The following is a 70,350-nucleotide window of genomic DNA, read 5'->3' on the forward strand; positions in this document are numbered from 1 at the left end:
TTCCTTGGGCAGGTGACCTCACTGCTCTGAGCCTCAGTCTCCACATCTGTAAAATGGCAGACATTAATCACTCCTTAGGATTCCTGAGGATCAAATGAGGCGATGCCCGCGGAGCTCTCTACATACAGTAGGTGGTGAAGACATCCGAGACTCCATTCCCTCCCACTGCTACTCTCTCTGGCTTGCCGGGCGCTGGTCTGTCCTCTGTAGAGCCGGACGACAGAGACCAACCTGGTTTCCAGATCCTTCTCTCGCTCCCAGGGGCCGGGAGCCTGCCCTCCCTCTGCTCTCCATGGACCCCGCCCACTGCTGCGTTCTCTCAATAGCCCGCTGGACATCTACTCTAAGCCCTGCTGTCTTCCCTCCTTGGGAAGACAGGGTAGGGGTTAGGGGGCAGGGCGCCCCCAGTGTGGCTTAAGCCTGGGAGAGGAAAGGTGGCTGATAAGAAGTAACCAGCAGGGTCTTCTGCACCTGCCCCTGCCTGCTTCCATAGTCACCCCTCTCACTCAGGAAAGGGAGGTGGGGAACCCCAGCTGAGACCACGTGGCTCTATCTTCAGAAGCCTATCTACTAGAGAGACTGGTTGCAGGCTGGGGGTCCTGAGACCAGGCACCCCAATTACCATCACAGTGGGGTGGGGAGAAGTGAGCTTCTGAGGGACTGAGCCAAGGAGTCAGCCTGGAGGAGGTGAAGCTGGGGTGGGGGGAAGTGGGAGGAAGCAGAGGAATGACTGAGCAGCAGCAGGGTGGGGGTAACTGTGAGACCCCACGAAGATGAAGAGGAAGCTCTAGACTAGGCTGGGAAGATTCCAGCTTCAGGCAGGCACGGGGGGAGGAGGGGGGGTCACTGTAGAGCAGACCCCTTTCCCTGCCCTCAGCACTGCAGGGTCTCCTGGCCTGGCCCAGTGGGGAAAGGGGGGGACTTGTCCCTTGGGGGCCTGGGGTGGGGGCTGAACGCAGCAGCAAGGCTCTCCCTGCCCCCAGGCCCTCACGCAGGAGGCAGCTGGGAACCACCCACACATGTCTGGCGTCTCTCACCAGACAGGGGGTCCCAACACCAGAGCCAAGGCACACAGGGGAACTGGTGTTCTGGGGGCCCAGCTGCCCGTCCCCCACCCCCACCCCAGCCAGCCTGGCTCCTCCAGTTGAGACGTCCCTGTTGGTTCTCAAGCAGGAGGGACTAAGGCTAGACTTCGATCACCTCAGAGGTGTGGTCTGGAAGCCCAGAGGGAAGCCCTGGGGAGGCAGGAGGGCCTGTTCCTGGGCGCTGCTTTGGGAGGAGCAGCTGCCCAGGCAGTGGGCGCTGCTGTGGGCTCGCCTGCAAGGTGGGGGCAGACAGAGACCACCCGGGGAATCTCACCCCGCGCTGCCCCTGCTTCCACCCTCACCCCCTCGCCTCCAAGTCCATTCTTGACAGAATTGCCTGGAAGTCAGATCCTCTCTGCTTAGGGGCCCGAGGGCTTCCCACTTCCCCTGGAATAAACCCAAAGTCCTTGGCATGGTCCCAGCCCTGCCACCCTCCAGTGTCCACACACGGAGGCCAGATTCCGCCAAGCACTCGTGTAATGCGCTGAGAAGAGCCATCTACGTTATGTCCATTTTTACTGCTCACTCCGGGAGCCCCACGGCTCAGGGGTTCAGGGGGGCACAGGGGTTCCATCCAAGCCCACCCCACGCTATGGAGCTGGGAGACACCAGGAAAGGCCTTTAATCCTGCTCAACCTCAGTTTCCTCGCCCTGGAAGTGGCAACAATAAGGCCCACCTGCTGGAGAGGAAGGACGGCATTTGAGCCCAGGGTGGGGGCTGGAGCCACGGTTGGGGGCAGGAGGATGCAGCCCCCCTACTGGCAGGAGGAGCTGGGATAAGGTGACTGCAGGGACTCCGGAGCGAGGCTGTCCTAAGCACCTCAGAGCCCCCCAGGTTGGAGAGGCTCCCCAGTCCTCACGATCACAACCCCGCCTTGGCGGAGGCTGGGAGGCAGAAAGGGGGGTCCCTTGATTGGAGGGAAGAGTGAGAGGAGCAGTTCAGATCCATGTTGCCAGGTGGATTCATTCTGAGGGGGTCCCGCGCCGGAGAGCTGGGGTGCAGCGGCAGGCAGGAAATGGGGGCGGGGCTCTCTAAACTGGAGGTGGGGAGGGGGCGTGTCTGCCTCCCCCGAGCCGGGCCCTCGCGGACCGGAGGAGTGGGCGCCCCCCCCTCTCCGAGGAGCCCCCAGCGCAGCGAGTTCCGGAGTTGGGGCGCGGGGGCAGGCGGGAGCCTCGCGAGGCGCCCAGGACCCGGATTCCGCCCTCGGAGCGACGCGCGACTCCGCACCCAGGTAGAAATGGGGGCGCAAGGCGGGTGGAGTGCAGGCCGGTGGGGGGTCCCCGCCTTGGGGAACTGACCCCCCCCCAGCTCGGGCTCCCCGAGGCGAGAGGCTGAGGCGATGGGGACGCGGGCCATCCGCTGCCGGAGGGGTGCTCCCCAGCGAGGGGGGCCAGGGAAGTGAGGGCGCCCCCGTCGCTCTCCCGGGCAGGGGCGGGGGCGGAGCCTGGCGCAGCGCTGCCCCCACCCCCAGGGCTGGAGGGTAAAAGGAGGAACGGGGACCCCCCCCCGGGGAGGTGCTCCGGGCGAACGCTGCGGGGCGTCTCCCTCCAGGCCCTCCGCCCGCCCCCCGCCCGCCCCCCGCCCGCCTCTCGCCGCGCGCCGCAGCGCCGCCTTCCCTGCGCAGTCGGAGTCTCCGCGTCGCTGGGTGAGTCGGGGCTGCTCCGGCCGGGGCTGCGGGAGGTGGGGAGGGGGCGTCCCGCAGGGAGGGGGCCACGTCCAGGGTTCCCCAACCCCACTGCTCCCGCGCCTCGCGGGGAGCGCTCCCTCCCCGGGCGCAGGAGGTGGGGGCGCCCCCGGGGAGGCGCGCGGCGCTCTCCAGGGTGCTGACCGCCGAGTGGCCGGCGCCGAGGAGTTGGTTTTGGCCACCTCGGAGCGCCCCCTCTAGGAGGGGCCCCGCGCCCCGCGCTCTCCGAGGGCTGAGAGCGTTGAGGCGGGGGCTCAGGGCGAGGGCTGGGAAGGGGTTTGGAGAGGACCCCCGGGGCGGGCTTCTCGGGTCGAGCTAGGGGTTCTTGCCTTTGGGGGAATGGGTTTTTTTTGCGGAGACAAGAGAGTCTTCTGCCACCCTCGTTTCCAAGTCTTCCAACTGGGAGGGGCGACCCTGACGGTGGCAGAGAAGAGGGGGCACGGGAAGATCTGACCCAGTTCCTTGGACCTTGAGGAAGGGATGAAGGGACACAGTCCGCCGCCCCAGCCCCGTGCATCTCCTCAGTCCCCTCCCACACACTTGTTCCGTGCGTCCTCAGCCTGGGGCAGAAGAGGCTGATTTAGAAAGGAGGGTCACGAACTTACAGAAACCTGCAGGGGACACACTGCTGAGGACACACACGGGTCCCCCAAATGGTCACACTCCCCTTCACGCTGTGATGGGTGCATACCCGCTCCCATGCACAGCTATGCACATGCACTGACATGGACTGGAACACGCGGGGAGAAAAATGCAATGCAGAATCCAGGGACACACATGCAGCACGAGCACACGCATGAGCACACGCGCTCACCCACATGTGCACAGAGCTGCATGCACATGTACACACAGGGGGCCCCCTCACCCTGTCTCACTCATAGCCCCAGGCTGTGGGGGTTCACCCGCACACACCCCTGCATCCCTGCTCAGAACTGCCTGGCCGCCTTCTCTCCTTCATCTTCTCCCCAGTCCTCCACACTCTAGCCTTTGGTACTGAGGGGACCTTTCTGGACTGGCTGAAAGGTAAGTTGAACGGTCAGGGTGGGGGAGTTGGCTGCTGAGGGAATTCCTCGGAAGAGAAGCCCTTAGGAGGCTGGGAAGGACTGCAGCTCCCTCTCCTGGGACCTGGCAGCACCCCTAGGAATAGAAAGAAAAATAGCAAAGGAGCCTGAGGGTCCCACACGCGGCTGGCCCTGTGAGGTGTTGGCACGGGCGTCATTGGTGCCGGCATGAGCAGGACCTGGGGGTCGTGGGCTGGCGTCTTGAAGTGCAGGTATGGGAGTGTGTGTGCATGGAGCTGTGTCAGCACATGTGAACTGTGGTGCAGAGAGAATGTTGTCACATGTGGCGGCATGGTGACCTGTGGGTGCGGTGGCTGCTGAGTGGCATGGGACCTGGTGCGTGGACCTGGAGGGCCGTGAAGCCTGCTACCTACCAGTCTGTATCTGTTTGCGTGTCACTGTGCATGACTCTCGTCAGCTGGGCACGTGGAAATTATTTTTATTCATTTACCTTATATAGCACTTCTATGTTCAGGTAGCCTTCTACATGCTTCCCATGCACTAACTAATTTAACCTCCCAGCAATAATGAGGCGAGTACTGTTACCCCCACTTTCCGGATGCGGCAGAGAGTTTAAGGAACTTGCGCAATGTCACGCAGCTGGTAAGAGGCAGGGCCGGAGGTCAAACCCAGATGGTCTGGCTCTGGTGCCAGGCCCACACCCAGGCTGGGCCTGTGCCAGGTGCACCTGTGTGGGGCAGAGAACCACATCCGGTCTGCAGGTGTGTTCTGTGGTGGGCAGGCATATGTGAGGTGACAAGGGGCAGTGAATAGGAGGGGGACGAAAGGCCTTGCCCTGGGAGTCGGCCCTGTCACTCTGGCTGTGACTAAAGCAGGCCACCTCGAGTCCCTAAGCTTGCCTTCTCATCTGCAAAATGGGGCTCATGCCCCTGCTTCACTTCGTGAGGGCCCCATGATGCACGCCATGAAGGCTTGCTGCCTGGCACTGAGGGCATCAGTAAATGTGAGCCCCTGCCCTTCCGCTCTGCAGAGCTGTTCCCTGGGGAAGTGCAGGGTCTGGGGCAACGCTGTGGAGCATATCAGAGGCAGCATGCCAGGTGCAGCCGGGGTGACCTTGGCCAGCTCCTCTCCCTGGGTCAAATGAGGGGCTGTCGCGGCTGGTGGCCAAGAGGGCCCTCCGGGAGTGGTGTCAAGGGGCCAGGTGGGCCTGACCACACCTCTCTGTCCCTTGACCCCCTCGGGCCCCAGGTGGGACTTGGCTGAGCGGCCATGGGCAAACAGAACAGCAAGCTGCGGCCCGAGATGCTGCAGGACCTGCGGGAGAACACGGAGTTCTCGGAGTTGGAGCTGCAGGAGTGGTACAAGGGCTTCCTCAAGGACTGCCCCACGGGCATCCTTAACGTGGACGAGTTCAAGAAGATCTACGCCAACTTCTTTCCCTACGGCGACGCCTCCAAGTTCGCCGAGCACGTCTTCCGCACCTTCGACACCAACAGTGACGGCACCATCGACTTCCGGGAGTTCATCATCGCCCTGAGCGTGACCTCGCGTGGCCGCCTGGAGCAGAAGCTCATGTGGGCCTTCAGCATGTACGACCTGGACGGCAACGGCTACATCAGCCGTGAGGAGATGCTCGAGATTGTGCAGGTGCGCCCCTGGGCCCCGCAGAATGCCAGGCACCAGGCCCAGCAGCTGGCACCCTCCACCCCTTTATATCGGCTCCACAGTCCCTGTGGGTAGCTCGTGCCAGATGCTATTATGACCCCGTTTAAAAAACACTTTATTAGAAAACGATTTCCAATTTGAAGAAAAGTTAAGAAAAGTCCCATTTACCCCTCACTCAGACTCCCCAAAGCACAGTTTGCTGCATCTGCTCTCACTGCATATATACGTGCGTGTGTCCTGTTTTGTTGTTTTGAACATGACCTTTTACCCTGACTACATCAGGCTCTATTTCCTAAGAACAGAGACATTCTCTTACATAACCCATAATAAGATTATCAAAGTCAGGGCATTTAAGATAGAAGCAATGCTATTATCTAACTTACAGACCACATTCCAGTTTTGCCAACGCTCAGTAATGTCCTTTATAGCATTTTTTGGCCCTGGTCTAGAGTCACACATTGCATCTGGCTCCTCAGTCTTTGTCTTTCATGACTTGATATGTCTGCAGGGGACCACCAGTTCTATTTTATCGATCCTTATTTACACAGGGGGAAATGTATCTCAGAGAGATAGACATTTGCCCAAGGCCCCCGGCTCCACTGTCTGTTCAAACTCAGTCTCCTTCCAACGAGCTGAGGGCCCATTAAGAGTCCAGTACTGAGCCCATGTGCCCAGTGTCTCCTTACAATAAACCCCATGAGGCTCAGAGAGGTGAAGTGACTTGCTTAAGGTCACACAGCACCTAAATGGAGTCTGGCTCAGGCTAACCACCACTTAGAGCTGACTCTTGATAGGGGTCTGGCTTCTAGTTCTAGAGTTGGCCTCAACCCTTAGATTGCGCATCTGTGAAGTGATGGGGAGATTTAAGGACCTAATATGAATGCCCTTTCTTAGTACCACCCTTCGTATGGCATGCACTAGCTTTATTTCAAAAACCTTCCCAAATCTAGCCCTTCAGCAGCACTGAGGACCCTCAGGACTATGCTTCGTATGACCTACCCAGTTGCCTTGCTCGCTTTCCCCCAGCCTTTGCTTCTTTACTTGTAGAGGAGGGTGTTGGCCCCCTACTTCACAAGGCTCTGTGGGCAGGCAGTGGGACATGGATGTGAGCAGAGCACTTGGCATGTGATTGGTATGTTAGTGACGGTTAGTTGTTCTTTTCTCCTCTGCACATTCTCTGTGCTAACCAGAATGGCCTTTGCAGTGCCCCTGGAGTGTGGCCTGAGTAATCTTGCCATACAGCTTTGTGCAGGCCCTTGCTCCCTTCCCTTCTGCCTCTGAATCCTTTCCCTTCTGGTTCCTCAGCTCGGCTGACTGCTCCCCAGCCCCCAGCCCCCACCCCCAGCTTCCAACTCATCCAGCTCCTACTGGATGCTTGACTTTGGCCTCTCCTCTTGCTAAGGGACAGGCTCTGCTCGCTCAGCTAGAATAGGCCTTGGGATGGGGCGCTGTCCCCATGCCTGTCACGGGTGGGGGAGAATCTTAATGTTTGTCCATGACTCCTGTGGGCCAGGTACTAGCTGTAGTTGGTGGATAGAGGGGTGCTCTGGTGGAAGGGCTGGGGAGCGAGGGTGGTGAAGTCTCTCTCGGGGGCAGCAGCTGGATACCAGCCAACTCCCGAGGGATGTTCATGTTTTACCACTTAGTGTGGCTGCACTGAGCACACTGAAATCCCAGCCCTCCTGGGGCCAGCAAGTCCAGGGCAGCAGTCAAGCCAGGCCCACTCCTTGGGCATCTTTGGGACTCCTTCCTGGCTGGTCTCTGCTATCTAGGCCGGCAGCCCCGCAGCTCCAGACAGCCAGCGCAGACAGAGCGCTGCAAACCCCGGGACTGATTAATTACAAGTCGGCTCCAGTGAAACAGTGAGTGAGCCACAATTCTAGACAATTAATTAGAAGGCCCAGGAGAAGGGTTGTCACAAGGGGAGCGGTCACTCTCTAAGTCCTTAGGACCCAGGCTGTGTGGTGGCCACACCACAAGAGACATCTTGGCCACTTGGGGCTCCCACGTTGGTCAGCAAGACAAGGGTGCAGGCCACACTGGCCAGCTCAGGGACAGGGGTGTAAATGGGACGTCTGGAGTCCAAAGGACTGAAGGGCAGGGAAGACCCGAGGATATGGTGGGTGAACCGTGATGATGAGTGTTTGCTTACTGACCGCTTACTCTAGCTAGCCACTGACCCGCACAATTATCTCTCTTAAGCCTCTAGGCAATCCTCATGAGGGAGATGATTGCCCCCATTTTACAGATGAGGAAACTGAGGCTCGTTAAGTACTTGTTCAAGGCCACAGAGCAAGTGATTAGTAGAATGAGGCTGTCACTCCAGGTCCATCTCACTTCACGCTCTACTGGTGTTCCCCACCCACACTGCCCCACCATTTCTCCAGCAGCTAGCAGGGCCTGGGTTCAAATCCAGTCTCTTCCATCAATTCCCTTTCTGAACATTGTCTTCTTTATTACACACCCCCCTCACCCATGAACCTTGGTTTCTTACCTGGAAAATAGGGATCATGATACCTGTTCTTCAGGGCTGTCGGGAGGTTTGGAAACAATGTAGGTAAGGAAACTGGCACACAGTAGATGCCTCATGCACGGTAGTGTAATTGTTCTAGGCTGAGGCTGCAAATGCTGGAAAACCCGAAAAGTGCAGTGGTGTTTAGGGGGGCAGAATCACCTGCCAGGAGAGGTCTGCGTGATGGTGGGGAGATTAGCAGGGACCAGAGGATGAAGTGTATTCAGTGCCAGGGGGCGCGTGGTTTGGACTTGGTACAGAGGACAGTGGGAGGTGCCAGTGACTTTTGAAGATGGGAGTTCCTAGCAGGAGGCAGGCACTGTGCTGAATTCTGGGGCGGGTACTAGCTAGATGTCCATGGCTCTTCTTTGTGTGCTGGGGACGTGGAACAGTTCCACAAAGGGAAAAGTACTCCCAGGGAGTCCTCCCGGAAGGAAATGCCCACTGGCCGGCATGTAGGTGCTGACCCCACCCGGATCCCAGAAGGCCTCCCTAAGAAAGCGCCTGCACGCCGAGCCCACAGGAGTGGGAGGCAGCAGAAGGAGCGTGGGGCAGCATCCAGAAGGAGCTGGGTGCATGGTGGGCCTAGAGGGATCCTGCGTGTGACTGGAATAAGGGGGCGGCAGGCTGGTTTGGGGACGTGGTGATGGAGCCTGCTTGGAAAGAGCTTTCGGAGGCAGCCCAGGGAGGACCCAACAGGCCCCAGGAGACCCCTGTGGAGCTGAGGCCCTTTCTGAGGCCGAGGACAGGGGAGGCTTCTTGGAGGTGGTGTAGTAGCAAGAAGCTGGAAGATCTGAGACGACCACTTCGTCCTTAGCCTGCAGCGCCCCGGGACCCGGCCTATCCCACAGCCAAGTCCTACGTACTTTGTGTATATTTAGCACCAAAACCCTCCTGCGCACCGCCTCTGAGCTCCCGCGCGCGGTGGCGGCGGTCGCGGGCCCAGCAGAGTCCAGGCTGTCCCCGGCCCCCGGCAGATGCTCGTTTGCATAAGTTCCCCCGCCCGCTCGGGGCCGGCTGCTTCGGGCCCCCAGCTCCGTGGGGCCCCCGCGGCCGCGCAGCCCGGCGCCCCCTCTCGGCCAGCGCCCCCTGCCGGCCACCTGGAGCCCCGGTGTTTCCGAGAAGCTGCGCCAAACCTGCGCTTCCCCCGGCACCCGAGGCACCCGCAGTTCTAAGCCCTTTGCCATCTGGGCCCTGATGTCCCCCAACATCTCTCCTGAACCCGTGAACTCAGTACCCCCAGGCTCTCGACGCCCACTCAGAGCTTTCGGGCTCCGGTGTCACTGTTCGTGCAGATCCGCCGGCCAGCAAGTCTCTCCCCCGCCCCCGCCCCCCCCCCCCCCCCGCTCCAAGGACACGAGGTCAGGGCCCGCCCCAGCGGCCCCCTCCGGGCAGCCTTCCCAGACCCTCCTCCCGGGGTCCCCCAGGACCCCAGGCCTCCGAGACCCCTCTCTACACCTCACTTTGGGGGAAAAGCTACCAGCGTGCCTTTTGGGGGGGCGCTCAGGTGGGCGCCTCACTCCCTCTTTATCCCTCCCGCCCCCCAGGCCATTTACAAGATGGTTTCGTCCGTGATGAAGATGCCCGAGGACGAGTCGACCCCGGAGAAGAGGACGGAGAAAATCTTCCGCCAAATGGACACGAACAACGACGGTGAGGGGCAGGGCGGGCGGGGCGGGCCGGCGCCACCCCCTTCCCTGTCCCTGCTCGGCTCTGCCCCCCCCGGGCCCCCCGGGCCCCCCGTCACCGCTGTGCTCGCCCGCAGGCAAGCTGTCCCTGGAGGAGTTCATCCGCGGCGCCAAGAGCGACCCGTCCATCGTGCGCCTGCTGCAGTGCGACCCCAGCAGCGCCTCCCAGTTCTGAGCGCGGGGAGCCAGCCCCCCGCCCCGCCCCTCCGGCCCCTCCCGGCTCTCGGCTTCCCCTCCCCCGTGTGTGTCCAGGCTGGGGGTCCGGCTGGGCCCCGCCTCCCGTCCGCGCTGCAGGGCGCCTGTGGAGGAGGGAACCCCGCAGTCCCCCCGAAGCCCAAGCAAGCAAGTGGTTAGCACCCCTCAATTCAAGAGGCAATACTCCCTTATAGTGATAGAGACACGGGCTCGGACCCCCCAGCCAGCCCTCTCTTAGGGATATTTGAGAACTGCAGCCGGCCCTCCTCCGTCTCCCGCCTCCTGCTGCCGAGCCCTCCCGCCCCTCCCCCACCAAGGCAGCCTCCCCTCCCCGAGCCCCAGGGCAAGCTCCCACCCCCTCGTGGATCTCAGCCTGGGCGGAAGGGGGAGGCATGCCCCGGCGAGCAGCCTGTCTTTATTGGAGGGCATCAGGGTTGCAGAAGTGTGGGGGTTTGAGGACAGCTTCCTTGAGCCATCTTCCCTGCAGGAGGGCCGCAGCCCTTCCTGCCCAGCTCTTGTTGGCCGGGAGGCCGCGATGCGAAAGGATGACCCCTGCGCCAGTCCCCCAGCTGTGGGCTCCATGCACCCCGCCTGCTGTTCAGCACGGATGAACACACAGACCCACGGCCCCCTCTGTATTTCGCCTTTCTCAGACACACTCACAGGCCCACATGCAGATGGGAAGACAAACCCGGAGCCCCCGCCCGCCCACAGCCCCTGGCCAGCCCCGCCCCGCATGCACCGCGTGGAGCATCTCTGTCTTTTTAATAACTTCAGAATAAAGTCTCGTTTCAGTGCAGTGGGCTGGGTGGCCAGGGATTGAAAACCCCACGTGTGGGTCCCCTTGTGGCCGCTGAGCCCTCTTGGGCAGCTCTAGGAATCCCTGGCCTGGTCACAGTGCAGACTTGGTTGCGGGGCCCCGGGGGCTTGGGCCCCGGCGAGGCTTCAGCTGTCAGAGGGTCAGCGGCTCCAAGCTGGTGCAGCTCAGCAGGTCGCGGCCCTCCACGGGCTCTGGGCTGTCTTGTATCTGCAGAGACACGGGAGGCTGCCGGGCTGGGCTGGGGCTGGGTCTCCCCTTCCAGGGCACCCAGGGAATGGGGGCAGAGGAGGTCCGGGAGGTCTCTGGGGCAGGGGCATCACGGTCCTTCCACCCATGCAAAGGCCAGCTCATCTGCTTGGAGCACCCACAGCCTGAGCTCAGACCGCCCTCCCTCTCCCTGGGCCTCGGGAAAGCCAGGTGTCAGCTGGGAAATCTGACTTCTCCAAGCCTCCCCTTTGGTTTGGGGGTGAAAATGATTGCCTGGTTCTCAAAGGGGGGGTCCCCCAGAGAGGAGCTGGGCAGGAAACATGGAGCCCCTGGACATGCAGGAGCAGGGCTGAGGCAGGGTGGGGGGGGAGCGCCTTACCGCGTGGTGGTGGTTTTTTCCCCACCAGGGCCTCAGCTCCAGCAGCCCGTGGGCGAACTGGGCGCAGCGCACAGCGAACACACTCTCCACCACGCAGAACACTAGTGAGATGCCCCAGAGGCACAGGCTGGAGCTCTGTGGGGACACAGGGCGCAGAAATGGCTGCCTTGGGTCGGGGGTGGAGGGCCAGACTCCAAGCACGTCTCTGCGGGGGGGGAGCGCCCCGGGTGTCCCCCGCCCGGCTGAGTTCTCAGCACTCACATAGATGCGCGTGGGGTCGAAGGGGCAGTCAGGCGCCAGGGCCAGTAGTCCGGGGCTCCCAAAAGTGCAGGCGGCCAGTAGTGCCCGGCCCTGGGTGGCAAAGGTCACGGCGATGGAGGCCAAGAGGCCAAGAGCGCAGGTCAGAGAGAGAAGGGCGCAGGCCGCACTCGAGGTGAACACTGTCCAGCGCTGGGGGGGGGAGGGAGGCCACTGGTCAGGCCCCTGGAGGTGACCGCTGGCCTCCCCTCCCCCTATAGGCGGTGCCACATACCAAGGGGATGCTGGGGAGATAGCGGGACAACACGATGGCGGCAATACCCGAGGTGATGACCTGTGGGAAAAGTTCAAACCAGTCCCGACGGGGGGCGGGGGTCAGGGCCACTCTCGGATAAAGATCCACCCATGCCCACTGTAGCCTTCCAGCTCCCCACTCTTCATTACTCCATCTGCGCGGAGGTGATGCTTCAACCACCACTGCCTGCCTACAACCTTCTCTGGCTCCCCACTGCCTCTAGCTGTGCCCCTCACCAGGACCCTGTGTATCCCAGAGTCCCGGGAGCAGTGCTGAGCCACCAGATACGGGTGACATGTCTACCTGGAACGGGAAAGATTTTGGAAGAAACTAGTAACTCAATGGCAAGGGACTAGAGTAGAATTCAAGGCCCCAAGGAGCATTTTTAAGTTATCCCAGCCTCTCAGTGGGCTGGCCCCGGTTCCATCAGCTCCTCAACTCCACCCTGGGCCAGGCTCGGCTCTTTCCTCACTGCCCTGGGCAGAGCCTGCACAGAATGCACCGGCATTGGCCTTCTTGGGAACCCCCTTCTGCTCCTCTTTACAGGCTCAGCTCCCTCCACCCTCCAGGCTCCCCAGCCACCTGGGGTGCGCGCCTGCCCCAACCTGCTGTTTAGCCTACTGGATGCGCTCTGGGCCTTTTGGGTTCTACTCAGCCAAGCTTCCCAACGGTTCCCTCACTGTGCCAGGCATGGCCTGGACCCATGGGAGGGAGGTTGGGGGGCCTGGGTTCAAGACTCAGCAATGTCTTCACTTCACTGTGCAGCCACATGCAAATATCCCAGCCACTCTGGGCTAAGTCTCGCTCTGCAGGGTGAGCTCATGGGAAGGACATGGCCTTGGTGTCAGACACCAGTTTCAAATCCAACTCGACTTCTTTGTGTCAGTGGCCGCTGGGTGAATCCCAAGCCTCAGTTCCTGCTTCTGAATGATGGGAATCGTAATGGCTGGAATTTCATGTCGCTAGAAGCGGTAAGGATTAGCCAAGGAAATGAAGGCAAAGCTGAAGGGGTTCGGCCCACAGCCCATACCCGGTGAACCTCCTAAGCGAGCTCACTGCCTTCCTCACAGGCTGGTGAGAAACAAATGAGTGACGAGTGACTCCAAGAGAGACTGCACAGCCCAGCCTGTCTCACCGGCGGAGGCGCCTGACTGGGCCTCGACCTTGTCCTCCCCGGCCTGGAGGCCAGCCGGCTGTCTGCACTTCATTTTGCAGGGGAAGGAACAGACTTAGGGAGGGAGGTGGCCCCTCAGCCAGGAGATGGCAGGGAGGGGACTCAGGCACTTATGTGCAGATGTTTCCCAAATTCTGCTACACTTGGAAAAGGGCTTTTGACCTTGTCCTTCATATATTCATCAAACAGGTACTGACTTTGGTCATAACATGGCGCTGCCTGTCTGTAGATCATCCCTAATGCTAAGCTCCTAAGTTGATTTTCTCAGTGTTTCCAGGTCAGATCTTAGCTATTCCCACCATCACTTCTTTGCCTCTTCCGTTCTCTGTACTTGGGATACCTTCTGTCCCAGCTTCCTCTTCTACCTGCTGGCACCGGCATGTCTCATACTTGGTATGGTAATTGCAGCTCATCTGTGAACTCCTACTCATCCATCAATACCCCGCTCAGAAGCCTCCACCTCTAGGCACCTTTCTGTACCCTCCTGAGCACCTTCCTTCTGTCCAAAGTTGCCCTGACTACTTCGGGTTGTGATGACGGTCCTAGCTCACTGGAATGGGCACTAACCATGTGCCTGGTCCTGTGCTAAGCGCCCAAGGTGGATGGCCTCTGTCAGTCCGTCCCCAGGTCCCTCCAGGGTGGACACTGGTACTATCCCCATCTTACTGATGTGGAAGTGGAGGCAAAGACAGGTTGATGACTTCTGTGGTTGGTGAGAGTCTGCAGAGCAAGGGCTAGTGCTCAGGCTCTTTGCTTCTCACCCCAGGCTCTGACTAAAGACTTTTCAGTCCCCTCCAGCCCCCTCCTGCTCCCTCCTGCCAGACCTCTCCCGGCCTGGCCATACCAGGATGGCAGAAGTGACGGAGAGGATGTTGACCACGCAGTACTGCAGAGCCACGGCATCGTGGGGGGCAGCCACGTAGCGTAGCACAGTGCCGTGGAGCAGAGCGGCTGCGATGAAGCTCACGTGGCCCAGCACCACCAGCACCAGCCCCGTCTTCATCAGCACCCTCCGGAAGTCACCCACGCTCGAGCCACCTGTGGGGACAGCTTTGTCAGGGCCGCGGTGGGGCTCATCCAGCTGGACAGAGGAGAAAACGGAAGCCCCGAAGGGAGTGGTGGACCTTGGGTCCTAAATCTATTTCTGAGTGGCCTAGAGTGAGTAATTTGTCTTCTCTGAGTCGGCTTCCTCACCGGGAAAAGCACACGGGTGGCACTTACTACAAGGTAGGAGTGCTTGTGAGTGCTCAGGGTCACGGGTGGCACGGCCAGGATTTGAACCCAGGTCTCCAGCTCTAGACACACGGTCCTTCCACTAAGCTGCGTTCACTGGTGTAGTCATCTATGTGCTCATCCCACTCCGAGCGCCTGCTCTGCGCCAGGTCCTGAGGCCCCAGGATGAGCTTGACAGTCAGTGTCCAGGCCCCCAGGGAGCCCTCGTTCACTGGGCAGGGGTCACATCTTGCTTGGGATTCAGTGGGTGGACGGGGCCTGGCACACAGTAGCTACTCAACTTACAGTTGCAGAACGTACTGCCCAGAGCTGGGTGACTCAGGGCAAGACACCCCAGTCTCTGAGTCTCCATTTCCGCATCTATAAAATGAGAAGAGTCACCCTTGTCTCGGTGGGAGAAGAGGGTCCAGGAGGAGAAGGATGGGAAAGCAGGGCACGCCCTGGGGAAAGCTCTGGGTGCAGGGGCACTGGGCAGGGGCAGGACGAGTGGGGTAGCCAGGGATCAAAAGAATATTAGGGAGTCACATGCAAATCTGAGGGGCCAAGTGGCTGCCCTGCCCCATCTGCACACCCCTAGGAATAGGGACCCTTTTCCAGCAGCTCAGACAATTCCAGATCTGCTCTACAATTTCCCCCAGGGGTCCTGGCTCTGACCCCCAGGACTGATACCATGCTGACCTCTTGGCCTATCAGTCCCCTCACTCTAGCCAGCTTGGTCAGACAGGCCAGGCCCCCAGAACTAAACAGCCCCATCTCCCCTTAGCTGCTCCGGGTGGAACCTGGCGGTGAGTCCCTTCCTAGACCTGTCTCCCCGTCTGTACCAGAGAGTTGAATCTTATTTCCTATGTGGGAGCTCTGCAGCTTTATAAAAAAAAAAAGGGGGTGAATCACTGGATTGGATGTTCTTGAGGCTCCTGTGCCAAGTAGTCCCCGGGGAGAGGGCGAGAGGGGGCTACTCAGCCACAGACCCTCTGTGTGACCTTGCACCACCTTTCCCCTTTCTGGGCCCCAGACTCCCCATATGAAAACTGGGGAGAGTTGTTCCCGCTGGCCTCTGAGCCCCCCTGGAGCCCGCAGGGCGCTCTGGAGCTGGACCAGGCCAGCAGGAGCAGACGGCTGCACAGGCGCTGTGGATGTGCAGTGGCCTGTGGCTCCTCTGCTGGTCAGACAGGTACGGGCGCAGCAGCTTTGCCCCATCTCGCTCCGTCCACCCACCTGCCCGGGAGCTCAGGCACCACCCGGCTCAGGGCTGGGCTCGCGAACAACAACAGCATCCCAGGACCAAGAGTTTGGCTAAACTGGAGGCACAGCGCCGGCCTGGGGCAGCGCCTGGAGCACTGGATGGGGAGCCTGGAGGTGGTCCCTGGCTTCTTTGCACCCCTGTGAGCAAGTGGCAAACACTACTCTTAGGAGTCCACGTCATCCTCAGGGTGGCCCTGGGAGGTGGCGGTACCCGGCTTACAGATGCGGAAGCCGAGGGTCACAGGATCTCGTAGCTGGACAAACGCGCCTCCTGGGCCTCCCTCATGCCCAAGAGCAGCACCTCTGACTGGAGAGGCCACCAGCTCTGCTTCTCTGTCCAGAATCCTGTTTGCCAGCGTCTCTCCCCTCCCCGGCTGCAGGGGGCAGTGGGGGGTTTGGAGGTGACAGCCTGTTGAAGGCTGCGCAAGGGGAGACCTGGACAGGCAGCCTCGGGTTCCAAAGCCCCCGAGTCCTGGATTCTCTCCCTCTGGTCTCCCTTCAGAGCCAGGAGGGGGCTGCTCCCCAGCAGCTCTTCTCCCTCCTTTGGGAGCGGCTCGGGAGGGGGTTCTCTCCTCGGGAAAGGAAAGTGGCAGCGGGAGAGGCGGCTCAACTCGAGAAGATGCCGCGGGTCCTCCCTCCCGCGCGCGACTGGAGGAGCTGAGGCGCAGGGCTGACCGTGGCCGTCGGAGCAGGCGGCCCGCACCCCGGGGCTCCCGGCTCCCGCTCCAGTGCTCGGCGCCTCCCGGGCCGTCCCCACCCGCGGCTCACCAAGGCGCAGACACATCTCGGCTCCCGCGCGGGGTCTCCGCGGCTGGCGGGGCTCCCGAGCCTGCGGGCGGCCGGGGCCCCGAGCGCCCATCCTGGTCGCCGCCCGCGCCCCGCAGAGCCCGCGCCGCGCGCACTCCCAGCCTGGAGCCGGGGCTCGCGGGCGCCGGGCCGGCCTCCCTTCCCGGCACCCCCGGCGGCCCGCCCGCCCGCCGCCTGCTCCTTCGCACCGGCCGGTCGGACCGGCTGGGCAGCCCTGCGGGGCCCGCCCCGCTTAATCACCGCGCGGCCGCACCCGCCCGCGCGCGCCCCTCCCCGGCACCAGGCCGCACCCCTACAGCCGGGCCCACGGCCGCCCCGCAAAGGCCCATTTTACAGACGGAGCGGAGACTCCAGGAGCGGCCGGCACGCTGGGAAGTGAGCCGGGGCTGCGCGCGCGTTCCCTGTGGTCGGCACCTAGTAGACCCCGCGCGATGGGCCCACGGCGTGAAGGGGAGACGCCACTTCTTTCTAGAGGTTGGGGGGGCCCAGCGCTGGGTGGGGAAGGAGCACTGCCTGGGGACCCTGTGTGTGACCTCGGGCAAGTCACTCTCCCTCCCTGACCAGCCTGGGAATCCTACTTGCCGAGCCCGAGGCTTGCCTCCCGTGCCGCTGGCAACGGCCTTGAGGCCAGGCGCTGGCTTGACAGTGTGCGGATGCTCAGTCGGAGCCCAGCACAGCCCATGACCACACTGGCCTCTCTGCACACCTGTGCCGGTGCTGGCTGTGTGTACGCGCTGTCTGGGTCAGCACAGGCCTCAGAATGCAAAGGGAACCAGGTCTGGGAAGGCCCCTGGGGCCTCTGAGACCACCAAAGCCAGGCAGACTGGTGTGGTAACCCCTCTGCAGAGGTGCTTCCCTGTCTGAAGTGGGACAACACTGCGTGCAGGCAGGGAGGGGAGACTTACAAGGCAGAAGGCCAAATGGGGAGAGTTCATTACGCCATCAGGCCAGCACCCTCCCAGGCTGCCACTGGAATGTTGATGTCCATGGAGACAGCCATTAGTAAGGCAACTGGGCAACTGGGCAGTACTTATCCATACTGTAGAAGGCCCAACACTTGTTATCTGTGACCCAGCAATTTCTAGGTCTTTATCCTCTACACTAGATGGTGTGGGGTGATGTTAAGGGGGAGCCGTTCCTAAGAGCCAGCAGTATGGCACCAAAGTGTAACAGAGGTGCAGCCCTGTGGAGGGGAAGGGTTATACTTTTTGTTTTGCTCATGGCTGCGTTGTTGGATTCTACAATGAACATTTATTCAAGTCTTGCTTTTGTTAAAAAGAAAAGGCCCTTCATCAGCACCACTCTGCTTCCACTCCGTCAGCAACGTTCTGATGAAAAGGCTACCTCCCGGGGATGGCCCTGGAGAGCACACGTGGTCAGTGCAAAGTCAATGGCAAACTTCACATGTGTGCATACCTGTGGCTAATCTAACATCAGGCAGGCCATCTGTGACATTTGGAATTATGTTGGGAACCAGATCTTTTACCCGTCCCTGCTCTGAGAGGTGTAGAGGGAGATTCTTTTATTCTTGGAACAACACTGAGAGTTAATGGTTGTCACCCCATTTTACAGATGAGAAAATCGAGGCCCAGAAAGGTAGAGTTTTTCAAGTACCACACAGCATATGTCAGTGGTAGAGCTGAGGCCTGGCTAACTGAAGGCTGCTCCTGGCTTCTGAGTGTGGTGGGGGACAGGGCGAGGGGGAATCAGGAGAGAGTGGACCTGCTCTCCGGGGCCTCTGAGGAGGGAGAATAGTTCCACCAGCTTCTCCCCAGTTTCCCAGCCTGGCCCAGGCTCTGCGGCCTGAAGCTATTACCACTTTTCTTCTTTACTGCCAAATGGGCAAAGTCCATTAGTCTCAGCCACCTGGTGCCCCTCGCCTCTGCCCTGCCTGCACGCATACTGGCTGCAGGCTCCGGGAAGAGCCCCGGCCACAGCATGAGCCCCTTGTCCTCCAGCGGCCCACTCTGACACCTGGCAGCTCACTGCTCTTCCCTGGGCCTCCGTGTCCCCATCTGCCAAGTGGGGATAATGACGGCTTCCCTGCTTCCCAGATTTTGAATGTGTAAACAACTCGAGAGACATGAGAGTGGGTTGAAACCCAGACAGCACCATTAGTAATTCTCTGTCCTTGGAATGTGAACAACCAGGTGTGGCCGGTGCATGTGGACTGGAGGCTGCGTCTTCGAGGTAGGCTGTCCAGCTGACTGAGGGAGGGAGGGGGTCCAGGATCCCAATCCCTGAACAATCCCTCCTCACCTTCAAAAAGCTCTTCTCCCCCTAATTATAAGATCAGTTCCTCTGCATAAATAATCCCATACCAACCCTGCCCTACTCTGTTTTATCTATGTATGTAGGTGCCCATGAAACGAAGAGTCAGTGATCTACTTGTCTAAGAAGAGGAGGTGGTTAAAGGGAATTTTAGCAAATTCTAGATGGTGCCAACGAGACCACTTGTTCTTCTTTGTATATGTGTGTGTTTTATCTTTCACGTTTCCAAAGGAGAAACTAAACCATTGTAGAAAACTTGAGGGAAAACAGCACATATAAACTACTTGTAAACCTCCCTGCCCCTCGGACACCCACATTTTATCCTTTTTCCCTCTGTGTGTTATCATTTTCTCCTTCTCCTCTGAGACTCCTGCCATGTGGTTCTCTCCTGCTACCCCTTCTCATCCCTTGTCTGTGGCACCCTCCTCCCTGTCACCTACTTTCACCATCAAGGACTTGGTTTTCCAGATCTCAGGGAGGGGTTCTGTCCTTGTGTCCTGCTTGTCCAGGAGAACAGCTCTCCAGTTCCCTTCTTTGACCTCCCCGGTAACCTTCGTCATGACCCCAGCCACCCTCTCTGGAGGCCACGCCTTGCCTGGACTCTGACATCCCAACCTCAGGCATCCCAGAGAGGCCTCTTCTGAGGCCCGTCTGTTCTCAGAATCCAGTGCCCCAAGCACGGACTTCACAGAGGTCGCTGGCCCTTCCGTTCACGGAGGCCCTCCTGGCCTGCTCTCCACCATGCGGACACTATGAAATCTGGCTCATGAGTTGCTGCGGACCAGCACAGCAGTCGACGATGAGGCCACCTCAGGTTGAGAGAAGCGTGCAGGGTGGTCAGGGCGTCGGTGAAAGAAATGACAAACAGACACACTTCAAGAGTGAAAATCTGAGTGTAATTTTCTTTGAGTTTGTGACCAGTATATATATGTTTTCCAAAAGCACAGGAATGAATATCAAAGAAATTAGCTTGCTCCTGGGCTCAGTCTATCACCATCAGGGAGGTGATCTACATAACAAACAATGACCATTATAGAAGAAAGAAGGAAGTTTAGAAAGACAGATAAGGGATTAAAGTTTGTAGTTCTAGAAAGACGGGATAAGATTTTTAGCATTCTTGTAGTGGTTCTTGGTGGTCGTTATCTTTTGATAAGCTTCTGCCTTTTCAGGGAACTTCCGCTGCACTTCTTCTGCTTCAGGCTGTTCTCCCCCCTGCGCGCTGGTTGCCCAGCCCGATCTAGGGACCATGGCGAAAGCCATTCCTAAAGATCACTGCGGGGGGAGGTGCAGCAGGTAGGGTTTTGCTGTTCTTCCCCTGCGTGCTGGTTGCCCAGCTGGACCTAGGGCCGGTTAGCCCTAAAGGTCACTGCAGGGGGAGGTGCAGCAATGAGTGATGGAGAAGTGTAGGGAGCTTGGCCCAGGGGGCAGTGGAGATGAGAGAAGAGGGGAGATTTAGGATCTGTGATTCATATGTTTACTAAAATTTGCAGAGTTCTATTTGAAATCTACTCACCTCCTTAAGTCTTCTTGCAACCTCTCCTCCACCTTCACACAGATCTCACCACATGCCTCATCCTCCCCCTTCTGTTCAGTCCTTCCTGTCAGCCTACAAACATCTTCTTTCCTACAAAAGAATCCTCCTTGATTGGCTTTGCACCTCTAGTTATTGATTTTTTACTTTCTCCCCCTCCCCCTCTGGGCTTCTGGAATGAATTATCTTTATTTATTTATTTTTTACGATAAAAAAAAAAATTTTTATTTATACAAGAGCTGGGGCACAGGCCAGAGATGGGGGGCGGTGAGAGGATTCACCAGAGACAGAGTGGGGAGCAGAACAGGTGGACAGACCCAAAGCACTGCTGAGGGGAGCAGCGGGCGTGACAGGAGAGGTCTGCTGCTCCATGTGGGAATCTCCCTGGCTGGCCAGGAATCGAATCTGCACTTCAGAGGCTGCAGACAGCTTCACAGCACTGTGCTTAACCCACTGCGCCACCAGGGAGGCCCTTGGAATGAATTATCTTTATTTACTGCTTCCATCTTCCCAACTCCCGCCCTTTCCTCAATCCATAGCCCTCTGTTGGAAGAGCCCTGGTCTAGGTCACCAGTGACCTCTAACTCTACTGAATCCAGTGGAAGAATTTCAGATCACATCTTATTACTATGCTCCCCTGCTTTCCTGAATTCTCTCCTACTTCTCTGCTTGTTCCTCTTTTTCTCTGTGGACTTTTGGTCAGCAGCTCCTTCTTTAGATATCAGTCTTTGTTTCTTCCTTTATTGTTTCCATTGGTTGGTTCATGGAGCCCCATGGCTCCCCTTTTATGGGATGATTGTCAAATCACTGTCCCCAGGCCAGCCAAGCATCAACTCGAGTATTTAGTTGACTGACCTCTCCACCTGGGGGTCTCAGTCACCTTAAGCTCAACAGGTACCAACTGATTGTGTCATGTTTGCCCTCAAACTGCTTCTTGCATATTTCCTATTTCAGTTGGGAGCATCATGATATACCCAAACCCAAAACCTGGGAGTCATTCTTTGCTCTTTCCTGGATTCCTACATGAAGCCAGTAATCAGGTCCTGCCAATTGACATTACAAGTATTTCTGTAACAAGTGTTTTCCTCTTTGTCCCTGCCACTATTGCCTTTGTTCGTATAGTACCTCTTGTCCGTCAACCATTTTTCCACACTACTGAGTAATTTCCTAAAGTATAAAGTATCAATCAGAAATGAAAGAAGACATAAATAAATGGGAAGCTATTCCAGGTTCATGGATTGTAAGGCTTAATATTGGTAGGATGGCAATTCTCCCCAAACTGATCTATAGATTCAATGCTATCCTTATCAGAATCTGAGAGACCTGTTATATTTTTTTTTTATAGAAGTTTACAAGCGGATTTTAAAATTCAGATGGAAATGCAAAGAATCTAGAATAGTTTAAACAGTCATGAAAAAGAAAAAAGTTTGGTATTTTCATTTCAAAAAATGTAAAAGATAAAAAAAGTACAAAGAAACACTTCCCAATTTCAAATTTTACCACAAAGCTTTAGTAATTATGACAACAAGGCACTGGCATAAGGATAGACATACAGATTAGCAGACTAGATCTATAAAGTCCAAAAATAAAGAAACCAGAAATAAAAGTACATACGTGGTAAGATGATTTTTGACAGGGATACCAAGATGATTCAAAGGAAAAAGAATAATCTTTTCAACAAATGTGGCTGGGACAACTGAGTATCCCCAAGCAAAAGGATGAAACTGGACCCTTACCTCATGCCATAGACAAAGATAACTCAACATGGATCAAAGTCCTAAATGTAAGAGCCTCCCTGGTGGTGCAAGGGGTAAGCACCATACTATAAAGCTGTCTGCAGCCACTGCAGCATGAGTTCGATCCCTGGCCAGGGAGCTGACCACATGGTACAGCAGACCTCTCCTGTCTCACCCGCTGCTCTCATCAGCAGTGTATTTCAGTCAGTCTGCCTGTTCTGTTCCCACTCTGTCTCTAGTGAATCCTCTCACCCCCCACACCTCTAGCCTGTACCTCAGTTCTTGTATTCATAAATAAATAAATCTTAAGACATAAATGTCAGAGCAAAAACTAAAAACTCTTGGTGGAAAACATAGGGCATACACTTTTGTGATCTTGGTTTGGGCAATGCTCTTTTAGACAAGGCACCAAAAACACAAGCAACCAAAGGAAAAATAGATGTATTTGACTTTATCAAAGTTAAAAATGTTTGTGCTTCAGAAGACAATATCAAGAGAGTAAAAATACAACACACTGACTAGGAGAAAATATGTGCAAAACATATATCTCATAAAGGTTTAGCATCCAGAAAATATTAACAACTATTACACCACAACAGTAAAAATGGGCAACTAAATAATGGGCAAGGGATTTGAATAGATATTTCTCCAAAGAAGATATACAGATGACCCAGATTCTCAACATCGGGAGTCATTAGAGAACACAGATAAAAATTGCAATAGGATTCCATTTCATACCCACTAGGATGGCTATCATCAAAGAGGCAGGCAATAACAACTGTCACAAGTTGTGGAGAAACTGGAATCCTCATGAGCTGCTGATGGGAATGAGTTTGGAAAACTCATTCTTTGGAAGAATTTGGTAGGTCCGTAAAAGATTATAGAATTAACCATATGACCTACAGTTCTATTCTTTGGAATGTACCTAAGAGAAATGAAAACATTCACACAAAAGAATGTTCTAAACAGCTGTACCCATAATTATATCACCACATTCAAGAACAGGAACTCTCTCAACATAAATGAAGTCCATTTGCTCCCTTCTAAGGCTCTCTCCTTATCAAGAGATTTGTTTCTACAATGATGTCCTTTTTCTCCTCATCAAGTGCTTCCTCTCCTAAGGATTATTCCAGTCAACGCCCAGATATGCTACGTATTTTCATCTTAAAAGAAATATAAAATAAAACCTTCCTGAACGCTACCCGGCCTGCAGCTGCCATTCATTTTTCTGTCTTCTACTTGAATCTCATCTCTCTCCAACCCACACACTCTCTCTAGGCTTCCAGCCTCACCACTGTGCTGAAACTGCCCTTGTCGGGGGTGGTGATATGTTCCATGTTGCCAAATCTAGTGATCACTTTGTTGTCATCTTTTTTTTTTTTTACATTGCTGAGGGGAGCAGCGGGTACGGCAGGAGAGGTCTGTGCACCAATGTGGGACCATTGCCAGTGTCCAGGGATCGAACTGGCGCTGCAGAGGCTGCGGGCAGCCCTGCAGCCCAGTGCTCGACGACCACTGCGCCACCAGGGGAGGCCCTTTTTAAACTTTTTTTAAAGGTTTATTTATTTATGCATACAAGAACTGGGATACAGTCCAGGCCAGAGGTGCGGGGGCGGGGGGGAGGCAGTGAGAAGATTCACCAGAGACAGAGTGGGGAACAGAACAGGCGGATCTACTGAAATACACTGCTGAGGGGAACAGCAGGTGAGACAGGAGAGGTCTGCTGCGCCATGTGGGTAGCTCCCTGGCCAGCAGGTATTGAACTCACGCCCCAGTGCTGTGCTTAACCCCTTGAGCCACCAGGGAGGGCCCTGCAGCCCAGTTCTTGTATGTATAAATAAATATTTTAAAAACCGACTAGGTGAAACAGTAAAAATCATTAACTTTATTAAATCTCTACTCTCAAGTATACTTCTTTTAAATATTTTGACAGAATGGGGAGAACTCTGCTGTATACCTAAGTCCCCTGCTTGTCTTAAGGAAAAACCCCTGTGCAATTGTTTGAGTTGCAAGCCAAACTAGTTGCTTTTTTTATAACCCAGTTTCTGCTTCAAAGGATTGAAAGACATATGCAAATGTGGGGTTTTTGCAGACATTTTATCTAAAATTGAAAGAAGTGAGCCTGTCAATTCAAGAAGAAAAATTGACAATATTTGCTGCCAATGATAAAATTGGAGCTTTGGAGTGAAAACAGACTTTTGGAAATTTTGTATCCACCACTGTGAGCTTAGTAGCTCCCCACTACTTAAAGCCTTTCTGATAAGATCAGCGGTGACAAAATGAATGATTTTTAATATTGTATAATGAAATGAGTCGATATTGGAAGATCTGTATAACTCTCAGTGAATCAATATTTTTCCAGCAGCCGGTACATGTCACACAATTATGCATGGATAAAGGACGCGTGCAAAGTGCAAGCAGTACCAATGTATTTTAATTTAATAAAAATTTATTAACATGGCTTCAGGTTCTACACTGAAACTAAATCTTACAAAACCACCATTTATCAAGTTTTGGTATAGTATCGAAGAGGAATAACCACCATTATCTGAAGAGGTTTTTCACATAGTTCTCCTTTTACCATTTATATATTGTATGAGGCTGAATTTCCTTCATGTACTTCAACCAAAACAATGTATCTCAAAAGATAGAATAAAAAAGAAGATGTGGGAATCTAGGTGTCTTTTATAAAGCCAGACATTAAAGAGATTTGCAAGAATGTCAATGTCATTCTTCTCACTAATTTTTTAAAAAGATTTATTTATTTATACATACAAGAGCTGGGGTGTAGGCTGGAGGTATGGGGTGGGGGTTGGTGGTGAGAGGATTCACCAGAGACAGAGTGGGGAGCAGAACAGGCAGATCTACTGAAATACACTGCTGAGGGGAGCAGCGGGTAAGACAGGAGAGGTCTGCTGCGCCATGTGAGTAGCTCCCTGGCTGGGGATCGAGCTCCTGCGGTGGTGGCTGCTGATACCTTCATAGCACTGAGACTTAACCTCTTGAACCACCAGTGAGGCCCTCACTATTTTTTGGATTTGAAAAATGCTATTTTTTCATTGAAAAAGGTATAATTTATGTCGGTTAATGGTTTTAATATTTTTCTTAAATTAGTATTTTAAAGTTTTAATTTCTAATATGGCAAATCGCAATAATGTGACCCACACAAACAAAAACTTTTCAGGTAGGGGCCTCCCTGGTGGCTCCCATGCCAGGAGGGTGTCTCCACATCCTCCCCATGCATTGTAACTCTGTGGCCGTATCTTAGGATTTTAAGGATTTCCTGTTGATATTGTTTGGAAGCAAGAATTGCCTTAGGGGTCTACTGATTGCAGGCTTCCCTGTGCCAGGACTGGGGTTTCTCTGGTAAAATGACTCCCTTTAAAGATGTGTAAGTTTTCTGACTGTTCACAGTTGGATAACTCCATGGGTTAAAATAGCCAAGTCAAAATAATTATGAATCATGGTCCCTAAATCTAGAACTTAATTTTGGTGTGCCAGGGAAGGAAAGGAATCTCTCTTAGCAACAAATCCTCCCAGTCGTTCCTCATGGGCGCCATCTTCACCTCTGCCCTGGACCATCCCTGTGGTGGGAGGGGGGAGTCTCTTACACAGGCTAACTGTCCTCTTAGTAGGGACAGGCAGAAATGGCTTGGAGAGGCTGTTTCCTGCCTCTCTTCCTAGATTCCCATTCCTTTAGCTTTGACGCAAGGAGATGAGCTTTTTCAACCCTGCAAAGCAGATGAGCTTCAGCTTGGGTCTTTGGCTGCAGGCAGTCTCTCTCAGCAAAGCTGTAGATGCACACGGTCAGTGGCCAGACTGCCCAGATTCAAGTCATAGCTCTAGCCCCAACTTCAGACCTTGGGTGAACTATTCTATGCCTCAGTTCCTCCATTGCGTTCCTGTGAAGATTAAATGGATGAATGAGCGTAAAGCACCTGGAGTCTGGCCCATGATGAATGCTTCAGAAATGTTAGCTTTTTTTAAAAAAGATTTATTTATTTTGGGCCACCCCAGTGGCGCAGTGGTTGAGTGCTAGGTTGCGAAGCTGCCCACAGCCTCTGCAGCGCCTGTTCGATCCCCGGCCGCCAGGAGAGGGTCCCACATGGCACTCAGTTCTCTCCTGCTGCCTGCCCGCTGCTCCCCTCAGCAGTGTATTTCATCCATCTGCCTGTTCTGCTCTGGTGAGTTCTCTTACCCTCCCGCACTTCTGACTGTACCCAGTGCTTGTATACATAAATAAATAAATCTTGAAAAAAAAAAGATTTATTTATTTATGTATACAAGAACTGGGATACAGGCCAGAGGTGTGGGGGGTGAGAGGATTCACCAGAGACAGAGTGGGGAGCAGAACAGGTGGACTGACTGAAATATACTGCTGAGGGGAGCAGCGGGCGAATAAGGAGAGGTCTGCTGCGCCATGTGGGTCACCTCGCTGGCCAGGGATCAAACTCGTGCTCACTGGCTGCAGGTAGACCCACAGTGCTGCGTATCAACCCCTTGCGCCACCAGGGAGGCCCCATAAATGTTAGCTTTTACTATTCATTGTTCTCTGCAAAATTTGTCTCTTGGACTCAGAACTGAAGGCGTTCTGAGGGAGAACAGCCAGCACACACCGTCTCCTGACATTGCAACCAAGCCCACCTATGTCAGGGGCATGGTCTGGGCTTCGGGAGACCCACGCAGTACAGCTGCATCCCAGGGATGCCGACCTCCCAGCCCGGGGTGGGGGATCCTCTCTGCTCTGAACCCCACCTCAACTCAGTCAACTCCATGCTGTAGGGACATCCCCAGAACACCCAACTTCCTGTATTGGTCAGATCTTCTTCAGTTACAGGCGACAGAATCTTTGGGTAGAGGGACTTTGTTGGACTTCATCACCACAAAGCTCAAGAGCTTCAGGCACAGTGAGATCCCGCCATTAAAATGATGTTTTCTGATATGTTCAGTGTCTCTGACGCTTGCCCTCTCCTCTCTCCATGTCTCACTTCCGCCTATCCCTGGGTTGGGGTTTCAGTACCAGGCAGTCTCTGTCCTCATAGTGGAAGATCCAGGTTTACCTCCTCCCAGCTTAGAGCCTCTGGAGAAACAGCTTCTACTTCTCTGAAATCCCTGAAGGGCTTGGGAATGCCTTGGCTTTCTCTGGCTGGACATCCCAAGTGACAGCCCAGAGTCACTTGTGATGTCACGTGACCAGCCAGGAAGGGGGGCAGGAATTGATACTTATCGACCGTATGTTCCGTAGCAGACATTTTATAGCTCCTCATGGTGAACACTAGCTCTTTTTTGGGAGGAAACTAAATCTCATGGCTGTCTTCTTTTATCCAAAGACAATCCCTCGGCCCGTGCCCTGATCCCATCCCTCTATCTCCCTAGAGACAAAGCACCATCCACTAACTTCCCCTCTCTCCTCACTCTGTTTCCTCCTGAGCCTCCAAACATGCTTAAGACTCTCGGACTCAAAACAAACAAAAAGAATGTAGTGTACCATCTCTATCCCCTCACCTTTTACTCACACCTCAGATGTAATCCATTTTCTCTTGCTGCCATCTTCTGGCACTGCTCGCTCTGAAGTCACCAGTTACTTCCTGAGAGACAAATCCTGGTCTCCCTTGTCTGCCAACCGTGCTTTCCTTCCTGAAGCTCTGACTCCACTTGGCTTCCTTTATTTTGTTCATTTCTGGCTCTCCTTCTCCCTTCTCTGGTGACTTCCTTCCCTGTACTCTTTGATTAAAAGTTTATGAGAAGAGGGCCTCCCCGGTGGCGCAGAGGTTGAGCGCTGGGTTGCGAAGCTGTCCGTCAGCCTCTGCAGCGCCGGTTCGATCCCCGGCTGCTCCCCGGCCACCAGAGGAGGGTCCCACATGGCGCGCAGACCTCTCCTGCCGCCCGCTGCTCCCCTCAGCAGTGTACTTCGGTCCTTCTGCCTGCTCTGCTTACCGCTTTGGCTCTGGTGAATTCTCTCACCCTCCTACACTTCTGACTGTACCCAGTGCTTGCATGAATGTATGTATAAATCAATCAATCAATCAATCAATAAATCTTTAAAAAAAAAAAAAAAGTTTATGAGAAGAGAAAGCCAACTCCCCTTTCATTTACATCGATGGTTTGACATACTGTTTCTTCATTGGTGATTCCCCCCCTTTTTTTTAATGGATTTATTTATTTATGCATACAAAAACTGGGGTGTAAGCCAGAGGTGTGGGGGTGGGGGGTGAGAGGATTCACCAGAGACAGAGTAGGGAGCCGAACAGGATGATTAACCAAGGGGAGCCTGCTGAGGGGAGCAGCAGGTGAGACAGGAGAGGTCTGCTGCACCATGTGGGTCACCTCCCTGGCCAAGATGGAACTGGTGCTGCAGTGGCTGGGAATAGCTTCACAGTGCTGTAACTTAACCCCTTTTGCCACCAGGGAGGCCCTGGTGATTTCCCCTTCTCTAGGGGGTGTGTCCATGAGTGTCAGTTTCTATACCCTAGCACAGAACCTGAAGAGCGCACTGTCAGGATACAGTGATAAGTGGATTTCCTCAAAGCAGGTGTTTAAGGAATGGCAGAACAGTGCCCAGACCTGGAACTATATCCCAAGCCACTGTCGAAGGCAGACTCCCCGAGTGAAGTAGCATCTCCAATACAGGTTAGGAGGGGCAGTTGTCCTGTCCTTGCTGAATCCTTCTGATGATGACTCAGCCTCGGACTCAACCACGCAGTGCTGCGGTCATCTCTCCTAGTTACCCCCTCCTCTTGTATTTGCAGTTGAGACAGCCATGTCAGAGTGGAAAGCGCATGATATCTAGAATTCCAGATCTGGGTTTGTGGCCTGTTTTTTTTTAATCTCTAGAAAACCAGTGGCCAGTTTTGGGTGTCAGCCTGCATTATTGCCTCTCAGAACAAGACACCAGAATAGATGCTAACTCTAGCACAACTGTGAAGATGGTGAGTTGGGAAGCCACAATGAGCATTTTTGCCTTGAAAAACATATTAGGTAAAAGTGCAACCACAAAATGGGAAAAGAATATTTGCAAATCATGAATCTGTTAAGGGACTTGTAGCCAGAACACATAAAGAAGCCTTCCATATAGAAGCTATGCCTTGCTCAATGACGTTTGTGTCGATGGTGGGTGGTACATGTGGTGGTGGCCATTGGGCTCTCCCAAATGGCTTGGGTGTATAGTGGGCTGTACCAGCTCTATTTGTGTAATTATGCACTATGACATTTGCACAATGATCAAATTGCCTAATGAAACACTTCTCAGAACATATTCCTGTTGTTAAGCAATGAAGGAGTTTAACTCAACAACAAAAAGACAAGTGACCCAATTTAAAAATGAGCAAAGGATTTGAATAGATATTTTTTCAAAGAACATATTCAAATTACCACAGAGCATAAGAAAAGATTAGTCGTTAGGGAAATACAACTCAAAAAACACTAATGAGATACCACTTTTTTTTTTTTTTTTTTTTACCACAGGGTCTTTTTTTTTTTTAATTTAATTTTACTTTTTTTTATTTATTTATTTATTTATTTATTTATTTATTTATTTATTTATTTATACAAGCACTGGGTACAGTCAGAAGCGCGGGAGGGTGAGAGAACTCACCAGAGCCAAAGCAGGGAGCAGAGCAGGCAGAAGGACCGAAGTACACTGCCGAGGGGAGCAGCGGGCAGTAGGAGAGGTCTGCGCGCCATGTGGGACCCTCCTCCAGTGGCCGGGGAGCAGCCGGGGATCGAACCAGCACTGCAGAGGCTGCGGGCAGCTTCGCAACCCAGCGCTCAACCGCTGCACCACTGGGAAGGCCCGAGATACCACTTCTTGTCCACTAGCATGGTTATAATGAAAAAGACAGACAATAGCAAGTGATGGCAAGGATGTGGAGAAATCAAAACCCTTGTGCATTGCTGGTGGGTAAAATCACATAGACTCTGTGGAAATGGGATGGTGGATCCTTAAAAAAGTTAAACATAGAATTTCCAAATGATCCAGTAATTCCACTTCTGGGTACATACACAGAGAATTTAAAGCAAGACGAATAGATACTTGTATACAATATTCATAGCAGTATTATTCACCACCTAACATTCACTAACTGATGGACAAACAAAATGTGGTATCTTCACATAACATACGATATTATTTAGTCACAGAAAAGAACAAAGTACTGAAAAAGCAACAACATGGATAAACCTTGAAAACCTCATGCCAAGTGAGTCAGATACAAAAGGCTGCACAATGTATGATTTCATACAAAATGTCCGGAATAGGCACGTTCCAAGAGAAAATAGATTAGCGGTTGCCAGGACTAGGGGAAGATGGAAGTGGAATGGGTCGCTAATAGATTTGAGAGTGATTGGGAATGTTCTGGAATTAGATAATGGTGACTGTTGTATAATTTTGAGAATATGTTTTAGGTCTATTGACTTGTAGTTTAGAATGGTGAACTTTGCCTTCCCAGCATGACTGGGCATGGTGTTGGGTGCCAGCCCCACCTCGCCTGTTGGGGGTGCCCAGGCTAAAGGCAGCAGTCATGCTGGCACGGGAACAGAAGTGAGATGGTGATCTCAAAGGGTCCCAGACATCAGCCTCTCAAGAAAAGGCTGTCTGTGAGAGTCAGATTGCTTGTTGAAGAGGTTACAGAATATGAAGCGAACTTACCTTGTACCAGGGTGGGAATTTGCAGCTTGACACAGAAGTTCCTGATGCACACATGTTGGTGTCTCCCAAAGTGAGATGCTTGACCACGATCTGGCCCCTCAACATCACTACCTTGTGTCTAAGTTTACTGAGAAAAAGTCAGATTAACAGTATCCTGGCTGGACTCCCAGGAGGACATTAAAGGATGTTGCTTGGGGATGAAACTCTTTGTTTACTTATCTTTTGAAGTTATAAGAGCCAATGAATATTGAAGCTGCAGAACTTCGTTTGCATGCCAAGGAGAACTTCTGGAATAAAGTGGAAGACTACATTAAGCATTATGCCAGATGATAGAAGACTACTGGCTGTGTGTTCCAAGTGTCTCCAACTTAAACCAAGGGGGATCCCTTCCTCCAAAATTTTGAGGTCCCTCTCAGTCCCACTGTGTTGTCTGAGTTCTAGGACCATATTGTCAGAGAAAGAATTGCTTCATGACTGTACATTGTAGATGGAGAGTCCTCATAAATACAGTAAGCCACTGTGTTTGGGATTCTAAAGAGGTATCTGTTTACCTTGATGTGCTTACTTTTTGGAAAGTGTACTATATAGACTATTGATGAGATTCCCGAAAAGTTGTAATATAATGAATTTAGAATTGCGGATAGAGCTTACGTCTTTCCCTTTCTCCCCAGACAAAATCAGTTCCCGAATCAGTGATGCCAATGAGGTGCTCAGTGTAGGTTTTTTTTTTTTTTTTTTGAAGATTTATTTATTTATGCATACAGGGCCTCCCCTGGTGGTGAAGCTGCCCGCAGCCTCTGCAGTGCTGGTTTGATCCCTGGCCACCAGCGAGGGTCCCACATGGCGCGCAGACCTCTCCTGTCTCGCCCACTGCTCCCCTCAGCAGTGTACTTCATCAGTCTGCCTGTTCTGTTCCCAGCTCTGGCTCTGGTGAATTCTCTCACCCTCCTGCGCTTCTAACTGTACCCAGTGCTTATATAAATAAACAAATCTTGAAAATAATATTTATGCATACAAGAGCTGGGGTACAGGCCAGAGATGTGGGGGGTGGGGAGATGAGAGGATTCACCAGAGACAGAGTAGGGAGCAGAACAGGCAAACTAACTGAAACACACTGCTGAGGGGAGCAGCGGGTGAGACAGGAGAGGGCTGCCTCACCATATGGGTTTCTCCCTGGCCGGCTGGGGATTGAACGGTGCTGCAGAGGCTGTGGATTGCTTCATAGTGCGGTGCTTTACCTCTTGTGCCACCAGGGAGGCCCCTCAGTGTAGCTTAAAGACAGGCGATAAGAAACCCATCACAGAGTTGGGGGGGGTGGTGGAAAAAAATCTGATTGGATGCAGATTCTCTTGGCTTCTTCCAGGAATGTGGGCCCTGCCAGATGGCATGACTCCTCCCAGAGTATAGTCATTCACTGTAGACCTTTTACTGAAAAGTGCATTTTATTAATGGGCCTCCCTGGGGGCCTAGGGATTAAGTGTCAGCGCTAGCACCACAATTGGCTTGAGTTCAATTCCCAGCCAGGGAGCTGACCCACATGGCGCAGCAGACCTCTCCTGTCTCACCCGCTGCTCCCCTCAGCAGTGTATTTCAGTAAATCTGTCTGCTCTGTTCCCCACTGTCTCTGATGAATCCTCTCACCCCCCTGTACCTCTGGTCTACACCCCAGCTCTTCCACACAAAAATAAAATCTTTACTGCTGCCACCATTGTTTTCAGCGTTATAAATGTAGCGATTGAACACTAGCAAGCTGCTGGAGAGTAACCCACGGTGGTCACAAACACTAAACCACTACTTTCCATCTGGGAGGTGGCCTTGGCTGTGCTTTCTCCTCCCGACACATTTAGGGATGAAATTTATAGACCCTAATTTAGAAACAGAATGTTAACCACAAAGGATTCCAGAAAGTACAGTGTTTAACTTTGCAGCCTTGGGAGTATCAGCAGGACATTTGAATGGATGTTGCTAACCAATTCACCTACCTACACAAATTCATGCTTTGGCCCTATCCCTAAAAGGAGAGATCCAAAATCCCATTGGTCATAACCCATCTCTGGGGGATGTTTATTCTAGTTCAGTCTAATTCTACCTCAATGGCCTATACTCTAAGAAATTTATTGTCAAGTAACCAATAATAGCACATCTTATAATTATAGGGATAATGTAAGAGGTGGAAGGTGGGGTAGAAATGGTTTGATATCTATACATATCTATACACAATAGTGCCAGGAAAAAATATAAAAATGCTAAAGTAGTCCTTATTTCTCAGCTATTCATGAATTAGTTATTAATAGTTGTAATTTCTTTCTCCATTCCTGGTTCTAAGTTCCTTTCCCTAGACAGCATCTCAGTTGGATGATGTTCTTTATCTGGTTCATCATGTGATGAAATTCTACACAATGTCATCAGGTGTAGAATGATGTTCTGGGAAATGTGGATGATTACAGTGTCTGGAAATTAAATTTAAACCAATATGGTGAGGTAATATAACTCAGATGTAGGACAGTAGACATACTGTTGACCTTGACAGGTGAAAGTAATCTGCTTTTTTTTCTTTTTTTGTTCTTTGGGCTAGAGATAAAAACATATTCCAGGTCCACAGTTCCATGGCTGCAGATACCAGGGGCAGGTATTTACTTCATGAAGAGAGTATATCTGAAATAACAGCTATAAGTCAGGGCAAACAAGTAGCAATTTAAATGTGGATAAGATAGGGATCAGAAGTGGCAGTAATTACCATTCCATCAGGGATACGCAATGTTGTGGTGAAGGACAGTTCCAGGGGCTTTTCTTTTAAAGATTTATCTATTTATCTATTTATTTATTTATTTATGCATACAAGAACTGGGGTGTAGGCCAGAGGTGTGCTGGGGTGGGGTTCACTAAAGACAGTTTGGGGAGCAGAACAGGCAGATTTACTGAAAAACACTGCTAAGGGGAGCAGCAGGCAAGAGAGGGGAGGTCTGCTGCACCATATGTGGGTTAGCACCCAGGCCTTAGCTGTGATAGTGGTGAGATTTACCCCCTAGGCTACTAGGGAGGCCTGGCTTTGCTTTTCTTATCACCATAGCTTTCACGCTATGCGACAGTCAATATGAAGATTCTGCCAGTTGCCAAGTGCATTACAACTGTGCCTGCAGGAACTGGGAAATAACAACAGAATGGATATGTGACATAAACCCAGGCCAAAATTCCTTTTAAATTACTTGACGCCCAAGTATTAGTTTACTAAATAAACTCTAACAAAACACTACAAACTGGGTGGTTTAAACAACATAAATTTATTGTCTTACAGTTCTGAAGGTTATTAGTCCAAGATCAAGGTGTCAGCAAGGTTGGTTCTTTCCAAGGGCTCGAAGTGAGAATCTCTTCTGCGCCTGCTCCCTAGCTTCTGATAGTGTGCTGTTGATCCTTGGTGCCCCTTGGTTTCTGTTGCATCATCCAACTCTGCCTTCATCTTCACACTGTTCTTCCAGTATGGATCTCCCAGTATGGCTCTCCCAGTATGGATCTTTTTATGTGGTACCAATCACATAGGATTGGGGGCTCACCATACTCCAGGATGTGGTTACCTTAATTATATCTGCAACAACCTTATTTCCAAACATTTAGGTCACATTCTGAGGTATTGGGGATTAGGATTCTAATATATGAAACTGGGAGGGGATGGGACACAAATACCTTTAAGGTCTCTTGGGATCGGTGCTGGCTTAGGGCCAGTTTGCAAGAAGTCCCTAGAGACCTGGGTATTTCCATTTCCCTAAATACAGGCATGTAGATAAATGGTGTAAGATTCCTTAAGGGAAAGACTAGAATATTTACAATTCAGTTATAGTGATAATGCTTCCTCCGGGGTACCCAGCATTTCTTTATTCAAGGGCCTTGGATCTGAGAATTTAGTATGTATTCATAACTCCATTGGGTGACTTGAAACAGGCCTCTCTTTGCCAGACCTGGAGTTTTGCTTTGTGTCCTACAATCTGAGCACAACCCAAGTGGTTACCCCTCTATTTCCTCACTCCAGCTCTGTTGCCTTGGTAATGGCCCTTGGCTGCTGCCGCCCCAGGACTCCGTCACCCCTGCTGAAATAGGAACTCCACTTCAATGGAAGCCTCTCTTAGCTTCACTCCCAGCCTCTGGAGGAATACACTGCAGCACTTTTCAAGGTAAGGTGTTCCTCTTATTTGTGTACTTTCCGATTTCTTGGTGAAAGGAATATCCTTAGAGCATTTTTGGAGGGCAAAATTAAGAGATGAGTAGGTTACACATATGATAAATATTCATCAACTCTATCTTCATGTTTTTGGGTTTCTCTTCTGAGGATTATACTAAGGGATTTTTGTATTTCAGTTTCTTTGAGTATAGACCACTGTTAAGTTCCAGTTTCATCCAACCAACCAGATAAGACTCACTTTATGCTGCTAAAGCCAATATACTGAGTACATAATATTTAGAATGCCCATATTAATAAATTAAACCCAATTGAAAAGAAAGTTACATTCTTCTTTTCCTGGTCTAATACCTTTAGAATGAACCCATAAATCAAATTAGCAAAACCTTCTGTACACCTTTTCTCAGATCAGACTTTGTATTTGCCTTCCAGAAACTTACTGGGATCTGACTCTAGTTACAGATCTGATGGCAATAAGGAGTAGTGGATAGTACTGGCATTCCCTTTAAAGACAACTACCCCAGGCTCTCCAAGTAAGAGGCCCAGCCAATATCAGTGAGAGGAAGAAAGGTTACTTCTGCTAATAAGAGAAGTTAAGTAGAATCTGTGGGTTTAGAACATTGGGATTTTTTTCCAAATGTACTCAAATGTTTCCCCTTTCTTATTTCAGGCTCCCACTCTTTCTGAAACAATGCCCTAATTTTTTCATAAAATACCTGGTAAGGCTATGAATTTATGTTGTAATTCAATATCTCAGACTCTCCATCTGATTTTCACGTACATAAGCATTGAGGGTATAAGAGAAAAAATTCTTTTGGAGGCTCTCCTATACATGCCTTGAGCTGAAAACTTAAAACTCTTAAGGAGGCGGGGCCTCCCCGGTGGCGCAGCGGTTGAGAGCTGGGTTGCGAAGCTGCCCGCGGCCTCTGCGGTGCCGATTCAATCCCCGGCTGCTCCCCGGCCACTGGAGGAGGGTCCCACATAGCGTGCAGACCTCTCCTGCCACCCGCTGCTCCCCTCAGCAGTGTACTTCGGTCCTTCTGCCTGCTCTGCTCCCCGCTCTGGCTCTGGTGAATTCTCTCACCCTCCCGCACTTCTGACTGTACCCAGTGCATGTATAAACAAAACGAACAAACAAATAAATTAAAAAAAAAAACAAAAAACCTCTTAAGAAGGCTTTCATTTTCTTTCTTAACTTCTCCAGCACAGTCACTGCCATCTGAATCTTCATCTTACATGACAGTCTATCATGGCACCTGGTCTGCAAAGTCTTTCTTCCATAGCATTTCATTTCATTTCAGGTGACCCAACTATAACTAACTTTAGCCTACCAGTTTACCTTTTCCAGTGGCAACTAGATCCTCATTTCCTGCAAATCCAACTTATTCCCAAGTATCCAGGAGTCCCAGCTTTGAGGGTCTACTGCCTGTAACCACTTTTAGAACCAAATTCTGTATCAATCTGGGTTCAGTGGTTACAGGAAACAAGATCCTTTTAACTATTTTAAGTAGAGAAGGTTCAATATAAAGTAGGTGTTTACTAAAGTTGGAAAGTCTGGGCCAGTGGGCTATAAGCAAGACTTCCAAGAAAAACTCCCAGAATAGGTCTACCATGGAAGCTGCTACCATCAGGGAGATAAGAAGTCAGTCAACACAGGATGACAGTAAGAACACCATCACTGACTGTTATTTATGGATCAGAAAGCCCTTCAATACCCACAAAGCTAATGACAGGTATTCAATACCATGTAAGAGAAACCCAATGTCTTTATATCCTTGCAGGAGCAACCAAAGTATGCCCCCTGAATCACATCCTCCTACCACATCAGTTCATGCATCTAATTGGCAAAGAGCAAATTGTATTTTGAACATTGGTTTCAAAGACGTTTAGGACTTAAGAGTTCTTAGCTTTCCAGATTCCACTGTACAAGAAAGCATATTAGAAAGAGGTCGGAAATGCGCAAGAACCCATTTACCATATCCACAAGTTTCTTTCCATTCACCCTTCTAAGTATGACTGGTGGGTGACCAGACATACCCTCTCCCAGTCTGAAAGTTAACAGCAAGCACCCCAACTGTCTGGCTTTGAATATTACCTCTCTTCCTGACCTCAGACAACCTAAAATTTCCTTGTCTTCAGACAAGGAATAATAATCTTGTTCCCAGCAACCTCTAATCTACCACTCTCCTTGGTCCACTTTATTCTAGCCATATAGGTCCCTGTGCTGTGTGTGTGTATGTGTGTGTTTCCAGCAGGCCAAGGCTAGCCTGCCAAAGGGCTGTTTGTACTTTACTCATGTCTGGAATGTTCTCCCCTAGATATCCACAGGGTCCTTTCTCCATTCTTAGTAAAACGTACCTTTATCAAAGAGACCTACATTATCCATCTAAAGATGCACCATCTGCCGCTCTCTTCACTTTGATTCCCTGCTTTGTTTTCTTCAGCACACTTAAAGTTCCTCATCCAGGTTATATATCTGATCATCTTTTTCCACTGGAGTTTAAGTTCTACAGGGACAGGAATTTTGTGTTTTCCTTATTGCTGCATCCCACACCTGAAATGTAGTAGGTATTTCAGAATGAATACATGCTGTACAGAGAGGAAATTAAACTTTCCCCATTTGCTAAACGGACCACCTGATTTTTCAATGCATTACTTATGTTCTCCTCCAGGTGGTGTTAATAGGCCTTTTCAGCAGCTGAAGTCCAGCTCATACAAGAGGAGTTTGCAAAGGATTAGAATGAGCTTAGTTTTTCATAGCCTCTAGTCTAGAGTTCTGGGATTTTCTCAGATGACACCCATAATCTTCCCTAACTTACTCTATTTCCTCAGGAGGAAAAACATGAGCCTTTATCAAATGCATGTTCAGTACACCATCTCAATATCTTTACAACCCCATAATTAGGATTATTACTCCCATTTTGGCTAAGTCAAAACAGATTCTGAGTAAGTTGCCTAAGTCTCACAGCATTAATAAGTGGAGCCTAGATAATACAGGTTAGGCTGCAAACTCTTTCTCCTCCAACAGATTCCTTTGATTTTTCCTGTAGTTTGCTTTCTTGATGAGGCTTTAAGAAATTGCAAACCTTAAGTTGACAAAATGCATTTCAGAGATTTCCACACTGCCCCTTTTCCCAATGGGTTCCCTTTCCCACACAAGGACACCCAGTAGGACACTTTCTTCCAGAGTCTCAAAGTCCACTGACAGCATTTCCTGTCCCAGGTGCAGGGAAATGTGCTAAGTCTGGCTGGAGAGACCAAGAGGTAAGAATCTTCCATGTCGGCTGTTGTCCAAACTCATCATCCTCATTGTTGTAGTAAAGCACAGGCCAGGAAGACAGAGAGCAGGTGCATCTGTGAAAGGAAACAGAAAGCCATCTGGTCCTCAGGAAAGGATGATTTTAGTTCTTCCTCTGGGCCCGGGGCTAAGGCGATAGAGGAGTTTGGCACTGGAAGTTCTTAAATACTGAGAGTTGGGGACATTAGGGGCATCAGAGCATAACATAGTCACAAAGGAAGTTATTGTCAGATTTGGAATATACAACAGGTCTCATGTATCCTTTAATTTTCCTGCTCTACTATGAGCTTTCATTTCTAAGGCTATTACTCTATAAAAAATAGACAAAATCCCAGTAGTACAACTTGGCTTAATTCTGATAAATTTATCAGATCTGATAAAATAAAATGCTTTTTAATGGACATGTCTCTTCTTTCATTACAGGTTTTAGTCAGAACCCGTAGTCCCTCTTACTTAGACTAGATTGGCAAAACTGAGAAGGTTTTTTGGAACTGGAAGTATGTAGCTGACAGCCCAACAAACACCTCCATTATTGCTTGCTGGTTATGAAGAATCAGTACATTTTTCTTCCAGTAAGAACACTCTGTTCCCCAACTTATAACAGTTTAATAGTCACTGGGATCTCTCTAAAGAGCCACTGGCACTGCCACCCCTTCCCTCCTCTGGAGCACATTCCTCAGAGTAAATATAACGCAGAAAGGGTAGATCCTGCCTTAGTGGGGAAATAGCACAGCTGCCTCTAGAGGGCAAACAAGGTTCATTTTAATCTACAGCTTCTTTTTCCAGCTGACTCAGCTAATTCTTCAGTCTGACTACAAGGTCTAAAAGAAGCCTAGCTTTGCTTCCTGTCATGCTAGAAGTCACCGGTTTATAGAGAACTCCACTGCAATCTGATTACAATGTAATCCTTCTTCCCTGGAACTAGAAAAACTCAGATATAGAGACTGTGAAAAACATAGTGGTCTATTTCCATCAAACACTTGGCTCTGTGGAACTATCTAAGCCAAGGAAAAGGAGATGAGTTGAATTACGACAGAAATCTTTATTAAAATGCATCCTTCTGTAATATGTTAGCATACATACATATACACACATACATCTGTACACTCTTAACACACCTCACAGACTGCCACCATCAGTTTAACCAATAAATTAAAACTAAAAAAAGGGGGAAATAGAAGGGGGTGGGACTAAGGGCAAAATTTCCATGTTTTATCTAGTAAGAAATTGCAAATTTCTCAGAATTTCCCTGGGGAAAACCTGTGACCAGAGAATCTTTGAAATAAAATACATAAATCCCTGCCTCCCTACCCCCCCAAAAAAAGATTCCAAAAGATGCAGTTACAAGTGTGCTTCTCAGAACAGGAGCATTCATTCCTCTTCATACTCTGTCTTCTGCACCTTCTGGCTTTAAGACAGTCTTCCCCTCAGCTGGGGCAGAGAGGTTCATATGGGCACTTGGGCTCGGTGCACCTTGGGCTCTGGGGGTTGACGGGAAGGCTGCAGTATGGGAGCGAGGGGAGCCGCACTCATCTGAGGTGATGTCCGGCACATCGTCCGACTGGGTGTCAGAGCTCTCCAGGTCGCTGCGGATGCTCTCGGGCTGGGCCAGGCTGATGTCCCACGTGTTGCTGGCCAGGCAGTCTTTCTGTTCACAGCTTTGGTGTTTGCAGGGGGGGTCCTCTTCACTGCTGCCTCCGCCGCCACCACCACCACTGGCTTCTTCTTCATTCTCTGCCATCTGAGCATGAACATGGAGTGAATCCTCTGTGCTGCTTCCACTCACCAGCTGATAGTGGCTTGGTTTGGCTTCAATGTCCACTTGGATCTCCATATTGTTGCATTCTCTGTGAAGACAAAATCCACTTTGCTGAGTCATGTATGGGTCATGCTATACCTGTTGGTGAAAGCATTGTGTGGGTTCAGGATTAGGAAGTCTGAAAGCATAGGTAAACAGACTAGAGTTCACTTTTAGCAAAAATTAAAATCTAATCTAATACTCAAATAAGATGGACAATAACAGCAGCTTTGTTAACTTAAAATATACATACCAATGTCTTTAAACAACTAAAAAGGGTTTTACTTTTTACTACTGTGTCACAATTGGGGAAAAAAAACAAATCAGAATCTCTGCAGCATGCTGCACTGTAATCATACCATACCACATATACTAGCTTCTCAAAAATGAAGAGAAGTAGACTATGAGAGCTACATCAGCAAAGGGTGACATAAGCACAGAGACCACAGATGCACGTGTATCAATGAACACCAACCTAACTCTTTAAGCTCCACATGAATTATTATACTGTTGCAATAGCCAAGAAAAAAAGACCAAAAGGAAAAAACTTCTAAAAATAACCAAGTGCTAACAAGAATCAAGCAAGAGATCAAAGATGCCACTTCCATACCAAAGACTTGCTCAGTGAATTCACAGGTACACACCCTATAGATCCCACTAGATGGGGGATCTACACTGAGACCTGACAAAGAGGCATTGAATTTCTGAAGGCCTGTACCCAACCAAGTAGATGCAACTTTTCCTGGACATCTGACTGTTCACATACCTGTCCTGTGGGTTGTAGGAACTGATTATGGAACCGGCCATAGCACGAGTGCTTGCGTTGTCACTAATTGCACCAAGACTGGCTGTGTCTTTGGGGAAAATTTCCTTTTGGACATCGGCTTGGACTTCTAACCTGTGTAAAGAGGGGACGTTCAAGTTAATATGAGACCTGGATATTCCAAGACAGTCTGCTTCTGGGCACATATCTCGTCCATTATTCTCTTACAAACTGAATTGATCTGATCCTCTACCATTGTCAAACAGCTCAAACAGACGCCCACGCCTTTTCTCTTAAGTAGTTACTGAAATCGTCCCCTCCTCCTTCCTATCCCCACGACTCCTGCTTAACTTCAGGCCCTCACGATCTCCTGCTTGGATAACTGCAATTGGGCTCTCTCTAAAAGTCCTAAGTCCAAGTTAAACAACTTCTAGATCAATGCCGGTATAGACAAAGATCCAATTACTCTAACAGTTCTCTCTTGGCTCCTTACTGCCAACAAGCATTTAAGGTCTTCCTGATCTGCCTCCAGCCCTTTCTCCTGTCGAATCTCTCACCATAGGGTCTAAATCACAATCACTTAGATTTTCTTTCTTTCCTTACCTAACTACACACATTTTATACCTCTATGATGTTGCATCCTCCCTTTAGAAGTTTCTTTTCTCTATGAGACAAACTCACACTCAGTCCTTTACAACAAAAGAAGCATCATCTCCCCTCACTCTCTCAGCAAACCAGTCACTTCCTGCTAAGTGCTCTCATAGCACCTGCCTGTTAATATCAATTTATACGTCTCTCTCCTACTCATCCGTGTGCTCCAAAGACCACCTCATTCACACTTTACCCTTCTTTGCACTAATAAGAACTCAAACATTAGCAATCAAATTAACCCAGGCTATGAGAATGAAGAAGATACAGGAACCCACTTTCTGTAAGAGTAGCAAACTTTCCCAATGGTATCTCAGAGCTGAGAACCCGTAACTATTTCCCTTCTTGGCTTTAACACCATTTTGTTGCACACTTAAGTATTTCCTCATAATGAGTTTCACAGTCAAACCCATCTGACTCATTCACTTCCTATAAAAGGCTTTCACAGAACTGGAACAGCTGGACTGGTTAAGCTGCAATTTCAGCAAGTCAGTCTCCAATTATGTCTGTCTGCTTATTTACAGGGGTGTTGGTTTTAAGAAAGCACAGCAGTGAATTCTCTGGTATGTGGGGGCGGGATCCCCTAACGAGACAACCACTCAGAGTCATGGGACACAGACAGGTCAGCAGCAGCCTATAGATGCACATTCAAACCACCTCATTCCTGCTGCTTGTGCCTTCACTCTGCCACTGCAGCCGCAGATGTCTTTCAAGAGTGTGCCACGTCCAGGAAAACAAAGTAGTGCAACAAAGTAGTGGAAAGTACATCAAGTCAGAGAGCTGGGTTCTAGGTTCAATTTTTGGACAGAATCATTCTCAGAATTAGGAGAGGTCTTTAACAAAGGATATCTGCTCAAGTGGTTCCCAAATGCTAGTCTGTGCAATGACTATGCTAGAACCATCTGGGGTAGGTTTTCCAAAGCACAGGTCCCTAGATCCCAACATTAACAGGAGATTCTATTTTATTAATTCTGAAATAGGTCCCTGAAATCTATTTTTAAGAGGCTCCTAGGTGACTGACAAGCAGCCTACCTGCCATCTGTTGCTTGAATCTTTCTATTAGCAAATGGTCATCTGGTCTCACTTTCAGGAATAGGCAGCTGAGTATCTCTACCAATGTAATCCAGTCCTTCTCTGGACTTTTACATAGTTTCCCTATATATTCTCTTTATTGAACTATTAGTTTCCCTCTATACCTAGGTCAGGTTGTCATCATCTACCTCTTGGTAAGAGTCAGAAGACTAATCCTTTTTTTCTAGTTCAAGGCCTTTCAGATAGTCAAAGGCAACTATCTCCCTTACCTCCCTACCTTGATTTGCTCTACCTTTACCCCTCTCTGGGGTTCTCTTCTCCAGTGAATTAACTGTCTACTTCTTCTTCTTTTTTTTTTTTATAATTTCTCTCAACTTTTTTTTTTTTAAATAGAGGCATGTTTTATTTATTTATTTATTTGTTTGTTTTGTTTATACATGCACTGGGTACAGTCAGAAGCGTGGGAGGGTGAGAGAATTCACCAGAGCCAGAGTGGGGAGCAGAGCAGGCAGAAGGACCGAAGTACACTGCTGAGGGGAGCAGCGGGCGGCAGGAGAGGTCTGTGCGCCATGTGGGACCCTCCTCTGGTGGCCGGGGAGCAGCCGGGGATCGAACCGGCGCCGCAGAGGCCGCGGGCAGCTTCGCAACCCAACGCTCAACCGCTGCGCCACCAGGGAGGCCCTAACTGTCTACTTCTTATGTAACATATACTATGTTCCAGTTTGTCTAAGTGGTAAAATAATTCAGTCAGTCACAGCATTTTTAGTCACAAAGCTTTACATGGTATAAACTAGAGTTCATAGAGTTGATTTTCCTTATCTGTCAAATGGGAATAGGAAAAGAAGGTAATAAGGATTATAGCACCAATAAGTCTACAAGATACAGGATAACACTGTTCAACTGAAAAGCCAGTGACAAGCCTAATATGTGCTTTCTCTCCCTAAAGTAGGCAACCTAATGTAGTAGAGGGAGGATTTGAAGTCAAGATTATTCTTTTTATGTAGTTACTCTGGTATGGTAGAAAGAACACCAAACTTTGTGTATGTCACTTAATCTTTCTTTCTGGGTCTGTTTTCTAATCAGAAAAATGGAAACACACATACACACACACACACAATCACTGATGATTACATCAAAAATGAGATGAGGGACCTCCCTGGTGGCGCAAGTGGTTAAGACGCAACCTATGACCCTATTTGCAGCCTCCGCAGCATGAGTTTGATCCCTGGCCGGCCAGGGAGCAACCCACATGGCGCAGCAGACCTCTCCTGACTTGCCTGCTGCTCCCCTCAGCAGAGTATTTCAGTCAATCTGCCTGTTCTGTTCCCCACTCGGTCTCTGGTGAATCCTCTCACCTCCCACATCTCTGGGCTGTACCCCAGCTCTTGTATGCATAAATAATAAATCTTTAAAAAAAATGAGATGATATGTGTATAGGACATGCCTGCCATACAGTAATGATTCAATACAGATATGCTACTTCTTAAAATTCCAGCTGGCTCATAAATTTTCTATTTGCCTACCTGCTGTATTTTCCCTTGCCACTGGAAAGAATGCCACCACTGAGCGTGCCCCCTGAGAGGGCTGCAAAGCTGGCTGTTTCACTGTATGGGCCCTGCATAACACTGAGTCCATCTGTAGGGCTTCCACTGGTGCTCAACACACTGGTCAAACCTTCAATGCTGCTTTCCCCGATGCTGGGATTCTTGAGGGCTCGCCAGGCATCTGCCACTGGGGATGGAATCAAGCATCTCAATTCAAAATAGCACAGCATCAAAATAGTCCAGCATTTTTCTGCAATGACTCTTCAAAGTGAAGGACATTCATGTAGAAACACACTTGTTTATTCACTTAATGAATAGCTACTATGTCAGCTACACATATTAGGCGCTTTAACATGTTTATATTTAACAATCTCATTAACTAGGCATTAATAGTCCAAATTTTAGATGAGAAAGCTAAAAACAGAACAAAATGTCTTGTCCAAGGTCATAGCAGTCGCACAAAACTACAATTTTGATTGCAAGTCCACTCTCTTATCCATTACACCATAGATGCCATCCAATTAAACATGAAGATTTCAAAATAATTTAGATCATGCATAACTTCTAGTAGGAAGCCTGAAAAATCTTTGAGGATTCTGTGCCCCCAGGTAGTTAATATGGTAAAGTGGAAAAGACATCAAAGTAGAAGTCAGAAGACATGTTCTAGTCTCAGCTCTGCAGAAGCTCTTAAACTCATTGAACAGATATTGAGACAAAAGCATGCAGAAGTTCTCATTAAGCGGGGATAATAATAGTCCCTGCCCTCCCTCTTCAGAGAGCTCTTGTAAAAAGCAAGTGAGATAATAACTGTGTAAACTCCTCTGAAATTATAAAGTACTGTACAGATATAAGACTCTACTGCAATCACTACTATTACCAGCATACTTGGAGTTACATGGGATCCTACTAGTTTGTACCTGCCACACAGAGGCAAGTACCAGAGGAATTAACCTAATAACTCTAGAACAAAGAAATGAAAAGCTAAAAATACTTTACCCCCTACAAAGCTCATTATCCAAAGTAATCCAATGACAATCTCTTTGTAAAAATGTGCTAAATTTTACTGATTTTTATCTTGTATCCCATAAGTTCAAAGGGAAACAAAAATCCTCTTTTACCTGTAATTGGACCATCATCTTCATCAAACTCAATTTTCACTCCCTTTCCATTGGCTGTGCTAACTCCACAGCCACCTCCACGACAGAGAGAAATGGGCACAACCCCATAGACATATGCCAGCATAATGGGGACGCCAATACCTGGGGGAAAAGAAGGAAACACGTCAGTAGGCTACCAGGCTGCAACTGCCCTGAATTCTCCTTCCCAGCCTGGGCACAGACAAACCACTTTACAAAGGGCCAAGGAAGGACAGAAGGGAGCTATGCCATAGAGGAAGCCAGAATAACTGGATTTGAAAACATAAAGGCCTGGATTAGAATCCTGACTCTATTTTACTTAGCCATATGATCTTGGATGTGATATGTCTTCCCAGAGTTGTCAATGACTGAGAGAGAATATACATACAATGCTCAGCACAGGAAGTATATGTTGTTTTCAGTGTTCACTTTCTATTCATTGCTGACATGCTAATCCAAGAGTCAGTCAATAATAAAGTATTAAATAAGTGACTCCTGCGGTTTAGTATCCCTCTAGAGTGCTATTTCTAAAACCTCACTGCTGGGGGAGAGAGATGGCTTCATTGTTAAGGGTACAGGGTCTGAAGTCAGACTGCCCTAATTCTTTTTTTTTTAAAGATTTATTTATTTATGCATACAAGAACTGGGGTACAGGCCAGAGATGTGGGAGGTGAGAGGATTCACCATACAGAGTTGGGAGCGGAACAGGCAGACTGACTGAAATACACTGCTGAGGGGAGCAGTGTATTCACCATGTGGGTTGCTCCCTGGCCAGCCAGGGATAGAACTGGTGCTGCAGAGGCTGCGGATTGCTTCATAGTGCGGTGCTTAACCCTTTGGGTCACCAGTGAGGCCCCATGATTCTTGTTCTGGCTAAGTGACCTTGGGCAAATTATTGCACCTTTCTATCACAATTGTGCTGCTGTGAGGATTAAATTAATACAAGCAAAAAAACCACTCAGAACTGTTCCTGGCACATGGGGAGTTCTCAATAAATGTTAGTTGTATTAATTTCTTTTTTTATTTTTATTTTTTTAAATGATGAGAATTTAGGTTTTTAAAAAAGATTTATTTATTTATTTATTTATACAAGCATTGGGTATAGTAAGAAATGCGGGAGGGTGAGAGAATTCACCAGAGCCGGGAGCCGAGCAGGCAGAAGGACGGAAGTACACTGCTGAGGGGACCAGGGGGCAGCAGGAGAGGTCTGCGCGCCCTGTAGGACCCTCGCCCTGTGGCCGGGGATCGAACCGGCACTGCAGAGGCTGTGGGCAGCTTCGCAGCCCAGCGCTCAGCCCTTAATTTTTTTTTTTTTTTTAAAGATTTATTTATTTATTTATACAAGCACTGGGTACAGTCAGAAGTGAGGGAGGGTGAGAGAATTCACCAGAGCCAGAGCGGGGAGCAGAGCAGGCAGAAGGACTGAAGTACACTGCTGAGGGGAGCAGCGGGCGGCAGGAGAGGTCTGCGCGCCATGTGGGACCCTCCTCCAGTGGCCGGGGAGCAGCCGGGGATCGAACTGGCGCTGCAGAGGCTGCGGGCAGCTTTGCAACCCAGCGCTCAACCGCTGCGCCACCGGGGAGGCCCCTTAATTTCTTTTTTTAAAACAAACCCTCAGGGCCTCCCCGGTGGCGCAGCGGTTGAGCGCTGGGTTGCGAAGCTGCCTGCGGCCTCTGCGGGGCCGGTTCGATCCCCGGCTGCTCCCCGGCCACCGGAGGAGGGTCCCACATGGCGCGCAGACCTCTCCTGCCGCCCGCTGCTCCCCTCAGCAGTGTACTTCGGTCCTTCTGCCTGCTCTGCTCCCCGCTCTGGCTCTGGTGAATTCTCCCACCCTCCCGTGCTTCTGACTGTACCCAGTGCATGTATAAAACAAAACAAATAAACAAATAAATAAATAAAAGCATGCCTCTATAAAAAAAAAAAATAAAACAAACCCTCATACCTCTCAAAACACTGTGAGGCATTAAGCAAATCAAAATAGAAGTATTTTTTGGGTTTCATGGCAAGAAGATGAAAGGTGAAAAACTAGTATCTTTAATTCAACCTTTTCTCTGTACCCGACTGACTTGGAGGCACTAATTTAAGAATGAAAGACCCCATACTGATAATTTAGTGTGCCTGATAATCATAATAATAGTGCCTAATAGAGTTAACTACCAAGGTGGGTTTGGCATAAAATGTAGACACCCTCAGGGTGAAATACCTGACTAAACTGCTACAGCCAGAAATCTGGTATCTGTGTGGGGAGACTATGGGTGGCGGTGGGGGGAGAGGTCATGGTCATGGCTTGCTTACCAACACTAACTGCAGCAATAACTGGGGATGCAATGACAGACAAGGTCACTCCTCCTGTGATAGCCAAATTCCTCTTATGTTTGGAGGTTTTTCTTCCTTCATATCTGCTGTGAATCTAAGGATAAAAAAGAAATTCCAGGTCAGTAGATGAAGACATTAATCTTTTTTTGCCAGGGACAAAAAGGGAAAGTTTATATTCTTTTATAAGCTAACTATATTAAAACATATTCCCCACTCCAAAGAAACATGTTTCTCAATTTTGAACCTAACTCAAACTAGGTAAATACAACCTAATACAGAAAAAGTTAACCCAGAAAGAGACAAAATAAATCAAGAGTGAAGTAAGCATTTCACCTCTAATCTCTGAGATAAACCAGGCCCAGGATGTTAATAAGAACTATCAGATCTCTTGGGGGTTTATGAAAGTCCATTTAAGAAATTAAGGTTATTTTTATCCAAGAACCAGCTGGTTTTCAAGCAGCTCTGAATTATAAGCTCTTCTTATTTCCTTCAGACCTTTACTAACAAACCTAAAGATGGAACATGCAAAGAACTCAGCATGTCTTACCTTTCTGCCAACATAAACAGGAATGCCAATGACCATGGCAGGAATGGCAATGCCAGCAATGAGGGAAATCCCCACGGGAGCACCAATTAATGTGCCCAGCTGCCAAAGAATTTTCTTCTTGCGACTCCATGGCTTCTTGCCCCAGAACGTACAGCCAGAGGGGCTGAAGAAGAAAGAAGCTAAAGTTAATGTCAATCTTACAAATGCAGCTTAATCATGCAAAGAACTGATAACTGATAAGAATAAGAACTTTCTTTTTAATAGGAGTGATTGTTACAGGAGATTACAGGAAATGAATATATTGCATATCAAGGAGCAAAGGACAAAAGCCAGACTATTAGAGCTCTGGGATCTTCTTTTTTGTAAAGGCAGGCCTATTCACTTGCTCTTTTCCGTGGAACTCTGCCCTCCCTAATCCCCAAACTGATCCAGCTTCCTTGACTGATAGCATTTGGAATAGTATTTTCATAGTTTTCCCACATGACATCACATTAAGTGCCCTGCAGCTAATAACACTTTGATTTGCATAGTTATTTTGGTGTATGTCCTACTACATCCAATAGATATAGCAAAAGACCTTGTTACATACTTTATATTACATTTGTACTCAGTTTGGCTACTTTACACTCAGCCCTTCTGGGTCCAACTATTTTTACTCGTTACCATTGTCCTGTCTTCTACCAGATGGGATAATTTTGAAAACAGGGATATCTTATTCATCCATGTCCCTAATAACTGGCACACTTTAAGTACTCAAATGTTTGCTAAATAAGAAAAGTGTTTCACCCATACAATCATCTCCTGAATGTTAAGTTTGTATATATTAATTTCTTCAGGACAGTATTTTAATATTCACTATGATTTCTTTGGACACTCACTACATGAAAGAGCTGTAAAAAGGTATCTCTGGCCTTAAGAAACTTACAGTTAAAGTAAATTAGGTATGTGCATGAAGTAATGATGATGTTTATAAAGAAACACTTAAGGGCCTCCCTGGTGGTGCAAGGGGTTAAGCACCACACTATGAAGCAATCCGCAGCTTCTGTAGCACGAGTTCAATCCCAGGCCAGTCGGAGAGCAACCCACATGGCGAGGCAGACCTCTCCTGTCTCGCCCGCTGCTCCCCTCAGTAATGTATTTCAGTCTGCCTGTTCTGCTGCCCACCCTGTCTCTAGTGAATGTTCTCACCTCCCCGTATCTCTGGCCTGTACCTCAGCTCTTGTATGCATAAATAAATGAATCTTAAAAAAAAAAGAAAAGAAACACTTAAGAAATGTCAATTAAGAAGAATGAAGCAGAAACGGCTGGGGAAGGCATCGCAGATGAAATGACATTTAAGTGGTCTTTGAAGGGTGGATAAGAACTGAACAGTTGAGATAAAAGAGGGATGCTCAGAGGATGAGGTGATTAGAAAGCATTCCAGGTAAAGGAAAGAACATGAGCAAGTATGGATATAAAAACACAGAAGAGACACAAGGGAACATCAAGTTCAGATTATCTGGATTATAGCTTGTATGAAAGCAAAATGGAACAAACTAGAAAGATAGGTTAGGGCTAAACTGTAGAAAGCCTTAAAAGTCAAGCTGAGCAGTGTGTTTCAGTCAGTCTGCTTGTTCTGTGCCCAACTCTGTCTCTGGTGAATCCTTTCACCCCCTGCATCTCTGGCCTGTACCCCAGCTCTTGTGTGAATAAATAAATCTTAAAAAAAAAAAATTCAAACTGAGGAAATTGAACTCTTTCTGAAGGTAATGGAGACAGTCACTGGACATTGCCAAGATGGAGAAAAATATGATCAGAGAGCTGCTTCAGAGGAATTTTCTGCAGTTTCCTTATGTTACAATGAGAAGACAATTATGTCTTTTTTTTTTTTTAAATCCTTCCTAAATCAGTAAAAGAATAAGGAATATAAAAGCAATGAACACATTTCCCATCTCACCTGAGGTAATGCAAGTCTGAGATCTCTTTCATACAAAGCCAACAGAATTCACAGCCACACACTGCACAGGTCATATGATTACAGCTTCCATCATTCATCTTAATAATGTAAGCACTGCATCGTGGGCATGGCTTGATGTCATCTGCTAAGAAGGGAAGGAAGAATGGGTAGAAAAATACCCTCAATTAAACCTAGTTTAATTTTATTATTCCTAGGAATATACTTAAAGAAATGAGGAGGCGATCAAAAACTCATGACTGAGGATTCAAATTTTGCAACCTAGTTTGCTAGAAGGCTATGGCTAGACTTAGGAAATTTCAATAATGCATCCAGTCTCCCCAAACTGGCATCTTACATAGTACTTGAGCCATGCTCTGAGCAAGGAGACTTCCTTAGAGAGAAAGGCAGTTCTAAGAAAAATGGAATTTCCACCAGCTAACAGGCTGGAAGAATTAAAAGTAGAGTCCTACAGAAAAAATACTCTGCAGCTTGAAACTGGCGTTAGGTTTTGGAAAACTTAAGGTCAGGAAATTCATTTTTTTTAGACTCAGCAAGTTTCATTATGATTTGCTGTTAACACAACCCACAGTGGGTCTCCCTAGTGGCGCATTGTTTAAAGACACAGCACTATCAAGCTATCACCAGCCACTGCAACATGAGTTCGATCCCCAGCCAGGGAGAAAACCCACATGGTGTGACAGACCTCTCCTGTCTTACCCACTGCTCCCCTCAGCAGTGTATTTCAGTAGAGCTGCCTGTTCTGCTCCCCACTCTGTCTCTGGTGAAACCTCTTACCCCCCACACCTCTGGCCTACACCCCAGTTCTTCTATACAAACTTGAAAAAAAACACAACGCACAGTCCCTCCCATGATACTTTCAAATTCGAAATCTAAAAACAATTGGGTATGCTTTGTAGCATATACCTGGGAATTTCACAGCCAGCTAGGAATTATCCTATTAAAATGACATTTAAGAGATTATGTTGTGCCAGGAAAAATTGAATAGTAAAATTCCGACTAGCCTCTCCCATATGACATCAGTGAAGTAAAGTACATTTCTAAAATGCAATAAACCCATTGATATTTTAAAATAAGTTTACTCTGACTTGTAAAGGTTAGAACTAAATGTGTGAAATTCCTCCTTTTAAGGTTAATCATTAATCCACGCTAATAATATTTCCTTTCCTTAAATCTGTACCTTACTTCCAAAAGCAGTGATACACTTAAAGCAAGTAGGAAAAAAACAGTACAATTTTAACACTAATTAAATGTCTTTCTGGGGGCCTCCCTGGTGGTGCAAGGGGTTAAGTCTCAGCACTATGAAGCTATCCGAAGCCAGGCAGAGTTTGATCCCCGGCCAGGAGCTGACCCACAGGGCTCAGCAGACTTATTCTCCTGTCTCGCCCACTGCTCCCCTCAGCAGTGTACTTCAGTAGATCCGCCTGTTCTGCTCCCCACTCTGTCTCTGGTGAATCCTCTCACCGCCCACCCGCCCCCACCTCTGGCCTACACCCTAGCTCGTGCATGCATAAAATAAATCTTTAAAAAAAAAGAAAATCTTTCTGCTCACCATGAAAGTTCTGAGAAAGCCCCTTGCAAAAGGACCTGATTGATTGCTCTCTAATCTGAGACATATCACTAAGAAGGTAGAAACTAGAAAATTTGATTGTGTTGTACTGCTGGTTTTCCTGGGTTGAATAACTGATAATGACTGTAGAAGGAAGTTACATACCAATATAATATTAGAAGTATTACCAAATACTTTCTGTTCTCTAATCTCAGGAAATATTTGGTTATAGAGTAAGGTACTCTCTCCCAGCTTTGTGTTCACATATAATATCAACAGAGACAATGCTAACTTATACCTGGTCCAGATTCTTGCCCATAACTGAGACCTGAAGTGTGCTTGGTCCGTACTCGCAAAGTCTGTGCCCTCTGCTGACGGGCCATATCGCATGTCTGATTTGGATGCCATATTTGCTTGCAGTGGTAGCAGAACTCAGTCTGGCAGCCTTCCCTCTCACAGGTCAGCTTTGGGCAGCTGGCACAGCCATAGGCAATAACAGCATAACTAGGTAAGGAAACAAGAAGAGAGATCATAAAGTAGAATGATCTAACACAGATATTATTCATCAGTTCCAATGAAGTAGCACTGTTTGGCATCCCCACCACCACCACATATGAAGTAGGGAAAAGCACACACATAACACATGCACAAACATGCTTAACAAACTGTGAAACATTCTGTGTGACAAAGTTAACTTCTTGAGATTCTAAAAACACAAGTCAGGCCTCCCTGATGGCACAAGGGGTTAAGCATCAGCACTATGAAGCTGTCTACAACTACTGTAATACGAGTTCCCTGGCCAGGGAGGTGACCCACATGGTGCAGCAGTCCTCTCCTGTCTTGCCTGCTGCTCCCCTCAACAGTGTATTTCAGAACATCTGCCTGTTCTGCTCCCTACCCTGTCTCTGGTAAATCCTCTCACCCCCCGCACCTGTGGCCTGTATCTCAGTTCTTGTATGCATAAATAAATCTTTAAAAAAAAATAAAATAAAAACACAAGTCACTTATTTCCTGGAAAAAAAAAAAGGGGGGGGGGCCTCCCCTGGTGGCACAGCAGTTGAGCACTGGGCTGCGAAGCTGCCTGCAGCCTCTGCAGTGCCGGATCAATTGCCGGCTGCAGGCGAGGGTCCCACATGGTGTGACAGACCTCTCCTGTGGCGCCTGCTGATCCTCTCAGCAGTGCATTTCATCAGTCTGCCTGTTCTGTTCCCTGATCTGGTGAATTCTCACACCCTCCTTCGCTTCTGACTGTAACCAGTGCTTGTATAAATAAATAAATAAAAAAACAAACAAACAAATAAATAAATACATCTTTTTAAAAAAGGGGGGGCATAAAATATTTAGCATGAATTCTAGCACATATTCAGTCACAGTTTAAGCTGCTTTAGGAGTAGTCTGCCACAGCGAGTTTCATAAATAACAGGGTACAACACTATTTCCTTTTGATGGTTTGCTATATTTAGAGATTAGAATTTGTTTACATTAGACAGATCATTTGTAAAATAAAGAGCGACAGCAAAAAAAAAAAAAAAAAAAAGAGAGTGAGTATATTTTTTCATTTTTAAGTTCTGACCACATTCTGAGAGACAATAGTTAAGGATGGATTCATGGAAAACTTCCACTGAAAGCTCATTTTATCATTCTATATTCCCCCCACCCCCATTTTTAAATTCAAATCTATACCTTGAAATATCTTATTGCATGACAAGGTTCAGAATCCATTAATTAACATAGAATTAGGGCGTACCTCCCTTTCTCTCTTCTGATACATTCTCAAGATAGGCAAGATTCAGACTATCAATACCAGCATCAATTATCTCTTAAAATCCATGCTTATTTATCAATAATTAGATAAACAATCTAATATATCTATAAACATAAGCCAGCCTTTCTAATTCTAAACATGTCAACTAAATGTTCAAATTACCCTAACAAGTAGACAGATGTTCAAAACAAAAAAATTTTAAAAAGATTAAAGTAATTTAAAGAAATAACTGGAGAGTGTAAAATAACATTCACAGTTGTGAAATTTCACACAAGTTTTAAACAGATCAGTGGCTGCAGGTGTAGGTGTTGCATCTGGGCTTTGTTTTCCCCTATTCTACACTCTCCTCCAATAACCAAAGATTTCACAAAATGTATGCAAAAGGCTTAACATTTTTTGGGAGGTATTCTGTGGCTTGTTCCTTTATCTGAAGTTACATCAGATGTTCATAAAAGCAACTCAAGTTCTTGGGTTTATTATAGATTCTACAAGTTGATTTGAGAATGACACTAAATCGATGACAAGATACCCTCTTCGTTATATAATGTATGTATAAAGCCTCTTCTCAGAAAGAGCAAAGTAAGAATAGGTCAATGTATTAATGCAAATGATTCATATCCTGTAGGAGTTCTAAGCAAATTACCCCACCTAGCTGCAAAATAAACAACTTTTCTCCTGAAAAAAAGCGACTTGCTTGCTGTTTTGTGTTAAATGAGAAAGGTAGTGGATGATCTCAGAAAAGTATTAAGCTAACATCTGACCATACAAATAAGATAATTAGTTGAAGAAGTCTTGAACATTTCATGATACATTCCTACCTCATGTAGGAGTAAATATTTATTTATTCCCACTACCTACCCCCACTATCTCTTCTATCCCCTCAGTCCATTTCCCTTCCCACCTCAGAGTACTGTTCACTGGTTTTTGAAAGTGTTTTATGCTACTGAATTGTCTGCTATGTAAATGTCCAGTATCTGGTTCTATCATTTTGCTTAGGAGTACATATTTTATTAATAGACTATGTTTTGGGGGTTAAAAGAAGGAACATTTGATAGAACTGACTGTTAATTTTGGGTGTTGAATTTGGTTCCAAGGAAGTAAAATAACCCAGAGAGCCTCTACCATGACACAGAATTACTCAGGGCACGAGACTTGGTGTTCCAGTTTTCGGGCGCCTGGTCTGGGATCCTTGCCTCTGACTCATACTGCATGACATTGAGCTAATTAAAATTTAAATCTCCAAAATGGAAATATAAGTGCTGGGCACCTTAGAGTATAACCAAACGTTCTAAAACTGCATTTGAGATCTTGCCTTGAAAGAGATGCTATAAAACAGTACATTTTGTCCTACTTCCCAGCCTTTGCATACACTATTCCTTCTGCCGAGAATTGTCCTTTCCTTATTGTTTATCCTGGCAAATATTTTTTCATTTAAGAACCAGCTCAAAAGTCATTTTCTCTATAAAATGCACTTAATTTTTCCAGGTAGCTGGTTGCCCAGTTCATGCCTTTGCATAATTATTTTACAATACTTTATACATTGTATTGCAATTATCTATTTACAAGTATGCTTCCCCAAATAGACTAGACTCATGGAAAAGTATCATCCATTTTTTAATCTTCAAAGTCTAATATACTGGTTCATGCTTCAGATGCCTACTGAATCAGTAATAGAGCCCCTCTCTTTTTGGGGATTTTTACATTACTCAAGGTATTATTCTAGCTCTTCTTCCGGGCGATTGCTCTCCTTAAAGCAATCATTTAAATTTATCTATGTTTCGGGCCTCCCTTGGTGGCGCAGCGGTTGAGCATTGGGCTGCAAAGCTGCCCGCAGCCTCTGCAGCACTGGTTCAATCCCTGGCCACAGGCGAGGGTCCCACATGGCACGCAGACCTCTCCTGCTTGTGCCCGCTGCTCCCCTCAGCAGTGTCCTCCGTCTGTCTGCCTGTTCTGCTACCCGCTCTGGCTCTGGTGAATTCTCTCACCCTCCCGCGCTTCTGACTGTACCCAGTGCTTGTATAAATAAATAAATAAATAAATAAATCTTTAAAAAAAATAAATTTATCTATGTATCTATTGATTTAGGTGCTTAATCCTTTAAGTTGATATATTCATAACAGGGGCAAACTAAATTCTGAATAGGGCAATCTTGTTCCTCAGGCAGCTGGGAAAAAAACCTTATCTTTAGGACAGAATCTATCTCAAACATCTTGTTGGTTTTCTTCGATGTTCTACACCAAGTCTCTCCTACCTTGCTCTCTTTGCTTAGCCAAGCATTGAGGTTTGCTAATTAGTAGTTAAGTGGAAGGAGTAGGAAACTGCACGCTGGTAAAAATACAGAAGCATCCTTTGTCCCTCCCCCCACTTAGGTTCACATAACTTTTAGTAATTTTGTTAAAGTCCTAAATCTTCAGAAACTCATAATGTGTGACAAGCTTGACCACAGCACCACCACGGATATGATTATGCTAACACACATGCTTAGCTAGAGGTAACCTGTTCCCATATTATGTCTGTACACTTCCCATCGCCAGGTCATGTAACTTCACTTGCAAATGGATCCTGAGCATGTGTAAGGGTGGTAGACATAGAGCAAGTCATCACAATGAGCTCTAACCTTATTATCTTCCTTTTTCCTGACCTTTGCAAACCCATCTCATTTCTTGGCCAAACAACTGCAAGAGACTCTTCTATCAAAAAATGGAGACCAGGGCCTCCCCAGTGGCGCAGCAGTTGGGCACTGGGTTGCGAAGCTGCCTGCAGCCTCTGCAGCGCCGGTTTGATCCCCGGCTGCTCCCCGGCCACCGGAGGAGGGTCCCACACGGCGCGCAGACCTCTCCTGCTTGTGCCCGCTGCTCCCCTCCGCAGTGTACTTCGGTCCTTCTGCCTGCTCTGTTCCCAGCTCTGGCTCTGGTGAATTCTCTCACCCTCCCACGCTTCTGACTGTACCCAGTGCTTGTATAAATAAATAAATAAAAATTAAAAAAAAAAAAAAATGGAGACCACTCCATATTCCCTACTTCAATCCAAGTTCCATTCCAGAAGGTTACCTTTCATGATGGTACTCTTTTGCTTAAAATTATTCCACAAAAAAGAAAAAATTCCTTTACACCTAAACCTCTTCATATGGCTTAGGCCTATCAACCTGAATCTAGCCCACCTTTTCAGAGTGCTCTCTAGTTACCTCCCAGATCACATTCCCTGTACTGCACTTCCAGAGGCTACCCAAATTGACTCGTACTGTATCTTGTATTTTTGTATCTCCATGCATTTGCTCATGACACTCTAGTTCATGATGCTTAAGGTATCCTCATCTTTGTTTGCCTGGTAAGAATTCCTACTCATATTCTTCAAGACCCAGATCAAATCTAACCTTCTCTGTAAAGTCTTCCTTGACACCATTATGGAAAACTTTCCATTTATCCTCTAAAAGCACTTGTATTTTGTTTAGTAATTATTGTATCACATTTATAATTGTATGTCCAATTCTTCTTGCCTATCCGTCCTCATCTGTTTCTCCTCCAAAAAGCATGTTGTTCATAGTCTTTATTTTTCTTACGAAAAATCAACTATTCATCCCATTCTTCTGGGACCCAATTGAAAGATTTTGTTCATGGGGTTGTAAAAAAAGTGAGAATATAGCTATCCTAGTTGGAAGATGCTCTCAACTCACTCAGAGCACAAGATTCATTAAGGGCTAAATGGCCAGAATAACTGTTAAGGAGATCAGAAAATAGCAAACTGTCAGGGAAAGTTTCAGTTAAGCCTAAAAGATGCCACAGAAAAAAAACAAAAACATGTTCCCTGTTGATCTAAGTCTGGGGAAATCATGCCATACTGAAGATTTACATTGTATATTAGTTTTAGTAAGATTTATAGTATATATACATTATCGTGTTTAAAGTATCTAAGAAGTGAGCCTCCCCGGTGGCACAGCTGTTGAATGCTGGGTTGTGAAGCTGCCCGCAGCCTCTGCAGCACCAGTTCGATCCCCAGCCGGCAGGGCGAGGGTCTCACATGGCGCGCAGACCTCTCCTGCTGCCCGCTGCTCCCCTCAGCAGTGTACTTCGGTCCTTCTGCCTGCTCTGCTCTCCCCTCTGGCTCTGGTGAATTCTCTCACCCTCCCGTGCTTCTGACTGTACCCAGTGTTTGTATAAAATAAATAAATAAATAAATAAATCTTTTTTAAAAAAAAAAAAAGTATCTAAGAAGCTCAGGAAAAAAATGGCTTTATGTTGTTCAATCCAATTATTTCCCAATTCATTTGGTCACAAAACATTTTTTCTTTCAAGTAATACCTAAACTATGCCATGGGAAATGTTGCTATAGATGAAAAATAGAATATAAGATCAAAAGATGGTTAGAGGCTGTAAAAAGGAGGTTACACTGTAAGGACCGATCACATAAATAAATTCTTAAAGACACAGAAAGCACCTTATAGGTCAGTAATTTTAAGCTGGGGAAGATGTAAAATGGCCCATTTAAGGATGAGTACATAGGCAAATATGAGAAAAATGTACTGGGCTGGAAGAGGATATAGATAGTAGGGAGAGAGGGCAGGGATTAAAGAGTTGTGAAACAGAAGGTACATAGCTAAATATTAAAATAAATGGTCCAGGAAGGTTTTAGAGAGGAAAAATACTCTTTCATGGACTGACAAATTTGTCTTGCTCAAGGAGCCTGCTCTTCCCTCATGAATGTCTTAGAAACCAACAGAAGTTTCCTGTTTAACGGATGGCTCAGTCCAGTTTTCAGGAAGGCCAATAGTTGATACTATTTGCTGAGGTCGGGGTAGAAGGACTCTGGAAGAGATAAGGGTAGCAGTGAGAGTCTCCAGTGGTAGACCTACATGAAGAATTTTCCTCAATCTTCTAGAGATTCTGAGAAAGTTTAAAGATTGGTAATAGGGCACTTGAGAGAAAAATACTTTGTATTTACATTATTTGGGAGTTTCTGAAAAGATCTTGTTAAGTAAAGATTCTGAGGGGTAATATTGATCAACTTCCGTTTATTAGCTGTGAGACACTGCGCCCCAATGTAAACTTCTCTGAACAGGTTTCTCTTTTATAAAATGAATTTACCATGATCTACCTGTATGAAATGAAGATAAAATTATTTCTAAATGTGATTTTAGTCTGAAGATTTAAAAAGAACCATAAAAATGTTAGCTGTTTGCATTTTGAGTTAATTTATCTCATTGGAAGATATGTTTTAATGATCATACTTGGTAATGTGAAAGTTTTCCCATTGAAATTCATTTTTATTTATGAAATAAAACTATTCAAGTATGGGAAAAGAAAAATTCAAGGCTCTATTCTGTTCTACAAATATTTAGTAATCAAGTAATGATTTTTTATAATCTTGAGCAATACCAGTGACACTAGTGGACAGAATCCTGTAAGATGAATTACATGAGCCCCTAATCCTGCCAAACACACACAGAGCGAAAAGAGAGGATTTGGATAAATTTGGCTGGCAAGAACTTGATCTGTGGGGAGTAAATACAGCAGGTATGAGACTTCTGTTTCTCTTCTAGTATTCATTCATGATTTCTACCAGAAGCAGATCAAAATTGCTTGTAAAACAAAACAAGCTATTTTTCTCCACACATTAAAAAGACAGTTGTAGACTGGCCACACTGGTAGGGGACTCATATGCCTGTTTGTGACGGTATTTTATCTACTTCTCTTCATCTAACACCTTCCATTGAAAATCTCAAAAAACCTCCCAAACATTAATCGTTTTCAAATCAAAAAAGGAGTAGGTCTATTTCAGGTGAGAAAAATAAAGGCACTGTTAACAATAAGAATCAGAAAAGAAACTAGATTCTAGCATCCTTAACTCTAGTCTACAACTGATAATATGACAAAAAGAGTTAACATCCCCAATAATTCTATAAGTCCATGCTTTTTAAAACAGAGGTTGAGCAGAAAACAATATTGGCTTTGTTTGGAGTTAAAACAAGTGTTCCATGCCTGGTTCCATCACTCTCTAGTTATATGATCCTGAACAATTCACTCCATTTCTCTAACCTTCACTTTCCTCATCTACAAAACTAGATTAAATCTTACAATGTTTAAAGTAAGGACCAAATTAAATTTAGTATGACCAGTACCTCGATGCTTAAATTTCAGTTTGCTTTCTTTCCCCAGACTTCATTTAAGTTCACAAGTGACACAATAAAAAATTAGATATATAATTGTTATAATTCTTTTAACTAATTAAAAAAAAAAACCAAAACACCTCTGGCCAGTACTTTACTGAAACAAGAAAAGGCCTATTTCTTTAATAACTTCCCAATGAGTAACGGCTTAGAATTGTCACTACCAAGATTATAAACTAACACTTGTCCATTTTTATTGATGTGAGCAAAGACAGGGTTTCAGAGAAGTAAAAAGCAAAAAGGAGCTTTTCTGGAAAGACAATCAATGATGCTACAGTTCTTAATTAAAATTCAAGGAAACTGACATCTCACAAAAGGAGTTTAGTATTCCAAATTGATGTAATGTTCTCTTAAGTAAATATTCCTTTGGTTGAGAAAATATATCCGTAGTGTCTGTAAACCCTGAATACCATATGCGTTAACTTCTTCAGTATGCACACCAGGCCACCAGATACAACAAGCAAACTCTTACAAGAGCCTGCCAGCTTCTCTGTGATATTTATTAACTGAAAGTGAAAGTGACCTACCATAAACCCACACCTTTGCCCACAACACTTCCAAGTAATTTAGAAACCCCGTCTCACTGAGGTTAATTAACACATCCATCTCTACACAAGTTTGGCAGAATTGAAAAACAGAAATTAACTTTCCTTACTCTCCTACACACTCTAAAATGCTTCTGTTAAAGGGAATAAGCACAGCATCATGGACATCTTAAAATGGCCTTGATATACAGGCTACAATTAAAAGCCCCGAACTTCTTTGAAGCAAAGGATCACGCAGCTTTTTACTAGCATTATATGTACACACTGCAAGGAGTCCCTAGCACCTTTTTGTCCCTGAATCCTGACACACAAGAGAAAAATGAACTGTCCAAGGTCACCGAGCAGGTAATGGCACAGACTAACTGGAAATCATTTAGATGAGCCTCGGCTGCATGCAACTATTCATGGGAGGTACCCATAGTTAACAGTCAAATTTTGCAAAGTGTGGTGGGGACAATCTCCACGGAATGCTCCAGACAGTGAAATCTGGGGGTGTCATGTCTCTGCCGATACTGCATCTTTTCTCACTGACCCTAAAATTCAGCACCCAAAGTGCACTAAAATGACACTTCACTGAAACTCCAGATCAGAGGGCCTGGGGGATACATCTTTCTCTACCACATCCACCTCCCACCATCCTTCTTTCCAGTAACCCATTGCTTCTCCGGACCAAGAAAAGGGCCCATCCACTGCTCACCCCGCTCAAAGCAGCAGTGCAAGAACCAGAGGGTGCCCCCCAAGAGCCTGGCACAGAAGACACTACGCCCAGAGTACCCCCAGAGCTCGGCCAATGACCTGTCCTTCCCCCGGAGAGCCACTCCCTTCACCTCCACCCCAACTTTCAGCAGTGCTGGCCAGTGAGCACACACCTTCTCCGCAGTGCTGCGAAGTCTGTCCCTAGCGAAACAGACACACCCCTCCAAAGCGCTGACCCCTCAGAATGATCCTCTCCTCCTGCCCTTTGCCAGACAGCCCTCCCTGCCCGCAGTGAGGACACCCTCTCCTTCGGGGCAGAGGGGCATCTGACTACCAGACCACACTGCCTCGCCAGCCTCCTGACTGCATGGACAGCTCCTTGACCCTCCCTGACGGCGCGGCCCCACCTCAAGCCCTGGGGCAGGGATGGGGCGTGGGGTGCCTGCCCCTCACTCCTCCGGGCTGGCGGGGGGCTACCGGCGAGCAGCCCGCCGCAGTGGCCGCCTTCCCCCCTCCCGCGGGTCATGCCTCGCCTCTCCCGCCAGGCGCCCTGGGTCTCCCTGTCCCTGGCCCCCCTCCCGCGCGCGCAGCCTGAGGAGCCCCCGACGGCCGGCCCCGCGCGGGGTGCAGCCCCCCGGCCGGGGTCCCCTCGCCGCGGCGGCCACCCCGGCGGCCACGCCCCCGCGCTCACCCGCAGTCCGGGGCCGGGCACCAGCGGCAGTCGGGGTCCGAGGCCAGGTAGCGGCGCAGCATGAACTCCTCGTACTTGTGCATGAGCGGCGGGTCGGCGAGCAGCAGGCGGATGTCGTGCGGGTTGAGCCGCTCGCTGCACTCGGGGCAGCTGATGGGGACGCGGCTCTCGCTGATCTCCAGGCGCAGGTAGTGGCGGAGGCAGTCCCGGCACGAGCGGTGCGGGCAGCTGAGGAGGCGCGGGGCCCGCTCGGGCGGCAGCCGCACCAGGCACAGCGGGCACTCCACCTCCTCGGGGCCCGCGCCGCCGCCCTCCGCCGCCTCCTCGGCGTCGCACCCGGGCCCGGCCGCGGCCGCCGCGGCCTCCGCCTCGGCCTCGACCGCCGGCTCGGCGGGCAGCGCCTCGGGCGGCGGGGCCTGGGCCGCGGCCGGGGCCGGGGCGGGCGGCGGCGGCGCGGCCGGGGCGGCGGCTCAGCCTGGTGCTTGGCCCGGGCGCGGCGGCCGCGGGCCGAGGCGGAGAAGACGCTGTGGAAGGTGAGGCGCCGGCGCCGGCCGCCGCTGCGGCACTTGGGGTCGGGCGCGGCCGCGTGGATGGAGGTGGAGCGCGGCGACTCGGAGTCCTTCTCGGAGCCCATGACCCCCAGTGGCCGAGGGGCGAGGGGCGCCCAGCGCCGCCACGGCTCCCGCCTCAGCGCCCCCTCAGCCGGCGCCGCGGCCGCCGCGCCTCAGCCGCCCTCCCCGAGATAGAAGCCCAGCGGCGGCGACGAAGTGGTTATAAAGCCTCCGCCCCACGCGCCGCTGCCCACTGCGCAGGCGCCTCGCTCAGACACCTCACAACCCGCGCCGCCCGGGCCGAGGGGGCGCTGGGCGGGGCCGAGCGGGCGGGGCCGGGCGAGCTGGGCCGGAGCTCCGCCCCCTCGCCCGTCAGGTGATTCCTGGGCGGCCATCTTGGAGAGACCCTGGCCCAACTGCTTTTTGGGGCCTGCCCCCAATTCTGCCCCTACTACCCGCGTCACCCCTAAGGTGGCGTTTCCGGCTTGCCTTTCCCCCTGGATAGGCGCACTGCCACTTCCAGGAATGGGTGCTTCCGTTACTCCATTTGTAAAAAGCTGACAATGGTCAGTCAGAAGGTGTTTCCCAGCTGGAATATTTTGCTGTTATTATCATATGTATAATATTATTTATAATATTATAATATTTATAATATTATTTTATAACGTTTATAATATTTTGTTGTTATTTGTTTAAGCAAACAGCATTAATTAAGAATAATAAAGAATAGAGTCATTCCCAGAGCACCCACAAAGTGGGAGCGTTACTGGATGCGACAGGCGAGGGCCCTGCCCTCAATGACCAATTTCCTTCATCCAGCAGACAGTGCTCTCTGTGAGCTACCAAACTATTCCTACCTCCACTTCCAATTCTGCCCTTCTGGTAGGTTGGTTACTTAAAATTTATGGAAAGAGACTCCCCCCCTTTTTTTTTTTGCCTGAAAGTGCCTTTCTTCTGCCGGTTCCCTACTGTGTTGACTGGGGTGAATATGGTCAAACTATCGAATAGGAGGTAAGAAAGCTGCTTCACCAGCAACAGAGTGTGTCAGAATCAGATTCAACTGAAAATAACAAAAGGAGAAAAATGACTTACCTTTAAAATTTATTTCTCTCTTCCTGAAAAATAAGTCCAAAGCTAGGCAGTTCAGGGCTACATTTACAATCTTAGCCACTGGTTTCCAGTCTTAAGATAACTTTATCATGTTCCACATTCCAGACAGTGGGAAGGAAAAGGGAAAGTGCCCTCTCTTCTTTTTAAGAACACCTTGGAAGTTCCACACATTTTTGCTTACATCCAAAACATAGTCACATATGGGCCTCCCCGGTGGCACAGCAGGGGTTGAGCGCTGGGTTGCGAAGCTGCCCGAAGCTGCCCGCAGCCTCTGCAGCGCCGGTTTGATCCCCGGCTGCTCCCCGGCCACCGGAGGAGGGTCCCGCGGAGGGTCCCGCATGGCGCGCAGACCTCTCCTGCCGCCCGCTGCTCCCCTCAGCAGTGTACTTCGGTCCTTCTGCCTGCTCTGCTCCCTGCTCTGGCTCTGGTGAATTCTCTCACCCTCCTGCGCTTCTGACTGTACCCAGTGCTTGTATAAATAAATAAATAAATCTTTAAAAAAAAAAAAAAGTCACATAGCAATAATGGGAAATGTAGTCTTTAAATGGGTACAGTGTGCTCAGCTAAAAATAGGGACTCTGTTAGGAAGTAAGAATGGTAAAGTGAATACTAAAAGGTATACTAAAAGGTAACCAGCTGCCTTTTTCATGGGTGGTGGTTAAAACCATGAGAACTCTTCCTCTCTGGGTTTAGCCATGTGGCTAAACACCCTAAGAAGGTCGAAATCACACCAAGAAGATCAGAATCATTGATAAATACAAAACACATTACGGGGCCTCCCTCTGGAAAATGGTGAAGAAAATAGAAACCAGCCAGCGTGCCAAGTATACTTGCTCCTTCTGTGGCAAAATCAAAATGAAGAGACAGACTGGGAGGAATCTCACATTGTGGTTCCCGCATGAAGAGTGGTTGGTGGTGCCTAGACCTGCAATACCATTTTTGCCACAATAGTAAAATCCATCATCTGAAGACAGAAGGAATTGAAAGATCAGTAGAAGGCCCACCTTGAAACACTGCTAGCCTATAATAAATGGGTTAATTTATGTAGCAAAAATAAAATAACATGAGAAAGTTTCTAAACAGTTACTTACGCTCTGAGAGGCTTCAAACTCTTGAGGTCTAACAGTGGCAGAGGAGGGGGCTTCCCTGCTGGTACGGTAGTTAAAGTCTCAGCACTATCAAGTAATTTCCAGGAACTGAGGCATGAGTTTGATGCCCGGCCAGGGAGTTGACCCACATGGCACAGCCGATCTTTCCTGGCTTACCGCTGCTCCCCTTACCAGTGTATTTCAGTAGATCAGCCTGTTCTGCTCCCTACTCTGTCTCTGGTGAATCCTCTGCACCTCTGACCTGCACCCCAGCTCTTTTACGCAAAATAAATAAAATCAATCTTAACAAAAAACAAAAAGCAGTGGTAGAGGGGACGGCAAAGGAAACTGAGAAGCAGGGACTGTGAGACAGGAGAAAAATCAAGCAGGAGTGATGTCACAGACACCAAGGTCAAATGTTTCCGAGTGGTCTATTATGACACATGCTCCTGAGAAATCAAGATAGATAAGAACAGAGACGTGGCCACTAGATTTGGCAGATTTGGCAATACCAGAGAGTCCTATAAGCAGGGGAAATGTTTCTCTTCAAGTAGGAAGTCAATTTCATCCTGCATGGCTCCAACAGCTCATTTCTATGTATTAGTCAGAAGAGCTTAGACTGTGCTATGGTAACAAGCAACACAAATATCTTAATAGCTTAACACAACAATTTTTTTTTAAAGGTTTATTTATTTATTTATTTATTTATACAAGCACTGGGTATAGTCAGAAGCGCGGGAGGGTGAGAGAATTCACCAGAGTCAGAGCGGAGAGCAGAGCAAAGTACACTGCTGAGGGGAGCTGCAGGCGGCAGGAGAGGTCTGCACACCATGTGGGACCCTCGCCTGGTGGCCGGGGATCGAACCGGCACTGCAGAGGCTGCGGGCAGCTTCGCAGCCCAGCGCTAAACCGCTGCACCACCAGGGGAGGCCCAACAATGATATTTTTTCTCCCACTCATGGAAAGCCTGCTATGGGTCAAGGCACCCTCCAGAGTAACTCTCCTTCACTCCATTGGGTAATTCAGAGATCCAGACTCCTTGCATTCCTGGGCTACACTGTCTTGACACGAAACTTTCAGGATCAACTCAACAGGGGAAAGAGTTGGAAGGTTGTGTACCAGCAATTACATACTTCAGCCTGAAAATGACATGTTACTTCCACTCACACACTGTAAATCAGAACTTGTCACACAGGCCCAACTTAACTGCAAGAGAGACTGGCAGATGTAGGTGGGAGCCATGGAGTGTTTTATAAGCAATATTTTCTCACCTCCCGTTCCCTAGTCATCTCTGACTGTTCTCAGTGTCCAGTGTCCTGATGGGTTACAGAGCCTGCTTAGAGGAGGTGTGTACCTGTGGGGTGATGAAGGGTGGGAGAGAGGGTTGCCATGTTCGGTGGGTCTGACTTGTGCTGAAGGAGATGGGGGACCCTGATTCCAGGCAGACCCTGATGGGTTTTAGTTGTGTTTCCCTCTGGCCACTGACAGAAATGGCGGTCAAAATCCTAACTTGCTGAAAAGCTCGCTGCACCAAATGTTTGCTTGTCTTGGCACTGGTTCCAAACTAGCTGCCTCAGCACAAAGCTGCCACCATCAGTGATTTGGCAGAAAACAGATCTCTTGTAAATGCCATTGGACTTTGCATTGGCCCCATTTCTATGGGATTTTCTTTTCTCCTGAATCCATCACTCTAAAGCAAGTCCTCCCACTTTTTCCTTTGTGCCTCTTCTTGATAGAAACTCAGTAGTGATTCAGGGAGATGGCATGAAGAAGAGAAATATGCTCATCTATCCACTCATTCAGTAAACATACTTCATGCCAGCCCCTTCACCAGGCACTAGTTTTGGAGATGAAAAACTGTCAAATGGGGGTTACAGACAAGAAAGCAGGGCTTTGTAAATACTAGGTGACGCAGCCACCCTTGCATAGGGTGGACAAGAATGGCTTTCTTGAGGAGAACCCTGTAAGCTGGGTCTTCAAGGATGAGTTGAAATTGAAAAGTTGTAAGAAGGGGAGAGGACATTCTAAACTTAAGGACAGGCATAGGGCACAAACTACGGATTGGTCTTAGGAAGTGTGAGCTGCACAGCAGGAGTAGAGAGTGTTTGAAAGGATGCATGACAGAAGCAAGAATTAGGGCTGTATTAGGGCTCCTGTATTAGGGCTCCACTGAGTGCAAGAAAAAGAAGCCCATCAAAAAAGATAAAGGGCCTCTCCGGTGGCGCAGCGGTTGAGTGCTGGGTTGCGAAGCTGCCCGCAGCCTCTGCAGTGCCGGTTCGATCCCCGGCTGCTCCCCTGCCACAGGAGGAGGGTCCCACATGGCGCGCAGACCTCTCCTGCCGCCCGCTGCTCCCCTCAGCAGTGTACTTCGGTCCTTCTGCCTGCTCTGCTCCCTGCTCTGGCTCTGGTGAATTCTCTCACCCTCCTGCGCTTCTGACTGTACCCAGTGCTTGTATAAATAAATAAATAAATCTTTAAAATAAAAAAAATGATAAAAAAAAAAAGATAAACACATGAAGTTTGCAGCAACATGGATGGCGCTGGAAGGGATCATGCTCAGCAAAATAAGCCAGAAAGAAAAAGAAAAATACCGGATGGTCTCACTCATAGCAGGAATCTAGAACACCTAAATCAGGGACCAGGAAAAAGAATAATTATAAGAAAGAAAAAAATCGAAATCAACAAACAATATGAACCAGAGACACACTATGGGGGGGGGCAGGGAAAGGAGGGATTGGGGTCAAAATAAGGGGGTTGGAATTGTATGGGGAATATAAAAAAAAATGAAAAAATAAATAAATAAATTAAAAAAAAAAAAAGAAAAAGCAGCCCAAGATGAACAGGCTTAAGCCCAAACAATTTTTTTTTTCTTAAAGACTTATTTATTTGTATGTACAAGAACTGGGGTACAGGCCAGAGGTGCAAGGATTCACCAGAGATAGAGTGGGGAGTAGAACAGGTAGACTGACTGAAATACACTACTGAGGGGAACAGCGGGTGAGTCAGGAGAGGTCTGCTCTGCCATGTGGGTAGCTCCCTGGCCAGGGATTAAACTCATGCTGCAGTGTCTGGCGATAGCTTGATAGCACTGTGTCTTTAACCCCTGTGCCATCAGGGAGGCCTGTGGGGACATTTTGATCCAGGAGAGTTACATGTACAATGAAGCTGATTGCAAAACTGGCTCTCTCTTTACTTGAGGCTCTACTTTTGAGACTTCTCTTGCCTTTCAAGGTTGCTCTGAAAGCTAATCTTAATCAGATGTCACCTGAGCTGTGTTTCAGCTCCTTCCTCTGATCTCAGTTGTGACTTCCACCTCTTGGCACCCTTACCTTTGCCTCTGGGTCAGGCATGGTGAATGCCACTGGGCCTTGTCGGTTCCCTCTGGGTTGCCTCCTACCTCCTGATCTTCTGGTCCTACTTCAGTGAATGGCCTCCCTACCTGCTGGCAGCTCTCTTGCCTCTGACCTGTCCTCCAATCTCCACATCCAAGTCCTGTCTACCTCCTAGGGCTTGTAGAACCAGGGGATGGTTTAGGCCTCATTATCTTTCTGGTCTGGATTTCGTCTCCAGCACTTCAAGTGGTCTCTTGTGAGGTTATGGGTTCATGTCAACCCCTGCTCAAAAACTTTCTACAGTTCCCACCAACAGCCTCATCTCTTTCTGCATATTGGAATAGAGTCATTTCATCTTGATGTTATCTAAACATGTTATCTAAACATCCCCAGAATTAGCAAACTTTCCTGCAAATGCTGGTCCCTGTGCCTGTTAATGCCCCTCCTACCCCTGCACTTAGTGTAATTCCATACATACTTCCAGGTTCATTTCCAGGGTCCCCACCCGCTTCCTACACTCTGACCCACCTCCCTCCCTCCTTTATGTTCCCAGGGTGAAATGGAGATAACTCTAGTGTCACACCTACTACTAGAGTGACCACACAATCTACTCTCCAAATCCAGGACATTTTTGAGAATGAAAGGAAATGCTATTATTAATTGCAGTGGTTCAACAGGAGTTAACTGGTCTGTGCCAGGCAAACTGAAAGGTGTGGTCACCCACCTACACCCAACATTGTAAAACCCAAAATTCAATGCACTCATCCATCTCAATCATCTCTCTCTACAGTCCTTTGAGATGGTATTGTTAATTGCCATTTTTAAAATGGAGCCTCAGAAAGACAGACTGTGGTCACACAGCCAGAAGACAGCAATGCTGACCTGAAAGTCACTCATTGGATTCCAAATTTTCTGCTCTTATGACTACAGAAGTTGCATTGCCCCATCACACCTCACCCCTCCAATACCACAAGTCTTACAATCTAGGATAGTCACACTGGGTTCCCTAGTCAAAGTGGGAAGGTAGAAAGGGAGTCTTACTCATCTTGTGCCCTGATCCCTGCTTTTTTTTTTTTTAAGATTTATTTATTTATTTACACAGGCACTGGGTACAGTCAGAAGCACGGGAGGGTGAGAGAATTCACCAGAGCCAGAGCAAGGACCAGAACAGGCAGACTAACGAAGTACACTGTTGAGGGGAGCAGCGGGTGGCAGGAGAGGTCAGCGGGCCATGTGGGACCCTCGCCCGGCGGCCGGGGATCGAACCAGAGCTGCAGAGGCTGCGGGGAGCTTCGCAACCCAGTGCTCAACCGCTGCACCACCGGGGAGGCCCCTGGATGACTTCTTGAGGACAGAACTGTGTTTCATATCAAAATTCATCCCCTCCCCACACACTCCTTGTTCCTAGCACAGGACTTGCTATATCCACTTATTAAGCACCTACCAGGTGCCTGCTACTGTGTTGGTGACACAGTGATGCGCTACCTAGGCAAGGCCTCTCTTCTCCTAGCTCTTACAGTCCAGTGGGGAAAAGCCATTTCACAAATAAAACATACACTTACAAACTAGGACGAATGCTAAGGAAAAACACCGGGTATTGAGGTTTGAGAAATATTTTGGAGGCAAGGTAAATAGGTTTCAGTCATAGATTTCATGGAGGAGAGAGAGCTAGCTGGAGAGGATTCGAGTTTCTGCTAAACACAGAGATGAGAACACAAAGGAAGGGCAGTTGGAGGAGATAATGAGGTCGGATTTGGGTGTGTGGGACTTGGGTGTCTGTGGGATTTCTATTTGCATCTTCCCCACCTCCAGCCAGGTTAACTGATTTCCCCAAAGCCGCAAAATTGTGTCAAGTAACAGAAACCTGCTTCTGCCTGTCCGAACAAAGCCGGCCTCCAGGTAGCAAGGTAAGAGGGGGGGCAGGTGGGGGAAGGCAGGAGAGAACAGAGAAGGGATGTGTTCACGGAGACATCACACCCCCCAAGCGGCAGTGAGGTCCTGGGCGAGAAGCCAGGGACCTGGCACGGGCACACACTGCGGAGGGAGGCGGCCCCCCGCCCGGGTTTGCGCGTCGCGGGGCCCGCGCACCCCAGCCCAGGCGCCGCAGCAAGGGGCGGGGGCCGCCGGGCGCCTGGAAACCCGAGCAGCGCGGGCCGCTCCGCGGCGGGACCAGCCAATGGGGCTGCGCCTGGTGGCGGCGCCACGTGACCAGGCTCCCTTCTCGGGGCTTCCAGGGAAGACCGGCTTCCCCACCACGCTGCCGCCCCCGCCCCCGCCCCTGCGGAGCGCGCGCGCGGGCGGGTGCACAGGCGAGCGGCCGGGATTCCGCCGCAGTCCGCTGCGGCGGGGGAGGGGAGGGGAGGGGAGGGGAGGGGAGGGGAGGGGAGGGGAGGGGAGGGGGGGAGGGGAGGGGAGGGGAGGGGGGAGGGGAGGGGAGGGGGGGAGGGGAGGGGGGGGGGGGGAGGGGAGGGGAGGGGAGGCGGGTCCGGCCGCGCGTCCTCCGTGTTCCCGTCAAGGTCAAGTGCGCCCACTCCCCCGCACGGCTGTCTCCGGGATCCCGCCCTCGCAGCCCGCCCCGTCGCGCGCGGCCCCAGGCCAGCCCTGGGCTTCCCATCCTGAGGAGGACGGGAGGGTTTCCATCCATCCCGCCCCCACGAGCTTCGCAGGCCTATTTTTCCTGTGCATGCTGCAAGCTGTGTGGCTCTGCCTTAAACCTCCCAGCGCCCTAGAAGAGCACACGAGGGCCCTTTATAATTATTCTTCAGCTTAACTCTTTCCGCTCCCTGCACGGGAGGCCCAGCCCCTCTGTGCCTCGTGCCCTTCCACGAGCAGCCATCCCTCGCCTGCCTGAGTGACTGCTCTTGGCTTCTGCCTTGGGTGCCCTTCGCGAGCCCAGCAAATCCTTACACCCAACATTATTACAATAACGTGCAGGAGGGTGGAAACCTGCTGAAAAGTCTCCTAACAAAGGTCACAATGTTGATAACCTATTGGGGGGCCTCCCTGGTGGCGCAGCGGGTTGAGCTCAGTGCTGTGAAGCTGTCCACAGCCTCTGCAGTGTGGGTTCTATCCGGCCGGCAGGGGAGATACCCACATGGAGCGGCAGACCTCTCCTGCTCCGCCCGCTGCTCCCCACAGCAGTGTATTTTGTCAGTCTGTCTGTTCTGTTCCCTGCTCTGTCTCTGGTGAATCCTCTCACCC

At 49.0% G+C, this 70,350-nt stretch overlaps 3 protein-coding genes and 2 pseudogenes across 3 annotated transcripts; 3 read left to right on the top strand and 2 right to left on the bottom strand.

Moving 5' to 3' along the window:
- Positions 1-5,040: 5,040 nt before the first annotated feature.
- HPCA (hippocalcin) lies at positions 5,041-9,840 on the top strand. The gene is made up of 3 exons (XM_037500306.2): positions 5,041-5,439; positions 9,517-9,622; positions 9,735-9,840. The coding sequence occupies exons 1-3, from the start codon at positions 5,062-5,064 to the stop codon at positions 9,830-9,832; spliced, it is 582 nt and encodes a 193-aa protein (XP_037356203.1). The 5' UTR covers positions 5,041-5,061; the 3' UTR covers positions 9,833-9,840.
- Positions 9,841-10,607: 767 nt separating this feature from the next.
- TMEM54 (transmembrane protein 54) lies at positions 10,608-16,319 on the bottom strand. The gene is made up of 7 exons (XM_037499800.1): positions 16,229-16,319; positions 14,316-14,429; positions 13,830-14,023; positions 11,791-11,850; positions 11,520-11,708; positions 11,259-11,393; positions 10,608-10,879 (listed from the first exon to the last, which is right to left on the bottom strand). Exons 1-7 carry the CDS (start codon positions 16,317-16,319, stop codon positions 10,805-10,807), a joined length of 858 nt encoding a protein of 285 aa, XP_037355697.1. The 3' UTR covers positions 10,608-10,804.
- A 13,677-nt stretch (positions 16,320-29,996) lies between these two features.
- On the top strand, positions 29,997-30,795 carry LOC119236133 (NEDD8-conjugating enzyme UBE2F-like; annotated as a pseudogene).
- An 8,157-nt stretch (positions 30,796-38,952) lies between these two features.
- Positions 38,953-61,721, bottom strand: RNF19B (ring finger protein 19B). The gene is given in 10 exon segments (XM_037498635.1): positions 38,953-39,768; positions 40,486-40,617; positions 43,686-43,893; positions 44,825-44,965; positions 47,138-47,252; positions 47,706-47,868; positions 49,642-49,783; positions 51,507-51,712; positions 61,069-61,531; positions 61,534-61,721. Coding segments are annotated over 10 exon segments (2,205 nt in total). The 5' UTR covers positions 61,703-61,721; the 3' UTR covers positions 38,953-39,302.
- A 1,728-nt stretch (positions 61,722-63,449) lies between these two features.
- On the top strand, positions 63,450-63,791 carry LOC119236367 (60S ribosomal protein L37a-like; annotated as a pseudogene).
- Positions 63,792-70,350: the final 6,559 nt, after the last annotated feature.

The sequence above is a fragment of the Talpa occidentalis genome, unplaced genomic scaffold (genome assembly GCF_014898055.3).
Source record: "Talpa occidentalis isolate TD23 unplaced genomic scaffold, MPIMG_talOcc4v2.1 talOcc4.9, whole genome shotgun sequence".
Taxonomy (NCBI): domain Eukaryota; kingdom Metazoa; phylum Chordata; class Mammalia; order Eulipotyphla; family Talpidae; genus Talpa; species Talpa occidentalis.

Excerpts from the sequence above, each read along its gene's own strand:
- HPCA (XM_037500306.2), top strand. The coding sequence starts at position 5,062 with ATGGGCAAACAGAACAGCAAGCTGCGGCCCGAGATGCTGCAGGACCTG. Across the intron at positions 5,440-9,516 it reads AGATGCTCGAGATTGTGCAG|GCCATTTACAAGATGGTTTC; the intron begins GTGCGCCCCTGG and ends CCCGCCCCCCAG. Across the intron at positions 9,623-9,734 it reads AATGGACACGAACAACGACG|GCAAGCTGTCCCTGGAGGAG; the intron begins GTGAGGGGCAGG and ends GCTCGCCCGCAG.
- TMEM54 (XM_037499800.1), bottom strand. The coding sequence starts at position 16,319 with ATGGGCGCTCGGGGCCCCGGCCGCCCGCAGGCTCGGGAGCCCCGCCAG. Across the intron at positions 14,024-14,315 it reads GCACATAGATGACTACACCA|GTGGCTCGAGCGTGGGTGAC; the intron begins GTGAACGCAGCT and ends CTGTCCCCACAG. Across the intron at positions 11,709-11,790 it reads ATCTCCCCAGCATCCCCTTG|CGCTGGACAGTGTTCACCTC; the intron begins GTATGTGGCACC and ends TCCCCCCCCCAG.